Source organism: Trichosurus vulpecula, chromosome 7 (assembly GCF_011100635.1).
Source record: "Trichosurus vulpecula isolate mTriVul1 chromosome 7, mTriVul1.pri, whole genome shotgun sequence".
NCBI lineage: Eukaryota > Metazoa > Chordata > Mammalia > Diprotodontia > Phalangeridae > Trichosurus > Trichosurus vulpecula.
In genome coordinates, this window is record NC_050579.1 from 268,491,949 (window position 1) to 268,553,241 (window position 61,293).

The following is a 61,293-nucleotide window of genomic DNA, read 5'->3' on the forward strand; positions in this document are numbered from 1 at the left end:
TTTCTTTTCATGGATTTCTTTTTTGCTTGTAGAAGTGTTTATTTTGAGACTGTTTCAGAAAACTTTTAGGTACAGAATTTATTCAGGCACAACATCTTATAAGGAACAGAAAAATAAATATGAAACTCAGTTTTGAAATTTTTTTTTGTTGTTTTAAAAAAATTTTGTCTTTAAAAGTTAATTATTATATATTGTCTTATTTAAGTTAAAGTGGGAATTCTGACTGTAATAGAAAAGACAAGGAAGCCACACCATCATACATTGTATTGAGAAATAAGAGAACTTCCCATGTGATAACTAATCCACTGACAATAGTTGGATACTTTGGGGTAAAAACCGGGGAATTTGAGTTTTCCAGAATTTTCACCCCAGCTCACAATGCCCCAAATGTAAGACACATTGTTGGAATTCATACAGACTAAGGGTCCTCCAGAATCTCCTTTACAGGCATCTGTAGAACCATCATCTGTTTCTGCACATATTTCCTTCTCAAAAAAGCGATTTGAACAGTATTTTAAACAGTTGTCCGTCAGCTGGACTTCACCCCATTTGATCTTAAAAATATTTTTTTCCACTTCATTTCATCCTAAGCCAGAAACAAAGCACTTATCACCAGGATTGAAGAAATACTTGGTCTTGGGGACACAGGCAGGGACAGTACTCACCAACTCACAGTTGGCCTTGGTTTGGTGTTTTTTCAATTCTAGGAAAGCAATGTGGTCTTGATATATGCTTCCACTGTAGTTTTTGTGGATTATCACTTGATTTACCCTCTGAATCCTAGCTCTGCTGTTAAGTTTTATCCACTCCAGTAATCCTGTCCACATTTGGTACCAATGTTCCACGTTTTTCTGACACATTATGCTGTGCTCAGTATCCAACAGCCACCAATATGGATTCCTCCACAGTGGATTTTATCACCTTCTTTCATTGTCACCTACCATGGTAATTCCCCCTCAGTTGCAAACTGTCCTCCTACAATTCGTCTCCTTCTAATGTCTATGTTGTTTCCACTACCACAGCTTATTTTGGGTAAAAGTGACCAATAATTTTTTTGTCTTCATCCATATTAGCACTCATTTTTTTTTTTCGGCTCGTTCTTGGATCTCATGTTCAGAATTTCCAGTGCCTTGAACTTCAGAGTGTCCCAAGTCTCCACAATTCCCTTCATAATATCCTCTAATGCATTCCATTTCACCATTACATTGATTTTTTTTGGAATACTAACACCTGATTTACAAAGGAAATCTCCACTTGTGCACACTGTGCAACACAGTTCATTACTTTGGTCTCCACAATCGTTGATCGGAATTTTTAAAAGGAACTCGTTGATGACTTATTCAACTTCTTTTTCTAAAATAGGCTTATTTAAGTATTCTGCTTCCTTTTCTGCTAATGCGGGAAACATATTTTTGAAAATATTGATCACTTTACTTAGATTGTCTGATTTAATAGCATATAACTGGGTAAAATAGCTCCTAAAATTGTATTCATTTTCTCTTCATTGGTGGTGAATTAAATCTTTTCATTTTTGATACTGGTGATTAGATTTTCCTCTTTCTTTTTTAAAATCAAATTGACCAATGCTTTATCTGTTTTATTGCCCATCTCCCCCACCAAAAAAAAAACAGCTCCTAAATTTGTGTACTAGTTTAATGGTTTCTCTCAACTTCAACTTTATTCACCTCTCCTTTGGTTTTCATGATTTGCAACTTACTGTTTAGTTGTGGATTTTAATTTGTTTTGTTTCTAGTATTTTTTAGTTTATTTCCACTGCATTGATTTTTTTCTTTCTCTATTTTGTTAATGTAAGCCCTTAGGGAAATAAAGCTTTGGCTGCATCCCTGAAATTTTGGTATGTTGTCTCATTGTCATTCTTTTTAGTAAAATTAGTATCTGTTTCTCTGATGTCATGTACTGCTGAGAAAAAAGTGTCATATTTAAATTTTAAACATGCTATTCAACTCCTCAACTTTTTTCTTCCTTATTTTTTGGTTAGATTTATCAAATTTTGAGAGGGGAAAGTTGAGGTCCCCTCCAGGATAGCTTTGTTGTCTACTTTTTCCTGTAACTCATTTAACTTTTTCTTTAAGAATTTGGATGCTATGGCATTTGGTGCATATATGTTCAGTAGTGAAATAACTTCATTGTCTATGGTGCCTTTTAACAAGATGTAGTTTCTTTGCTTATCTCATTTAGTTAGATCTATTTTTGCATTTGCTTTGTCTGAGGTCATGATTGCTACCTCTTTTCTTTTAAACTTCAGCTGAAACTTAACAGATTCTGCCTCAGCCTTTCACCTTTACTCACCATGTGACCCTCTGACTGAAGTGTGTTTTGTGTAAACAGCATAATGTAGGATTCTGGTTTTAATCCACTCTGGTATCTGATTCTTTTTTATAGGTGCCTGATCATTTTCAAGCTTATTTCTTGATGTTTAACTCTGTGTTAAGGTCAGTCCCTGCTATCATGGTGGAAGGGACACTATCTGAAACAGTACTGCTCTCCTGGCCTGTACTTTGTTCTGTGAGTGACCACAATTACTCTTTTCTGCCCTGGAACTCTGAATAAGGTCCTGGTCCCCTATGGCTGGGATATCTAGTGGGCAAATGCTCCTCCTTGCCCTAGGACTGTGACCTGAAACTGAGTATGGGGAATGAAACAGGGTCCTAGAACCAGTGCCAGCAAAGAGTCTCTTGTAATCTCCTTCTCACCAGTTGTCCAACCCTCTTATCATCTGTGGGCTGAGAGCTCCAAAAGACACTGCCACAAATTCATTTGCCCCCAAGGCCTGCTGCTGGCTAGTGCTGGGTGTGGCCTGCTACTTCCTGCCTATTGCCAGGGCATGGGGCCTCACTTGCAGGCGTGGTATGCACTGGACTGGATTCTGCTCTTGCTTTTGAGACAGAGCTTTCCTGCCTACTTTTTACGTTGTCTTGGGCTAGAATGTTGTTTCACACGGTGCTTTGGTTGGCTTTTCTGCTCCAGAATATATTTTGAGGCATTAGTTTAAAGTTGTTTGGAGGGGAATTTGGGAGTGGTTGGGTGAGTCCTTGCCTTTCCTCCACCATCTTGGCTCTGCTTCTCCGAAGGTGACCAATTCATCTTGTATGTAGCTTGTTTGTGGAAAGTCAATGATCATTTTCATTTTATTTATTTATTTATTTTGGAGGAGGGCAGGCAGGGCAATTGGGGTTAAGTGACTTGCCCAAGGTCACACAGCTAGTAAGTGTGTCAAGTGTTTGAGGCTGGATTTGAACTCAAGTCGTCCTGACTCCAGGGTTGGTGCTCTACCCATGGTGCCACCTAGCTGCCCCTCAGTGATCATTTTTGTAGTAAGTACTATATGCCAAGCATTGTAGTAAGTCCTGGTGATAAAAGAAAGGCAAGAATGCAGCCCTTGCCTTCAAGGAGCTCAAAGTCTAATGGGGAAGACAATATGAAAACAGCTTTTATAAACATGATATATACCTGAAGGAAAGTGACTGTCTAACCCCCGGTCACTGCACAGGTATCTCAGTTCATCTTTCTCTATACCTGTGGCTCTCAGAGTTTCCTCACTTCCAACCTGGGAATATAACAAGGAATTCTGGTTCTTTTTCAGACAGAGACAAACTCCGACTTGGGGGAGGAAAGAGCCGATGCTCTGGACGAGTGGAAATCTGGCACAATGGCTCCTGGGGGACTGTATGTAGTTTCAACTGGGACCTAGAAGATGCTAATGTGGTTTGTCAGCAGCTGGGCTGTGGCTCTGCTCAGGCTGCTCTGAAATGGGGTGCGTTTGGCCCAGGAAATGGGTCCATCTGGCTGGATGAGGTACAGTGCACAGGGACAGAGTCCTTTCTGTGGAATTGTCCTGCAAAGCCTTGGGGGCAGAATAACTGTATTCATGAGTATGATGCTGGTGTCATGTGCTCAGGTGAGTGTGAAGGACATAAGAGGGATATGGGAGCTCTGAGAACAGATATTGAGGTGGAGGATACAGGGCTTGTGCATATAAATGGAGTTTCCACAGGTCTGTCTTCTGGTACTTGGGGAAGCTGTAATCTGATCCTGGGGTTATAGAATTTAGAACTGAGCATAGACTTAATCGTCATCATCCCAATGTCTTTACAAAGGAGGAAATAGAAGTCCAGTGAGGTTATCTGACTGCCACAAGGTCACACCAACTAACAAGTATAATTTACTAGGAAAGTTTTGCACACAGGTCCTGTGACTGCCAGAGCTACAAAGCTCTTCTGTCCTCCAGAGTTCTGTCCAGGCTTCTACTGGGGAGAGAGTATATAGGGATGTGGGAACCTTTCTGGTCTGCTTGAATAGAGTATTGGGGGCAGATAGCCTTGCCTTTTTCTGGAGCTCAGCATGCCCTTCAAATTCTTGTACAGACTAGTATCTGGAGATTTCTCTGTCAGTCTCACTCTCCTGATCCAAGCTGGAAAAAAGTCTCATCCTCACTTTTTATTAGGTTTTCTCTACCAGTATTTGGTCTGACACATTTTTTATATCTGCTTGGAGGAGTTTTTTAGGGGAACTCTGTGTGGTAATTCCTATCATTCTGTCATATGGACTCTACCTCCTCAGCTGTACAGTTTTATCCTAAGGCAGACAGAGGGAGATAGAGTCTCCATTCTAAGACAAAGAAACCTAGCAAATGAGAGTATGCCAATTGTGAGGAGCAATGATAAAGCTAACTGCAGAAGTTGGGAGAGATCCTGTGGAATTGGTGCTTTGTGCACTGATATTAATCATTTTCTAAAGTTATTTCTATCTGCATGTTGCTACTATTCTTCTAGGGGAAGGGGCCTAATACAACTAAGATGCATGAACTACATTCCCATAGGACAGCCCAGAGAGATTGCTCTTGGGGCTCCTGCTCTAAGTACATTATTTTCCGATTATTTAAAAAATAGAAGCTTTTCTGATGCCCTCTAAAGATGGTTTTCTGGTAACTAACAATATCTACTCTGTCCTTACCAGAGTCCGTTCCCAAATCTGCGAAGCTTATGTTCATCGTTGCATCTATAACAATCCCTGTAGCAAATGTAACAGATGCTACAATCAAGTGTAACATTACTGTGGGCTCGTTTGAGACTCACAGATTGAGGAGAATGGTTTGTCTTGAGTTGGACTATCAAATTGTAAAAAAAGATCCATTGGTAGAAGTGATTACTTCCTTTCCATGCCAGCAGAAATGTCACCTGTTTTCTTCTCTCTTTTCCCCCATTCTTTCTCTGTCTCTCTGTCTTTATTTCTCTTTCTCCTCTCTTTCTTTCTCACTCCCTTTCCTTCCCTCTCCCTTTCTCCCTCTGTCTTTCTCTCTATCTCTCTCGGTTATTCTCTCTGTCTCTCTCCCTGTCTATGTCTATGTCTCATTCTCTGTCTCTCCCTCTCTTTCTATTTTTTTCTCTTTCTGCCAGAATAATGCTGGGCTTGCCCCACAATTCACAAATTTGTATATGTGAATTGAACTTCATTGTACTGGCAATTTTATTCCAAACAAACTAGTTCTTTTCTCTTCTTCCTCCCTGATTTCTTACTGTGAAGGTGGGCCCTCATGGCTTATCATAGTGTTAAAGGAGTGTGTGTATGTAATAGTAATTAAGGTGGGACTTTTACTGTTCTTCTCTTAAGTGCCTTTAATGTTTCTGGCCATTGAATGGGGCATATAAAGCAGGATCTTTTTGTCTTGGAATATTTCTCAGCACTGAGACAATTGGGAGGCATTGATTTGTACCTGATGTGATACTGGGCTTGGGGAACTTTCCTACACCCAGCCTGGGTGAGGTAAGAGCCCTCATGGCACCAAACAGGATATAATTGAGAGAAGGTTGGTGTTTGACTCATGGAAGGAGTGTTGAGACTCTGGGCAAGTTGTAAGTGCTCCCCAGCTTTGCAACCCAGATATTGGTGTTTCTCTGGTAACTATGAATTGTGATCTGAATCAGATGAGGCCTGTCTGTTGATGTTTGTAATTTCTGTTTGTATTTACCTGAACTACGTAAATGATATTTGTATGTTAGATTAAAGTAAGATTGTTAACCTCTTAACATTGCTTTCCTTAGCAAAGCAGATCAAAGAAACTGTGTTGGTAGCTTTCTGTGTGCTGGTTTTTGGTGGGTCTTACACCCCTACAGCAGGTACTAGCAGATTGTTGCTACAGCATATTAAAATGTCTTTATTTCTTAGCACCGGATTCCTAGCTCTCAAACATTCCAGAAATAGTAGGAAATTAACCGTGAAATAATGGAAACTATTCTTGTAATATGGAGTGCAGGATTATAGAAACAAGCTTGGACATCTCATAAATCTTTTTTAAAGCCTTTCAGGCAAATGAAATATAGACCACTCTAAACATCCCTTATCTGAAAAAGGAAGAAAAAAAGATAAGCAAAACCCAGAAAACTAAAAAGAAAAGAAGAATTATTTGGAGGAACCAGGTTCTTATAACAGAGGAGATGGTTACTTCTCCAATGGTGAGACATCATGAGTCTATTTGTCCTCCTTGGGTGAGAAGCATCGATCCCCTCTGCCGTTTCCATATGCCTCTCCTCTGCCTAAAGGAGTAGAAGGATTTCATTTCCCTGCATATGTCAGATGTGCTCTCCCAAAGAGTACCAGGATTTAGGGACCTTCAGGTTCCTTTCAGGTTCAATTATAGTCAACATGCTTCCAAGGTATTAATTGTCATGTGCTCACTTAAGGAAATTTCCTATGCTTCTTCTCCCTTGGGAATATGTCAGACAGAATCTCACATAATTAATTGTGTCCCTTTTCTCATCAGGGAAATCTTAGCATTCACTGGAGTCCTTTCTTGTCTTTCTAGGATTTATCAAGCTGGTTGCTGGGGATGGCCCCTGTAATGGGAGGGTGGAAGTAAATGCTGAAACAAAATGGAGCACAGTCTGTGATTGGAATTTTACCCTTCCTACTGCCAAAGTCATCTGTGCTGAGTTACAGTGTGGGACTGCAGTCTCTATCATGAAAGGAGCTCACTTTGGAAGAGGAAATGGACCCATCTGGGACAAAGAATTCCAGTGTAATGGAAGTGAACCTCTTCTGCCATTGTGCCCCACAGTACCACTTCCACAGGGAAAATGCAGTCACAGCATGGATGTTGGAGTCATTTGTTCAAGTAAAACTTACACAATGCTTTTATCCTGCTCCCCCATTGTACTTGATACTGAGATTAGAAAGTCCTGATCACTTTGCTAAAGCCCTGTCTTCTTCTCCCCAGGGTACACAGACTTTCGTCTGATGAATGGAAGCTCCCAATGTGAAGGAAGAGTGGAGATCCAAGTTTTGGGGACCTGGAGAACTCTCTGTGAGTCCCACTGGGACCTGGCAGATGCCAACGTTCTCTGCCACCAACTCAGCTGTGGTGTTACCACAAAGCCTCCAGAAGATGTCCATTTTGGCAAAGGAAGTGTCCAGATCATAGGGGATACATTTTATTGCACAGGGACAGAGTCTCATTTGTGGGATTGTCCTGTGACTATTCTGGGGACTTCTCAATGTTCCAAAGGAAAAGTTGCCTCTGTAGTATGCTCAGGTTAGTGAAGGGAAATCTCTAATTTGGACTCAAGGCATATCTCTAGGCGACGGACCAGTGAAAGCATTGATATGTTCAGGAAGGAAAAGGATAGAAGTGTCTACACCCACCACCAGTCAGGTAACCCTCTTCAGAGTCCAGAGGAGAGCCATGGCATTTTTTCTCTGATAGCAAAAATGAAGAGTCTTAAGCAAGTTGTTGGGAATCAAGTGTGGTATTGTACATATTTACTTTACATATGCCATTGTCCATGCATGAGTTTTCTTTGGGAGTTTGATCTGTCAACTACTTTAGGAGAAATTATAGACCTATGCTAATGTGTAGTACAAAGAGTAAATAGAGATATTGGGTCTGCACATTGACAGGAAGGACAAAGAATGACCACACTTATGGAGGACTAGGAATTGTCTAAATTCACATTTATGGTGTTTCCTCAGAGCAAGATTCTGCAAGGACAAAATAGATTAGAAAAGACCATAGACACAGGGATAGTATTCGATATTGGGTGGACCATGTTACAGTTTTCTTAGAATAAAATTCCAGGACTTTGTCACATGAACATTATGACCGTTGTCTCAAAGGGCCATTAGCAAAAGATCTTCTCATTGGTGCAAATAGATTTCATGTAGGTCGGAGTTGGTGAGAGCTGGAGAAAAGAAAGAAAGAAAGAGAGACGCTGAGCCAGAAGACCAGGATCTCTTTTCTCTCCAGTTCTCTGTAACTTCATCTCATGAAATCAATTTGCACTACTGAAGAGATTCTTATGCAAATAGACCCTTGAGCTAAAGGTTACACACTTTTATCTTCTCTGTGTATCTGTTAGAGGTAGTAGGAGTTGAATTAGGGTAAAACCTTCTCATCAGACATACAAATAGGTCAGGGTCCAGAGTTAAAGTCAAGTCAGGGGTCAGAGGATTAGGATTCTGCAAGGAAAAGAACCTATGTGTTGGATCAGTGCAGATCAGCCAGAGACTGTGGTGAAAACTTGAGAGAAGAGAGAGTGAGGTTATGAATGATGAAATGACTAAAGAAACAAAGGTTCACACTCTGCAAGCTTATCAATTCATTAACCAATACAGGCTAATTGCTTAACAAATCTGGCCCTTCTCAGTTGTGGCACTAAGAATACAGGGGAGACAAATTATTATGCAGTAAAAACAATGAATAAAATTAATAAGGACAAAAGATTAGGTTGTCTAATTGGATTTCTAATTGGAGGAAAAATTAGGGGCTTTCCAAGTTGGGAAGGCGAGAACTAATAGGTACAATTCCCTGAAACCAGAAAAAAGATGTCCTACTCCCCCCAAATGTCTGTATTCGACCAAAAGATCATGGAAACAGTAAGTGACTAAATAGTACTGTGTCAATTTTCAGATAAAACATGTCAGTTGCTTGTGAGAAAATATGTTGCATCAATCTTTGGATCTGACTGGATTTCTAATCAGCATAACCTACGTCCTTAGTTAAGCATCAGGAAGAAGTGGTCCAGATCTCAGCCATGCAGAACTGGGTTCAAAAGATGCAATAATGTTTTCTACCAATTCCTGCTATTGCATAGTTTTCTCACAAGATAGAAATTAGACTAGGCCCATAAGTGAATATAACTGAGCTAGCCCCAGAATTGAATCACAAGATGGAGTCAGTGTGGTTGCTGTTGTAATCCCCTCAGTAGGAAAGTCCCAGAGAGCAGGTGAAAAATTTAGAAACAGGTTAGAGTCAGAGGAAGCTCCTTTCAATTGTGCTACACTAATATCATCTTGGGAAGTCATTTCCGGTGATGTGTAAAAGTGGAGACTTTCTGCTTTTATGTTTTCTTTTTCCTAAGTTACTTAGGAAAATTAATCTACTAGCACTTAATAGGTGCCTACTCTTTGAAAACCTCAACCTTTCCTCTGTTGGGAGCTGGGAGAAGAAGTAATTTCTATCTAGCTAGTCCAAGACAGATACCTGTTCCTCTAGAGCAAGGATTCCTGACTTTCTTTGGGCCATGTCCTTCTTTGGTGTAGCTTTGGGACAACTTCTGAGAATAGTGGTTTTAATTGATTTCCCCCTCCAGAAAAATCAGAAGTTAGATTGAAGCTTATCATGACCCATAGATTAACAATATTTAAGGGAGTAGATAAAATTAATCCTACCCTGGTATCCCTTCTCTCTGAGGAGAGTTGAGTGGTGTCTGGGCCCAACTGCATGCTTCCTCTCCTGGTGGGAATTAAAGTCTCCTTTGGAGAAAGGGAGGGGGAGAAGCTAGGTGGAGAGGCAGCTAGGTGGTACAGTGGAAAGAAAGTAGGGCTAGGGATCAGGAAGATCTGAGTTCAAATTTGATGTCAGATAATTACTAGCTGCATGTCCCTGGGCAATTCACTTAACCCTGTTTGCCTCAGTTTCTTCATCTGTAAAATGATCTGGAGAAGGAAATGGCAAAGCACTCCAGTATCCTTGCTATGAAAACCCTAAATTTGGTCACGAAGAGTCAGGCACGATTGAAATGAGTAAACTACAACAATAGGAGAAAAGAGGGCTACATATGTCTATTCTTCCTTCCTTTGGGCCACACAATGACAACTCAAGGGAGAGGGATAGTCCTTTGTACACATGAGGCCATAGCACACACAGGCCTCTCTACATATAGGCCCTTGTTACAGGGTGGGACTCCACTTACATAAATAAGAGACCATTTATACTGAAATATAGTTGTTTCTTATGTCATTTAATTATTTTAAAAATAATATTTTATTTTTTCCTAATTACATGTAAAGATAATTTTTAAAATTCATTTAAAATAATTTTTAGTTTCAAATTTTCTCCATCTTTTCTTCATTCAATTCCCACCTCAGGAAGCAATATTTATCAATATATCTTAAAACAAATTTGTGTACTCCAAGGGAAAAAAAATTACTGCTGTAGAGTTTAGATGTAGGATGGTGTCAGAAATATGGTAGGGGAAAACTGTGCTATACAGTTCATAGGTGTTAGACCCAGCAGAGCATGAGCAAAACCTGAGGAAGGATGATCAGCTACAAGTGCTGCCACTTTTCTCTCAGAAGCTCTTCCTTATAGAAGGTCACAGACTTTTTAGGGCACTCTGTGTTTGGAGGGTGGAGTTGTGGGAGTGGAGCAATAGGACTGTCAATGAAAACAATTCTGTCAATGAAAACAAACCTGCCTTCTTAGACTGGGAAATCTCTTTGTCCCTCCCTCACAACCTGTCTTCTCTCCAGTTTGCTGACCCTCTCCTTCTCTCATCCAGAGCCTTTCCTCAAGGTACATATTTACCTTACTTATCCCCTCCTAGCTTAAAACTTCCAGCCCAGGATTTGAACTGTGTGTGCTTTTTGCAGGAAACCAGTCCCAGTCCCTCACCTTCAATAATTCACAGTACGACCAGGAATTGGCACCTGTCTTATTTTCAGGTAAGAAAGAAAATTGGACAATCTGAGAAACTCTTCTTTTTCCTGGGGAAAATGGACAATTAATCTGAATTTCTCTCTGTAGAAAATGGACAGCTTCGTCTGTTGAATGGAAGTGGTCCCTGCTCTGGAAGAGTTGAAGTCTATTACAATGGTACCTGGGGGACCATCTGTGATGATTCTTGGGACCTGAGTGAAGCCCACGTGGTGTGCAGGCAGCTGGGCTGTGGAGTGGCCCTCAAAATCATGGTCTCTGCTCACTTTGGACAAGGATCAGGGCCAATCTGGCTGGATGAGCTTAATTGTTCTGGCAATGAATCCCACCTAGGGGAGTGCCCTTCTGTCCATTGGGGTCACCATGACTGCAGACACAAAGAGAATGTGGGAGTCCTCTGCTCAGGTCTGTGCCACACACATCCCACTAACAGGGAGGGACTTATGGGAGCCCTGAGGAGGTGGGGCTTAGAGACCTGAGGGAGAAGGAGCTTATTCAGACAGTGAGGAGGACTTCCTCCCCCAACCAGAGCCCTCCCTAGAGCTCAGTTTCAGGGCAAGGCCTCTTATCTAAAGGCTGATTTTATTCATCTCCAATAATTGTACAGGTGGGTCTCCTTCTTTATGAAGATATATGTGTGCCTGTGTGTGTATATGCATGTGTGTGCGTGTGTGTTTGTTCCTTAAACCTTCATTTCCCAGTACAGTGCTATTTACAAAATAGCTATACAATATGTGTCTGCTGATTTCCTTTACTTTGGTGGTTCACAGGTACACACTGATTTTGAAACTGTGAAACTGAGTAGTGAAATCATAGTCAAGGCATTCTTTTCTTTTAAGTTAGGAGTGACAAGACATAGAGAAATGCTCAGAAATATAGAGCAAGCAGTTCTGTAAAAAGAAGATCTGAGGTTTGTTCCCATCCAGTAGAAAGTCCCCAGCAGAGCCAGGGAACCTAATACAATTTCCAGAGGGAAGAGACTCAGAGAATACAGGAAGAAATGTGCCCTCTGATTGTGTCATACCTTCCTCTCCATTTACAGAATCCCTGGATTTCAGGCTGGTGAGTGAGGACTATAAGTGCTCTGGGTGGCTAGAAGTTTTCTACAATGGAACATGGGGTAGTGTTTGCTCCAACTCCATGGAAGACAGCACTGTATCGGTAATTTGTAGACATCTGAGTTGTGGCTCCAAGGGGCGTATTGAAACATTTTCTAGCCCCAGAGAAGGTTTGGGGGCCAGGTGGATAGACAGAATCATGTGCCAAGGTCAAGAATCCTTCCTGTGGCATTGTCCTTCTCAACCTTGGGACCAGAATTCTTGCCAGCAGGGAGAGGAAGCCCTTATCACGTGTGAAGGTAACTACATCTGTCTCTTTTGTTTGAATGTTTTAATGGGATTATTATTATCTTGCTTTTAGTGTAGGTAGATTCAATCTGTGGACAAGATATAGATCCAAATTTATTTTGATCCATCCAAGTGTACAGTGGAAGAGACTTTGATTTGTAGGAGTTACGTGACAAAGACCTCGGATTTTTTATTTTAGTTGCCTAAAACCTTGATTGGAACAAGTTATGAGTCAGTTTTCTCTCCTCCACAATTCCTCTCCTCATAGCAGGTGATTAAATATTCCCTCAAACACTCTAACCACCCGGTTCTTCACCTTATTTATTCCCAACGACTTCCATCCAACACAGAGATGCAAAAAGATGGTCATACCCTTGTTCTTGCTATCGCCTACAAGAGTCCCACTTCTATGTTTGTGAACTTTGAAATTCCTTTATGTGATCATAATTGATGGTCATTACCCCTCTCCCTCTTCCTTACAACCCCCTACCTCTATTCTTCATCCTCACCATGACCTCCACTCCTCAGCTGGTTCCAAGATCATCACTCCTGCCCTGGCTAAACTCTCCTCCTTTATTTCTTGGTGAACTAGTTCATCTCTCTTTCTATCCTCCTCTATTGAGTCTCTTGCCCCTTTATACTATCTCCAAAATTGCCCTTCCAATTCTCAGCCCTAGTTTATTCCCACTGCCTCTGCTCCTACTCAGGGAAACATGAATTAAGGTGGAGAAAATCATGAAACCATGCTGACTGAGTTCACCACAAATATGTTACATAATCTTCACTGGGCCCTCACTGTAGCAAGTGAATCCTTTTATGCCTCCCTAATCCATTCACTAGCCCACTCTCCACAGTGGCTTTTCCAACCTTTTTCATCACTCCTCCACCCTCCTCTCCACTTCCCTCTCACCCTTGTCTCATATTTCACATGAAAAATTAAGTCATTGATCAAGAGCTCCCTTTCCTTCCTTCCACGTATCATATCACCCAGATACTTTCTGACACTATCTCTTCCTTCACCCCACCTCACATAAAGAGATGGCCTTTTATTCTTGCCAAGGCAATTCTTGTCTACTAACAACTCCTCTTCCGCATACAATCATACTTGTCTCCCCAGTCTTTTAAAAAGCCTTTCACTTAATCCACCCATTCCTGCCAGCTATCATTCTATATTATCCCTCTCTATGGTAGCTAAAATTGTTGTGAAGGCTACCTAACATATGTTCTTCCACTTCCTTTTGTCTAATTGTGAATGTGAATTTTATGAACTCTCCTGTAAAAGGGAGACAGATAGCTGAATGGACTAAAAACAATAATCCTACAATATGTTGTTTACAAGAAATGCATTTGAAACAAGGGGATACACATAGGGTAAAGGTAAAAGGCTGCAGTAGAATATATTGTGCTTCAGCTAAATGAAAAAAGCAGTGTTGCAGTTCTAATCTCAGAAAAAGCAAAAGCAAAGATAGATCTACTTAAAAGAGATAAGGAAGGGCACTATATCCTGCTAAAAGGCACCATAGACAATGAAGCAATATCATTACTTAACATATATGCACCAACTGGTTTAGCATGCCATTTTTTAAAGTAGAGGTTAAGGGAGTTACAGGAAGATATAGACAGCAAAACTATAACAAAGGGGAACCTCAACCTCCCCCTCTCTGAACTTGATAAATCTAACCTCCAAATAAACTGGAAAGATGTTAAGGAGGTGAATAGAATTTTAGAAAAGGCAGATATGATAGACCTCTGGAGGACCCTAAATGGGGATAAAAAGGAATATATTTATTTCTCAGCTGTGCATGGCACATACTTAAAAACTAGCCATGTACTAGGGCAGAAAAACCTCACAATCCAGTGCAGAAAGGCAGAAATAGTCATTGCATCCTTTTCAGATCATAATGTAATAAAATTTTTTATAATAAAGGACCATGGAAAAATAAAGTAAAAATTAATTAGCAACTAAATAATCTAATCCTAAAGAATGACCGGGCCAAAAAACAAATCATAGAAACAATTAATAACTTCATTCAAGAGAATGACAATGAGACAACAAAATTTACGGGATGAAGAAAAAGGTGTCCTTAAGGGAAGTTTTATATCTCTAAATTCTTACATGAATAAAATAGATAACAAGCAGATCAATGGAACTAAAAAAAAAAAAGCTAAAGAACAAATTGAAAATCTCCAATTAAACACCAAATTATTAATACTGAAAACCAAAGGAGAGATTAATAAAATTGAAATCAAAAAAGCTATTGAGCCAATAAATAAAACTAAGAGCTGGTTTTATGAAAAAATCAATAAAATTGATAAACCTGTGGTCAATTTGATTTATAAAAAGAAAGAAGAAAACCAAATTACCAGTATCAAAAAAGAAAAGAGTGAATTCACCTCCAGTGAAGAGGAAATTAAAACAATAATTAGGAATTATTTTGCCCAATTGTATGCCCATAAATTTGACAACGTTAGGGAAATGGGTGAATATTCACAAAAAATAAATTGCCCGGGTTAACAGAAAAGGAAGTAAATTGTCTAATTAATCTCATCTCAGAAGAAGAAATTGAGGAAGCCATCAATGAGCTTCCTAGGGAAAACTCTCCAGGGCCAGATGGTTTTACATGTGAATTCTTTCAAACATTTAAAGAACAATTAATTCCCATACTTTATAGACTATTTGGGAAAATAGGTGAAGAAGGAGTCTTACCAAATTCTATTTATGACACAAATATGGTACTAATACCCAAACCAGGAAGAGTCAAAACAGAGAAAGAAAATTATAGACCAATTTCCCTAATGAATATTGATGCAAAAAAATTTAAATAAAATAGTAGAAAAAAGATTGCAACAACTTATAATGAGAATAATATGCTATGACCAGATATGATTTATTCCAGGTATGCAAGGCTGGTTCAATATTAGGAAAAATATCAGCATAATTAATCATATAAACAACAAAAATAGCAGAAATCATATGAATATCTCAATAGCTGCAGAAAAAGCTTTTGACAAAATACAACATCCATTCCTATTAACACATTAGAAAGAATAGGAATAAATGATGTCTTCCTTAAAATTTTAAGTAGTGTCTACCTAAAACCACCAGGAAGCATTATATGTAATGGGGATAAGCTAGATACACTCCTAATATGATCAGGGGTGAAACTAGGATGTCCATTATCACCCCTATTATTCAATTTGGTACTGCAAATGTTAGGTCTAGCAATAAGAGAAGAGAAAGAAATTGAAGGAATTAGAATACTCAAGGAAGAAACTAAGTTATCACTCTTTGCAGTCGATATGATGATTTACTCAGATAATCCTAGAGAATCAAGTAAAAAACTACGTGAAATAATAAAAACCTTTAGCAAAGTTGCAGGATATGTATAAACCCACATAAATCCTCAGCATTCCTATATATTACTAGCAAAGCCCAACAGCAAGAAATGGAAAGATGGAAAGAGAAATTCCATTTAAAATTACTCTAGAGACTATAAAATATCTGGGAGTCCACCTGCCAAGACAACTGCAGGGCCTATCTGAACACAATTACAAATACTTTTCACACAAATAGAGTCAGATATAAATAAGTGGAAAAATATCAGTTGCTCATGGTTACACTGAGCTAATATAGTAAAAATGACAATTTTATCTAAATTAATTTACTTATTCAGGGCCATACAAATCGAATTACCAAAAATTATTTTACAGAGCTGGATAAAATAATAACAAAATTCATCTGGAAGAACAAAAAGTTCAGAATATCTGGGGAATTAATGAGAAAAAATCCTAGGGAAGGTGGCCTAGCCATACCAGATATTAAACTGTACTAAAAAGCAGCAGTCGTAAAAACTGATTGGTACTGGCCAAGAAAAAGAGTGGTGGATCAGTGGAATAGGTTAGGTACACAAGATGCAGTAGTCAACAACTACAGCAATCTACTCTTTGATAAACACAAAGAATCCAGCTTCTTGGCTAAAAACTCACTATTTCACAAAAACTGCTGAGAAAATTGGAAAATGGTAGGGCAGAAACTGGACATAGACCACTATCTTATACCACATACCAAAATAAAGTCAAAATGGGTTCATGATTTAGGAATAAAGGCTGATACTTTAAGCAATTTGGGAGAGCAAGGAATAGTTTACCTGTCAGATTTATGGGAAATGGAAGAATTCATGACCCAACAAGAAATAGAGAGCATTATAAAATGCAAAATGGATAATTTTGAGTGTGTTAAATTAAAAAGTTTTTTGTATAAACTAAGCAAATGCAACAAATTAGGCTGCAAGCAGAAAATTGGAAGAAAATCTTTACACCTAGTGTCTCTGATGAAGGCCTCATCTCTAAAATATACTGGGAACTGAGCCAAATTTATAGGAATACAAGCCATTCCCCAATTGAGAAATGGTCAAAGGATATGAACAGGCAGTTTTCAGAGGAAGAAATTAAAGATATCTATAGGCATATGGAAAAATTCTTTAAATCACTATTGATCAGAGAAACGCAACTCAATACAACTCTTAGGTACCTCATCTCTCCTGGCAGATTGCCTAACATAACAAAACAGGAAAATGATAAATGCTGGAGAAGATGTGAGAAAAGTGTTGCATTGTTGCTGGAGTTGTGAACAGATCCACCAATTCTGGAGAGCAATTTGGAAGTATGCCCAAAGGGCTATAAAAATGTGCATACACTTTGACCCAGAAATACCACTTCTAGGGCTGTATCCTAAAGAGATCACAAAAAGGGTAAAGGGACCTGTATGTACAAAAATATTTGTAGCAGTTCTTTTTGTGGCAGCAAAGTATTGGAAATGAAGGGGATGCCCATCAATTGGGAATTGGCTAAACAAGTTGTGGTATATGAATGTAATGGAATACTATTGTGCTATAAGAAATGGGGAAGATGCGGACTTCATAATAACCTGGAAAGAACTACTTGATATGATGCTGAGTGAGAGGAGCAGAACCAAGAGAACAATGTACTCAACCACGGACGTATTGATTCTGTGACGACTAACTTTTAGAAACTTGGCTCTTCTCAGCAATACAAGGTTCAAAGACAGCCCCAAAGGTCTCATGATAGAAAAAGCCAGATAAACAACTATGGAGTCTGAATACAGATTGAAGGAAACTATCTGCTCTCATTTTTTTCTTTCTTTTTCTTTCTTTTGGTTTTCTTTCTTCTTTCTCATGATTTACTCCATTGTTCATGGTTTTTCTTTATAACTTGACAATTGTGTAAATATGTTTAATGTAAAGGTATATGTAGAGCATATATCAGACTCCATGCCATCTTGGGGGGAAGGGGTAGGGGAGGGAGGAGAAGAAAATTTGGAACTCAAAAACCTGTAGAACTGAGTATTGGAAACTAAAAATGAAAAAAAATCTAGAAAAAGAATTTAGATGCTATACCATTAGGTGTTTAGTAGTGATATAAGTTCATTATCTATGGTGCCTTTTAACAAGATATAGTTTCTTTGCTTATCTCATTTAATTAGATCTATTTTTGCTTTTGCTTTGCCTCACATCATGATTGCTACCTCTGTTTTTTTTTTTAACTTCAGCTGAAGCCTAATGGATTCTGCTGCAGCCTTTTACTTTACTCAACATGTGACTCTCTGATTCAAGTGTGTTTTGTGTAAACAACATATTGTAGAATTCTGGTTTTTAATCCACTCTGCTATACGCTTCTGTTTTATAGGTGCTTGCTCATTTTCATGCTTGTTTCTTGATGTTTAACTCTATGTTAAGGTCAGTTCCTGCTATCATGGTGGAAGGGATACTGCCTGAAACATCATTGCTCTCTTGGTCTGTACTCTTGTCTAACAGTGACCACAATTACTCTTTTTTGACTAAGGTCCTGGTCCCCTGTGGCTGGGATATCTAATGGGCAAGTGCTCCTCCTTGCCCTAGGACTGTGACCTGGAAATGAGTAATTGCAATACAACAGGGTCCTGCAACCAGTGCCAGTAAAGAGTCTCTTATAATCTCCCTCTCACCATTTGTCCAACCCTCTTATCATCTATGGGCTGAGAAGACACTGCCACAAATTCAGTTGCCCCCAAGGCCTGCTGCTGGCTAGTGCTTGGTGTGGCCTGCTACTTGCTGCCTTATGCCAGGGCCTGGGGACTCACTTGCAAGTGTGGCATGCACTGGACAAGATTCCCCTCTTTCCCTTTTGAGACAGAACTTTCCTGCTAACCTTTTAAGTTTTCTTGGGCTGGAATATTGTTTCACCCAGGGCTTTTGTTGGCTTTGCTGCTCCAGAATATACTTTGAGGCATTATTTTAAAGTTGTTTAGAGGGTAATCTGGGAGTGGTTGGGTGAGTCCTTGCCTTTCCTCCACCATCTTTGCTCTGCCTCTTCAAAGGTGACCAATTCATCTTGTACAGAGCTTGTTTGTGCAAAGTTAATGATTCTTTTTAAAGCAACTACCATGTGCCAGGCACCGTACTAAGCCCTGGTGATAACAAGTAAGGTGAGAAAGCTGTCCTTGCCTTCAAAGAGATCAAATCCTAATGGGAGAAACAACATAAAAACAGCTTTGTAGAAACATGATATGTATAAGAAGGAAATGACTGCCCAACCTCAGGTCCCTGCACAGGTATTTCAGTTCATCACTCTCTATAGCTGGGGCTCTCAGAGATTTATCACTTCCAGGCTTGAGTGTAACAGGGGATTCTGCTTCCTTTCCAGACAAAGACAAACTCCAACTCAAGGGAGGAGACACTCGATGCTCTGGACGAGTGGAGATCTGGCACAATGGCTCCTGGGGGACTGTATGCGTTGACCCACAGGACCAAATGGCAGTTGCTAATGTGTTTTGTCAGCAGCTGGGCTGTGGCTCTGCTGTGGATGTTGTGAGAGGGGCTGTATTTGGCCCAGGAGAAGGGATCATCTGGTTGGTACAGTGCAAAGGGACAGAGTCTTCTCTGTGGGATTGCCATAGAAGGATAGAGCAAAATTTCTGTACTCATGAGTATGATGTCGGTGTAAGGTGCTCAGGTGAGTGGGAAGGGAATAAGATGGGGCTGGGAGCTCTGAAATCAGATATTGAACTGGAGAATATGGGGCTAGAATGTGCATCTAAATGGGGCTTCCACACGTCTGTCCTCTGATAACAGGGGAGGCTGTAATTTGACCCTGGGTCACAGAATTTAGAATTAAAAGTAAAATTGATTGTCATCATCTGTCTTTACCAAGGAGGAAATAGATGTCCAGTGAGGTTATGTGACTGCAGCAAAGTCACACAAATTAACAAGGATAATATGCTAGGAAATTTTTGAACACAAGTCCTGTGACACCCATAACTACAATATCTCTTTTGTCCTCCAGAGCTCTCTCCAAGGCTTGTACTGGGGAGAGTGCATATAGGGGATTTGGGAACCTTTCTGATCTGCTTGTATAGCATATTTGGGGCAGATAAGATCTCCCTTTTCCAGAGCTTTCCATGCCCTTCAAATTCCTGGCCAGACTAGTATCTGGAGATTTCTCTGTCTGTTTCACTCTCCTGACATGAGCTGGAAAAACTGTCTCATCCTCACTTTTTTCTCTATCAGGATTTGGATTGGTGCTTTTCTATATCTGCTTGGAGGAGTTTTTAGGGAGCTCTGTGTGCTAGTTCCTGTCATTCTGTCATCTGGACTCTACCTCCTCATCTGTATAGTTTTATCCTAAGGCATAAAGGTAGACAGAGGGAGATAGAGTCTCCATTCTAAACAAAGAAACCTAGCAAATGAGCGTATACCAATTGTGAGTAGCAGAGATAAGGCTAGCTGTAGAAGGTGGGAGAGATCCTTTGGAGCTGGTGCTTCAGGCACTGATAATAATCATTTCCTCTTGTTATTTCTATCTCCATGTTGCTATTATTCCTCTGGGTGAAGGGGCCTACTACAACTAAGTTGTGTGAACTACATTCTCATAGGACAGCCCAGAGAGATTGCTCTTGGGGCTCCTGCTCTAAGTACATTATTTTCTGCATATTTAAAAAATAGAAGCTTTTCTGATGTCCTCTAAAGATGGTTTTCTTGCAACCAATAACATCCACTCTGTCCTTAACAGAGTCCATCACCAAATCCACAAAGCTTCTGTTCATCATCATATCTACAAAAATGTCTGTAGCAAATGTAACAGATGTTATATTCAACTTTCAAAGTATTGTTGGTTTGTTTCAGGATCAAAGATTGTACAGAATGTTTTATCCTGAGTCAGACTAATAAATCATATAAAAGGGTTCGTTGGTAGCAGTGATTCCTTCCTTTCCAAGTCAGCAGAAATGTCACCTGTTTTCCTGTCTCTTTCTCTCTCTCTCCCTCTCTCTCTGTCTCTCTTTATCTCTCTTTCCTCTTTTTTTTTCTTCTTCCTCCCTGATTTCTTACTGTGATGGTATTCCCTCATGGATTATCATAGAGTTAAAGTAGTATGTATGTTAAAATGTCCTTATTTCTTAGTACCTGAGTCCTAGCTCTCAAACATTCCGGAAGCAGCAGAAAATTAACCATGGAAAAATATGGAAACTGTACTTGAAATATGTAGGGCAGAATTATAGAAAGAACCTTGTAATCTCATAAATCTTTTACAAAGCCCTTCAGGCAACTGAAATATAGACTACTCTAAGCTTCCCCATCTGAAAAAAGGAAGAAAAATGATGAACAAAGCTCCAGAAAATGAAAAAGAAAAGAAAACCTATTTAGAGCAACCAGGTTCTTGGGGAAGAGGAGATGGTTACTTCCCTAATGGTGAGATATCATGAGTCTAATTCTCCTCCTTGGGTCTCTGCTGTTTCCATAAGCCTCTTCCTTGCCTAAAAGAGTAGCAGGATTGCATGTGCCTACATAGGTCAGACATACTCTCCCAAAGAGTACCAGGCATTAAGCACCTTCAGTTTTATTTCAGGTTCAGTCATGGGCCACATTCTTTCAAGATATTAATTGTCATATGCTCAGTTAAGGAAAGTTCCTATGCTTCTTCTCCCTTGGGAATATTCCAGACAGAGTTGCACATAATTAATTGTGTCTCTTTCCTCATCAGGGAAATCTTGGCATTCAGGGCCACTCACTGGAGTTCTTTCTTGTCTTTCCAGGATTTGTCAAGCTGGTTGCTGGGGATGGGCCCTGTAATGGGAGGGTAGAAGTAAATTCTGAAAGAAAAATGAGCACAGTCTGTGATTGGAATTTTACTCTTTCTACTGCCAAAGTCATCTGTGCTGAGTTACAGTGTGGGACTGCAGTGTCCATCATGAAAGGAGCTCACTTTGGAAGAGGAAATGGACCCATCTGGGATAAAGAATTCCAGTGTAATGGAAGTGAACCACTTCTGTCTTTGTGCCCAAAAGTACCACTACCACAGGGAAAATGCAGTCACAGCATGGATGTCGGAATCATTTGTTCAAGTAAAACTTACACAATGATTTGATCCAGCTCCCACATTGGATTTGATATTGAGAGTAGAACGTCCCAATCATTTTTGTAAAGCCCTGTCTTCTTCTCCTCAGGATACACAGACTTTCGTCTGATGAATGGAAGCTCCCAATGTGAAGGAAGGGTGGAGATCCAAGTCTTGGGTACCTGGAGAAATCTCTGTGACTCCCACTGGGACCTGGCCGATGCCAACGTACTCTGCCATCAGCTCAACTGTGGTATTGCCATGAAGCCTCCAGAAGATGTACATTTTGACAAAGGAATTGTCCAGATCATAGGGGATACATTTTATTGCACAGGGACTGAGTCTCATTTATGGGATTGTCCTGTGACCATTCTGGGGACTTCTACTTGTTCCAAAGTAAAAGTTGCCTTTGTGGTCTGCTCAGGTTAGTGAAGGGAAATCATTGTTTTGGACTCAAAGCATATCTATAGGTGATGGCCTAATGAAAGCATTGATATGTGCAGAAAGGAAAAGGATAGAAGTGCCTACACCCATCAACAGTCAGGTAGCCCCTTTCAGTGCCCTGAGGAGAGCCATGGCATCTTTTCTCTGGTAGCAAGTATGAAGAGTCATAACCATGTTTTTGGGAATCATGTATGGCATTTGCACACATTTAGTTTATATATGCCACTGTTCATGCCTGACTTTTCTTTGGGAGTTCAATCCCTCAACCACTTTAGAAGAAAGTGTAGACCTATGCTAATGTGTGGTACTAATAATCAACACTGATATTGGCTCTGGACATTGGCAGAAAGGACCAAGGATGACCAAACTTAGACAGGGAGGACTAGGAATTGTCTAAATTCACATGAAGGGTGTTTCCCCACAGCATGATTCTTCAAAGACGGAATAGATCAGAGAAGTAGACACAGGGATACTATACAATATAGGGTGGACCATGTTGCATCTTTCTTAGAATAAAATTCAAGGACTTTGTTACTTGAAAATTGCATCCCTTGTCTAAAAGGGCCATTTGTCAGAGATCTCCTGATTGGTGGAAATGAATCCAGAGTTTGTTAAAGTTGGAGAAAAGAGAGATCCTCGTTAGAAAGAGAGATCCTAAGCCAAAAGACCAGGATCTCTGTTTTCTCCAGCTCTCTGTAACTTCACCTCATGAAATCAATTGGCACCATTGAAGAGATTCTTGTGCAAATAGACCCTTGAGCTAAAGATTACACAATTTTATCTTCTCTGTGTATCTGTTAGAGGTACTAGGAGTTGAATTAGGGTAAAACCTTCTCATCAGACATACAAATAGGTCAGGTTCCAGAGCTAAAGTCAAGTCAGGGCTCAGAGGATAAGGATTCTGCAAGGAAAAGAACCTATGTGTTAGATCAGTGCCGATCAGCCAGAGACTGGGGAGAAAACTTGAGGGAAGAGAAAGTGAGGTTATGAATGATGAAACTACTGAAGAACCAAAGGTTCACACTCCACACGCTTATCAATACATTAACCAATACAGGCCAATTACTTAACACATCTGGACCAGTTGCCTTTCTCAGTTTTGGCAGTAAGAATACAGGGGAGACACATTTTTATGTATTAATAAAAATTGATTAAAATAATAAGGATATAAAATTAGGTTTATCTAAATGGATTTCTAATTGGAGGAAAAATTAGGAACTTTCTGTGTTGGGAAGGGGAGAACAAATAGGTGCAATTCCCTAAAATCAGAAAAAGAGGTGTCCCACTCCCCCAAAAGTGGATCAAAAGGACATGGAAACAATAACTGATTAGAAAGTACTGGGCCAATTATCAAATAAAACACGTTGGTTGTTTATGAGAAAATTCCCTATATAAATCTTGAATCTGACTCGGTTTTTAGCCAGCATCACTTAGGTGCTTAGGTTAAGCACCAGGTAGAGGTAGTCCTGTTCCCAGCCATGCAGAGCTGGGTTCAAAAGATGCAATGATGTTTTCTCCCAATTCCTGCTATTGCATAGTTTTCTCACAAGATAGAAATTAGACTAGGCCCATGAGTGAATATAACTGAGCTAGCCCCAGAATTGAATCACAAGATGGAATCAGTGTAGTTCCCTCAATTCCACTGCCACTTGCTATTCTAATCCCCTCAGTAGAAAAGTCCCAGAGACCAGGGGAAAAATTTAGAAACAGGTCAGAGTCAATGGATGCTCCTTTCAGTTGTGCTACACTAGCATCATCTTGAGAAGTCGTTTCTAGTGACATGTAAAAGTTGAGAGTTTCTGCTTTTATGTTTTCTTTTTCCTAAGTTACTTAGGAAAATCAATCTACTAGCACTTAATAGGCACCTACTATTTGAAAACCTCAACCTATCCTCTGTTGAACTAGGAGAAGAAGGAATTCCTATCCACCTAGTCCAAGAGAGATACCTGTTCCTCTACAGCAGGAATTCCTGACTTTTGGGCCATGTCCTTCTTTGGTGTAGCTTTGGGACAACTTCTGAAAATAATGTTTTTAATTGATCTCCCCCTCCAGAAAAGTCAGAAGTTAGATTGAAACTGATCATGACCCATAGATTAACAAAATTTAAGGGAGAAGATAAAATTGATCTACCCTGGAATTCCTTCTCTCTGAGGAGAGTTGAGTGGTGTCTGGGCCCAACTGCATGCTTCTCCTCCTGGTGGGAATTAAAGTCTACGTTGGAGAAAGGGAGGGGGAAAAGCTAGGTAGAGAGGCAGCCAGGTGGTACAGTGGATAGAGTGTAGGGCCAGGGATAAGGAAGACCTGAGTTCAAATTCGACCTCAGATAATTACTAGCTGCATGTCCCTGCACAATTCACTTAACCCTGTTTGCCTCAGTTTCCTCATCTGTAAAATGATCTGGAGAGGGAAATGGCAAATCACTCCAGTACCTTTGCCATGAAAACCCTAAATTTGGTCAGGAAGAGTCAGGCACAACTGAAATGACTAAACTACAACAAGAAGGGAGAAGAGGGCTACATATGTCTATTCTTCTTCCCTTTGGACCTCACAATGACAACCCCAAGTGAGAGGTTTGTACAGATGAGGCCACAGCACACACAGGCCTCTCCACACATAGGTCCTTAATAAGGGGTGGGGTTCTCCATATATAAATAGGAGATCAATTATACTGAAATATAGTTACCTATATATTTCATTTACTTATTTTAAAAAATAATATTGTATTTTTTCCTATTTACATGTAAAGATAATTGTTAACATTTATTTAATTTTTTTTGGTTTCAAATTTTCTCCTTGTCTTCCTCCCTCAATTACCACCTCCCTAAGAAAAATTATTAATATATTTTAAAACAAATTCATGTGCTCCAAGGGGAAAAAGTCCAGTTCCAAAGTTTAGACATAGGCTGGTCATAGAAATGTGGCAGGGGGGAAGCTGCCCTATATAGTTCATAGGTGCTAGACCTATCAGAGGGTGAGCAAAGTCTGAGGAAGGGTGATCAGCTACAAGTGCTGCCACCTTTCTCTCAGAAGCTCTTCCTTATAGAAGGTCATAGACTTTTTAGGGCACTCTGTGTATGGAGGGTGGAGTTGTGTGTCAAGGAGAACAATTCTGTTTGACTTGGTATAGCCCAAACCTGCCTTCTTAGACTGGGAAATCCCTTTGTCGCTGCTCACAATCTGTCTTCTCTCCAGTTTGCTGACCCTCTCCTTCTCTCATCAAGTGTCTTTCCTCAAGGTACATATTTGCCTTACTTATCACCTCCCAGCTTAAAGCTTCCAGACCAGGATTTGAGCTGTGTGTGCTTTTTGCAGGAAACCAGACACAGTCCCTCATCTTCAATAATTCACGGTATGACCAGGAATTGGCACCTGTCTTATTTTCAGGTAAGAAAATTTTTTAATCTGAGGAAACTATTCTCTTTCCTTGGGAAAATGGGCAATTAATCTGAATTTCTCCCTATAGAACATGGACAGCTTCGTCTATTGAATGGAAGAGGTCCCTGCACTGGAAGGGTTGAAGTCTATTACAATGGTACTTGGGGGACCATCTGTGATGATTCTTGGGACCTAAGTGATGCCCATGTGGTGTGCAGGCAGCTGGGCTGTGGAGTGGCCCTCGAAGTCATGGTCTCTGCTCACTTTGGACAAGGATCAGGGCCCATCTGGCTGGATGAGCTCAGCTGCTCTGGAAATGAATCCCACCTAGGGGAGTGCCCTTCTGTCCATTGGGGTCAGCATGACTGCAGACACAAAGAGGATGCTGGAGTCCTCTGCTCAGGTCTGTGCCACACACATCCCACTAAAAGGGAGACACTTATGGGGCTTAGAGACCTGAGGGAGAAGGAGGTTATTCAGACAGTGAGGAGAACTTCCTACCCCAACAGAGCCACCCCTAGAGTTCAGTTTCAGGGCAAGTCCTCTTATGTGAAGGCTGATTTTATTCATCAATTATAATTGTATATGTGGGTCTCCTCCTTTATGAAGATGTATATGTGTGTGTTTGTATCTATATGCATATATATATATATATATATATATATATATATATATATACACTTACATACACACATGTGTATATGCAAGTGTGTGTGCACATGTGTGAATTCCTCTGTGTGTGTGTGTGTGTGTGTGTGTGTGTTCCTTATACCTTCATTTCCTAGTAGAGTACTATTCACGGAATAGGCATACAATTTTTGTCTGCAGATGGCTTTACTTTGGTGGTTCGCAGATACACACCAATATTGAAACTGTGAAACTGAGTAGGGAAATCATAATTAAGGCATTCCTCTCTTTATCAAAGGGGGAGACAAGACAGAGAGAGATGCTCAGAAATAAAGAGGAAGTAATTCTGTAAAAAGAAGATCTGAGGTTTGGGTCTATCCAGTGGAGACTCCCCAACCGAGACAGAGAACCTAATACAATTTCCAGAGGGAAGAGACCCAGAGAATACGGGAACAAATGTTCCCTCTGATTGTGTCACACCTTCCTCTCCATTTACAGAATCCCTGGATCTCAGGCTGGTGAGTGAAGAACATAAGTGCTCTGGGTGGCTTGAGGTTTTCTACAATGGAACATGGGGTAGTGTTTGCTCCAACTCCATGGATGACAACACCGTATCAGTGATTTGCAGACACCTGAGTTGTGGTTCCAAGGGGCATATTGAAACATTTTCCAGCTCCCAAAAAAGTTTGGGGGCCAGGTGGATAGACAGAATCAAGTGCCAAGGTCAAGAATCCTTGCTGTGGCATTGTCCTTCTCAACCTTGGGACCAGAATTCTTGCCAGCAGGGAGAGGAAACCCTTCTCACATGTGAAGGTAACTATGTCTGCCTCTTCTGTTTGAATCCTTTTTAAAGGGATTTTTATTATTATTATTTTAAGTGTAAGTGGATTCAACCTGTGGACAAGATTTAGATCCAAATTTATTTTGATCCATCCAAGTAAACAGTGGAAGAGACCTAGGTTGGTAGGAGTTATGTGACAAAGACCTTAGATTTTTTATTTTAGTTGCCTAAAACCTTGAAGTGAACAAGTTGTGAGTCAGTCTTTCTTTCCTCCACAATTCCTGTCCTCATAGCAGGAGATTAAATATTCCCTCACACACCTCAACCTCCCAGTTCTTCACCTTATTCATTTCCAAAGCCCTCCATCCAACTCAGAGCTGTAAAATGATGGTCATCCTCTTGATCTTGCTGTCACCTACAAATGTTCCACTTCTATATTTGTGAAATCTGAAATTCCTTTATCTGATCATAATCGATGGTCATTACCCCTCTCCCTCTCCCTTACAACACCTTACCTCTATTCTTCATCCTCACCACTCCTCAGCTGTTTCCAAGATCATCACTCCTACCCTGGCTAAACTCTCCTCCTTGATTTCTTGGTGAACTGGTTCATTTCTCTTTCTATCTTCCTCTATTGAGTCTCTTGTTCCCTTATACTGTCTCCAAAGTTGCCCTTCCAAGCCTCAGTCCTAGTTTATTCCCACTGCCTCTGCTCCTACTCAGGGAAACCCGAATGAAGCTGGAGGAAATCATGAAAACATGCTCTCTGTGGTCACCACAAATATGTTCCAGAATCTTCACTGGGCCCCCACTGTAGCAAGTGAATCCTTTTATGCCTCCCTAATCCATTCACTAGCCCACCTTCTATAATGGCTTTTCCAAATGTTTTGATCCCTCCTCCAAACTCCTCTCCCCTTCCCTCTCATCCTTGTCTTATATTTCACAGAAAAAATTGAAGTCATTTATCAAGAACTCCCTAATCTTACCTCCACATATCATATCACTCAGGTACTTTCTGTCACATCTCTTCCTTCACCCCTGCCTTATATGAAGAGATGACCCTTCTTCTTGCCAAGGCAATTCTTGTCTAGTAACTACTCCTCTACCACATACAAACATACTTTTTTCCCAGTCTTTTAAAAAAACCTTTCACTTAATCCACCCATTCCTGTCAGCTATCATTCCATATTTTCCCTCCCTATGGTGGCTAAAAACCTTGTGAAGGCTATCTACTATAGGTGCTTCCACTTCCTTTTGTCTAACTCTCATCTTAACTCTGCAATCTGACTTCAAGCTTCATCATTCAACTGAACCAACTGTTTCCAAAATAATCAACAATCTTTATTTTTTAATAATAACATCATATTTTTTCTTTTTCCTTTTTTATTGTTTTTAATTAATTTATTTTTAGTTTACAACATTCAGTTCCACAAGCTTTTGAGTTCCAAATTTTATCCTCCTCCCTAACCTCCCTACTCATCCCCTCCCCAAGATGGTATACAATCTGATATAGGCTCTACATATACATTCACATTAAAGCAACCATTTTTTAATTGTCAAATCTATTTGACTTTTCTCAATCCTCATACTTTGCAACCTCTCCTTAGCCATTGAAACTAAATCACCATCTTCTCCTTGATGTTCTCTTCTCTCCATTATTTCATGACACTGCAGTTTCCTGGTTCTCCTTTTACCGGTCTGACATTTCCTACTCCTCCAGTCACCCTCACTAATCATTGACGTTCCCACAAGATTATTCCCTGACCTCTCTTCTTAACACGTTCAATAGTATCTCACTTCGTGATTGCATCAGCTCCACTGGGTTAAAATATCCATTTATGCAGATGGTTCTCAGATCTATCTATCTAACCCTATGCTCTGTCCTGACCTCCAGTCTCACATCTCCTATTTGACATCTTAAATTTAACACGTCCAAAACTGAACTTATTTCTCTCTAAACCTTCCCATGTTTTTTGCTTCCCTGTTACTGTGGAGGATACCACCATCTTCCTAGTCACCTAGTCCAAAATGTCATCCTCAACTTTTCTCTCTCTTTTGCCCCACCATATGCAATCAGTTGCCAAGTCCTCCTGTTGCTATTTCTGTAACATCTCTCATCCACACCCCCTTCTTCCTTCTGACACTGCCACCACACTGATTCAGGCCGATTCTGAGTTCTTGAAAGAGCCTTCTGGTTGGTCGCTGTGTCTCAAGTCTCCCTTCATTCCAGTCCATCCTCCACTTAGCTGTTACATTCATCTTCCTAAAGCACAAGTCTGACTTCTCCATTCCCAAACTATAGCTTTAGTGGCTCCTTGTTACCTCTGGGATCAAATATCAAATCCTCTCATTCAAAGCCCTGCCCACCCTGGCTCCCTCCTGCCTTTCTACTCTGATAGCCCTTTACCTCCCTCTCTATACGCTTCAGTTCAGTAACACTAATCTCTGCTGTTCTATGTATGTTCTATGCATCTTCACTGGTTCTTCCCATCTCTATAATTCCCTCCTTCCTCATTTCTATCTATGGTCTTTCCTGGCTTCATTTGGTGTTGTTATTATTCAGTCATTTCAATCCTGTCCAACTCTTCATGACCTCATTAGGAGTTTTCTTGGCAAAGTATTTTTTGTCATTTCTTTCTCCAGCTCATTTTACACATGAGGAAAGTGAGGGAAACAAGGTTAAATGACTTGCTTAGGGTCACACAGCTACTAAGCTTCTGAGGCCAGATTTGAACTCAGGAGATGAGTTTTCCTGATTCCAGACCCAGCGCTCTATACACCGCACCACCCAGCTGCTTCATTCAGGTCCCAGTTAAAGGCCTACCTTCCACACAGAAGCCTCTTGTTAACCACCATTAATTCTAGTGCTGCCCCTCTATTGATTTTTTTTCCAGTTTCTCCTGTATATTTCATGTTTGCCCAAGCTGTTTTCACATTGTCTCCTCTAATCAGATGCTGAAGGCAGGGACAGCTTTTTTCCTTTCTTTGTGTCGCCAGGGCTTAGTACAGAGCCAGGAACATAGTCGTTTCTTTAAAAATTGTTATTAACTTGTTTCCTTGACTTTTGCTATCCTCAAACCCTGAACTGCACATTTAAAGCAGACAAGTGAGCCACTTATTGCTCTAAGAAGTTTGATGAGATCTGACCAAAATTCACTTCCCTCCTATCCTTCAGTTTTCAAAATTTCTTGGCAACGTGAAAGAAGGACATCCCTATTCATCCCTATGGATGTTCACTCTCTCTGTACCTTTTGTCCAGCACTGCCTTACTTAGCAAGTGGCCTCACTTTGCCTCAGACATCTTCATTCTCTGCATGCTCTGCTTTGATCTGTTTCCTTATAGAGTCTCCTCTTTATATTCCTTTATGTCCCTTCATATATCTTCTCTCTAATTACACTCTGAAGTCCCTAAAGGTAGGTCCTTTGTATTTCATATATATATATATATATATATATATATATATACACACACACACACACACACACACATATATATATAATATGTATATGTTAATATGTATATATGTGTGTATATACATTTCTGTATTTTACTTAATTGATAAGTCATAGAGTAAATTACACAAATTACTGGATGGATAAAGACGAAGACCATGCTATCCTATATTTTGGGAGTAAATTAAGGGATCTTTGGAAATCCTGCCCTGAAACAGCCAAACCTAGTGCCCAAATCAAAATTTAGGGTTATCATTAATTAAGCCCTCTCCCAATGTCTTCTCTCTGCAGAAAAGAAGGTCATTGACTGCCCAACCCCTGGACACTGCACAGGTATCTCAGTTTATCTCTCTCTATACCTAAGAAGTTGCTCCTTTCCAATCTGGGAGCATAACAGTGGATTCTGCTTCCTCTCCAGACAAAGACAAACTCCGACTCAGGGGAGGAGACTCTCTATGCTCTGGACGAGTGGAAATCTGGCACAATGGCTCCTGGGGGACAGTATGTGATGATTCATGGGACCTAGCAGATGCTCATGTGGTTTGTCAGCAGCTGGACTGTGGCTCTGCTCTGGCTGCCCCGCAATGGTCTGCATTTGGCCCAGGAAATGGGACCATCTGGTTGGATGATGTGCAGTGCAGAGGGAGGGAGTCCTCTCTGTGGGATTGCCCTGCAATGTCCTGGGGACAGAATGACTGTAAGCATGAGGAGGATGCTGGTGTCATATGCTCAGGTGAGTGTGAAGGACATAAGATGGGGCTGGGAGCTCTGAGAACAGATATCAAGCTGGAGGACATGGGGCTAGAGTGTGGATATAAATGGATCTTCCACAGGTCTATCATCTGGCCACGGGGAGGCTATAATTTGATCCTGGGGCCATAGAATTTAGAACTGAAAGTCAAATTAAGTGTCATCATTCTAATTTCTTTGCTTTGGAGATGAGGAAATAGAAGTCCAGTGGGGTTGTGTGACTGCCATAAGGTCACACAGACTAGCTAGTATAATTTTTTGCTTAATTTTTGGACATAGGTCATGTGACTCCCAGACTTGCAATCCCTCTTCTGTCCTGCAGCCCTCTCCCCAAGTGTGTGCTGGGGGGAAAATATGTAGAGGATTTGGGAATCATCCTGAGGTGTTCAAATAGCGTATCTTGGGCAGATATTTAAGTGACAGAGGAGTCAGGCAGAATTCAGAGCCAGTACACCCAGCTTGGTCTCTACTCACACCTCCAATTATTGTTTCTTTTCTTCCAGTGAAAAGAATAGGGTAGTGTTGTTATTAGGTTATGTAATCATGCCCAACTGGTTGTGACTTGATGAAGCATTTTTTCAGAAAGATACTGGAGAACTTTGACATTTCCTTTTCCATTGTGTTGTCATTTTACAGTTGAGAAATTGAAGCAAATAAGGTTTAAGTGACTTGCCCAGAGTCACACAGCTAGTGTTTGAGCCTTCTTCTGAACTCAGATCTTCCTTATCTTCTAGGCCCAGTCCTCTATTCAGGCCACCACCTAGTGCCTCTTTGCTATTAAAAAAGGTACAATGTTCAGCCCTCTCCCCCTCTGCTCTAGCCCATATCAGAGTGATTCAAAACCAATCAATTCACATGGATTTACTAATTAGGCCTTGCTATGTGCTAATGTACTAATCCCTGGCAGTAGAAAGAAGGGCAAACACATTCCTTGCTCTCAAGCACTTTACAATATAATAGGGGAAACAACATATAAATAACTGGATACATAGAAGATACACGCAGAGTACAATGAAGGTAGCCTAGAAAGGGAAGCTGAAGGGCCTGGCGTGTCTCAAGACGGCTCCTTTAGACGGAAGTATTTGAGTTGAGTCTTGAAGGAAGCTCAGCGTATCAACAAGTGAAGGAAGGAAGGGTGAGCATTTCATATAAGGAGTGCCAGAAAGCCAATATTCAGATGCAGAGATGGAGTATCATGTGTGAGGGACAGTGAATGGGCCTGTATATCTGAGTAGAAGAGTTTGTGGAGAGGAGGAGTGTATAAGTGTTGTGGAAAGGAACAATGAGACCACGTTGTCAGGAACTGTGATGAACAGAGGAGTTCTATTGATTCCTGGAGGTAACAGGGAACTACAGAATTTTATTAAGCATGGGCATGCTATGGGCAGCTAGGTGGTGCAGGCCTCGAGTCAGGAAGACTCATGTTCCTGAAGTTCCTATCTGGCCTCAGACACTTACTAGCTGTCTGACCCTGGGTAAGTCACTTAATTCCATTTGCCTCAGTTATTCAACTGTAAAATGAGCCGGAGAAGGAAATGGCAAAACATTCCAGCATCTCTGCTAAGAAAATCCCAAATAGGTTCACAGAGAGTCAGACATGACTGAAAAATGATTTAACAACAACAAAAATAATGTGGCCAAATATACCCTCTTGAACAGGGGTGGGGAACCTGAAGCTTTGTGGCCACATGTGATCTTCTAGGTCCTTGGATATGACCTTATGACTGAGTGTTTTACAGAATAAATCCTTCTATTAAGGGGATTTTTTCTGTGAAATTTGGATTCAGTCAAATGGATGGACTTAAGAAACTAGAGGGCCATGAGTAGCCTTGAGATGCAGGTTCTCCACCACAGATCTAAATTGATCACTTTGGTAGCTGATTAAAGGATAGATTGCCACAGGGAGAACTGATCAGAAAGCTTTGTAATAGTCCTGGAGATGGTGGGGACCTGAACTACAGTGGTAGCTGTATTAATGGAGAAAAAGAGCTTGTGGAGATGGAAATGGCAAGATTTTCCAACTAATGAGATCTGTGGGAAGAGTGAGATGTAGTGTTAAGGGACAGCACCAAGATGGTGAGTCTGAGTGACTGGGAGGGTGGTAGTGTCTTCAATAGTAATAGGGAAGTTTGGAAGTGGGGTAAGGTGTGTGAGGAGGAGAAATAACAGGAGGTAATGAGTGTTATTTTGGACATACTGAGTTTGAGGTGTCTATGGGATAGGAAGAAGGGTATATGAGACATCCACTCCCTATGGGAATCTTTCATGTCTTGGAGAATTAACTCTGTTAGGTCAGAGAATCTTCTGAGGTTGGGATGAGGGGATGGGGAAAACTACAGAACTATCTTGGAAAATTTGTGGCACTTCCAGAAATTTCTAATTTTGGCATCTGGATTTGGGATTTGGCTTCAGCACAGGTCCTCTGACTGCAATCCATATGGTCTTTCAGTCTCTTCTTAAGCTTGAGCTGGATGAAGGATATCTAGGAGATCTAGGAGCTTCCTAAGGTGTTTGGATGGAGCATTATGGGAGGATGTTCATATAATAGGGGATTTACAGCAGGATCTAGAAGACATGCCCAAAGTGATCTCTACCCATTCTTCAGATGTTTTTTCTCCTATTTTCTTCCAGTTGAAAGTACAACATTGCTGTCTACCACGAAAGGTACACTGCTCTGCCACTCCCTTACTCCCCTCCTACCAGTTCTGGGTTCATTTGGGAGCAGAAACCTTCCCAGACCCAAGGTTGACCTTGTGGGATTCTTTCATGTCTGAGGAGATCTACTGTACCACAATGCTTAGAAGCTGCAGATAAGCTTGTGGGCTGGGGGGTAAGGTGGAGTTTGGTGGGAAGGGGTGGTCCACACAATGTTCTTCAAGAATATATCACCCTCCTGCCAAATTCAGGTTTGGACATCTGGAACTCAGTCCCCATACGGAAGGATGGTCCATTCACTCTCCTTTCTTGGGCATTCAGGCCTATCCCAGTCCCCTCCACAATGCAGTTCATGGGCGGGTGGGGGGGAGTTCCATAGTTGGAGGACCTTCAGGTTGAAGGTGAGCCTCAGATTTCCCTCCTCTCTCCATAATAACCTCGGTGAGCTGTCCTGGGGAGTTTAACAACTTCTTCCATAATGCAGAGCCTTATGATTCTTCTTCTCCAAAGGACCAACCACTAGGACAGTTTCTGCCTCTTTGAACTCTCTGCTTGGGATCTCCTGCCTCATTTTAGGGGCCCTTCTCTTCCTGGTTCTCATCCTCCTAGGGATTCAGATGCACAGAGGGAGAATCCAGCAACAAGGTGGGTGACCCATGGGGCAGCAAATAATATGGGAAAGGGTGTGGGTGAGTGAAGGGAGGCAATGATGAGGATAAGGATTTTGGACAAGGCCAAAGAAAGCATTTCAGGACTGGATATAGCCCACATGTCTGGCTCTGGTTTTCCAACCCCAAATAGCTCCAACTCTTATTCGCCCAAGAGTGTCTAAGCTGTGAGCACAGAGCTTGTGGTAGGTATGGGATTCCAACCAAGGTCATACAGTGTGGGGCTGGGCAGAACAGGTATCCATGTTAGAACTATGGAGTGGTCTGAATAGTCTGAATGTGAAGAGAAGATAAATTGAGGAGGGATCCTAAGCATATATATGTCGGGTGATGGTCTCAGGCCCAGAATTTCTGATTCATGGCCATTTGTCTCAGCTTTGTCCAGATATAGGGATTCTCTTTATGAAGCCGTGTACCAAGACATTGATTACTATGTGACTGGGGACAAGGAGGACCTTCTGAGCAGCCCAGGTATGTGTATCTTCTGCCCATCCACCTCAGTAGGACACTCTGTTCATGAACTACATGCTTTGGTCAGTATCAGAATATTTGGCCCTGGCATCTTCTGAAATCTCTGCCTATACCTGCCTGCTGTGGTTCCCCCACTCATAACATTTTTGTTTCCATTTCTCCTTCTCTACACGGGCAGGCAGGTCCAACAGCTCAATTCTGGGCTCTGAGCTTCATCTCTAGAAGGAAAATGACTAGAACTCTATGTTCTTTTGATTCTGGCGCTATTTTGTCAGCCTGTGTCCCCCTGATTATAGTGTCTACCAGTTCAGGAAAGGGCCCTCATAATTTCAGGTCCAAAGATGCAATGATTTCATTTCTCTAAGAGGACGGCCCACTCAAATAAAACAGATTCACCCCATTATACCATTCCCTCTAAATCTGGATCTTTCTTGGTAAGAACAGAATTGGAATAAAAAGGCTTGAATGCCCCTAAAATTAATAACAGCAAGCTCTGGATGAAACCCCCTTCCATACTCTTAGAAATTTTCCATCCACATGGGAGCCACCTCTTTCCTGGCCAGCCCTGAGACCCTCACTCACTAAAATACTTTCAGGTTTCCACACTTTTGCCCCTACTCTGCATGAAGAATGACACACTTCTGGTAGGACAATATCATCTATGACATGCTGCAATTTTTAGAACACAGCTTATTTTACTTTACTGATGTCTTATCAGTCAGGTTCTTCACCACTCTGATATGGAAACTTCCAGGAAGATGGCATAAAAGTTTCTTTTATGTTTGAGAGGGCCCTTGGTCTCATCCAGAACACTTTGATTAATCTTCTCAAAGAGTGACTTTTTATCCTTTTCGCCAGAGACTCAGAGTGACCCCTGTTTAAGGTCAGCCTCCCTGGTGTCAGAACACATTTTCACCTTGTTCTGAAGTCTGTGGATACATCCAACCTGGGAGATGGGGGGCAGATAAGTTTCAGTTTCCTATTTGATTCTGTCATCTTGTTCTTCTCCTCAGGGTCTTCTCTGGGTGATGTGAGAGACAAACTTCCACAAGGGGAATATGAAGGGAAAAGCCAACCTAACTTTCCTCAAGTAACAGGAAAGGTTAGGCTTCAGAGGCAAGGACTGATATGTCCCAAGGTGTTGTTTGCCCTGGACGGCATCAGCTAAAATACTACTCTGCTGTCTTCAGTTTCTCCTTGTCCCAGACACCCCAAACCTCCTTAGCCCAAGTTTTTAAGAATCCCCTCAACGGCAGCTAGATGATCTCCATTTGACTCCAAACATGTATTAGGCAGATAGACCTTTAGAATGAGACAAGGGAAATGATGCAGGGAAAGGGAGGAAGGGGACCAGGTTTGTTCTGACAGGTGGCCAGGCCCCGGAGAAGGGCATAGGCCTTGATTTCAGGTCAGAATAATGACCAAGGAGGCATCAAAATCTGGAGCATAATCCCTGGAACCAGCTTAATCTCTCTGGCATTTTCTGTCTCAGGGTTACTATCACCAGAGCAACATGAATTGAATCATGACAGGCTTGAAGGTTCTGGGCTAAGTGATTTTGTCCTTGAAGCTGGGACCAGTGATAAACGGTGAGGTGATAGAAATAGAGAGGAGGATTTTGAAGCTAAGTGATATGAAGAGACAATTTACACTAAGGGGGACTGAAATCATTGTCCTATATGAGGGAGCATTTGTCCTCTTTCCCACCTTGGTGATTCTTAGCTCAAGGTCAGGTCCCTAACCCTAACACTAAGTAGTCTTTCTTCTTCAGCCGAATTCAGCTTTGAACACCTCTTGATACTCTCATCTGTCTTAAAAAATAAACTTACGTATGTGTTTTCATGTGCACAGGCACATCCCCTCACTAATCGAAAAATTGTGTTGAAACAAAAGAATTATCTCTCCCTCAGATGTATCAAGTCAGCCTGATGACCCCCCAGGTGATGGGTATGATGATGCTGAGGAATTATCTGGGCCTGCAATTCCACCTGTTACCCTGATGAATGAGGAGGGTACTCTGGGGCCTACTGATGCAAGGGATGAATACAGGGAGTCACACACAGGTAAGTGGTTCCCAACAGATTTATTGACCTGATAAGTGAGATTTCCAGCTATGGGTGAACTTATTTTGAAAGATGAAGAGGTAGCACTATGTGCTCACACACATATGTATAAATACACACATGGCTATATACAGATGTGATTGTCTATTAATATGTATGCCTACATGTATATGCACATATACATATGTGCTTACATACATTCGATGTATAGATATATGTTTATATGTGGGTATACATATATGTATGTATGTATCAATCTATCTAAATATGACAATTTTTGTCAGTACATTGAGAATTCTCTGCCTTGACATTTTTCAGAAATATATCTGAGACAATTGTATCCACAATGATGTGACTAAGCAACTAAATGAGAAGGCCCTGCGGTTCCAAAGCTGCCTCCTCCAGGCTTCCATTCCCTGTGACCCCAACCCACCCTCAATGTAAAGAGAAGCCCATCCATAGCTTTCTCTCAGTACAAGCTATTCCTGCCAATGATGTATCAGGACAGAGAAAAGACTCTTTGCCCAGGCCTCAAAGGTGGCGTTCTTTTCAGCCACCTGCAAAACCACCAAAGGCACCTTGCATTTCTTTAGACACAGCTACAAATTCACCTCCATTTTCTTGGTTCTAGGTCAGTCTCCCAAGTCCTTTAGGGGATCCCCTGACTCCAAGACAAGAGAGGATGACCCACCAATGTTCTCTGAGGACCAAGCATATGATGAAGCTGAGACTGGTGTCCCTCAGAAGTCAATTTAAGACTGTCAGATACAAGCAGTCTCTTATTAAATGTTTACTGGATTGAACTGGAGTGGAATCAGTTTCCTGTGACACTTGAAATAGTTTTAGAATTCACCTGCCCTCAAACATTGTATCCTGAGAGGACAGGGCTGAGGGTTTCCTCTTCACATGTGGTGAGCATCTCTCTACCATCCTGAACTTGCCCGTGAGGGTGAGATTTTTGCCTCTATAAAATGCGCTTCTCCTTCAGGACCTTTAATTCTGAAATTTCCCTCTTTTATCCTTCTTTTCCCATGTCCTCAATCCTAATCCTTCCTTTATCAGACATGTTCTCTGGTTTGTAGAGAACACACCTTTCAGGAGATGCACCTTCCTTGTTGAACTACCACACTATATAAGCCAGTCTTCTCCTGTACTCCTCCAGACATGGAGATCTCCTGTTCAGTCTCTGCTGAACAGAAGACTTTGAAACCAGGATCCTAGTTCTTTTCAATCCTTTCTGCTAACTTCCAAAAGAGGCTCCCCTGATTCATGGATCAATCCATGGCTCAATTTCTATCATATTACAGGTTTTTGCTTCGACATTATACCCCTGCCCTAACTGGTGAGAGAAATGATTATTAATAACCAGTCATGGGGGAGATCCAGGCATTTTCCCTGTCCTACTTCCTTGTTTGAAGCCCAGTCTTTGAAGGACATTGCTGAGCTCTGCCAAAAATTTACCCCATCTAGACCATCTTATCTGGGTGAATTCCTACTCATTGTGTTCTACTCAGGTCTGGATGGGGACAAATTCTTTGATTAAATTTCCCACGGCGGAGGGGCAGAGCCAAGATGGTGGCGGAAAAGCAGGGACTAGCGTAAGCTCCCCACTGAGTCCCTCCAAAAACCTATAAAATGACTCTGAACCAATTCTAGAACTGGAGAACCCACAAAAGAGCAGAGGGAAGCAGGGCTCCAGCCCAGGACAGCCTGGATGGTCTCTGGGTGAGGTCTATCCCGCACGGAGCTGGGAGTGGAGCAGAGCCCAGCATGGGCGGCGTGGACCAACCAGACCAGGAGCCAGGTGGAGTGTGCCCAAGTGCCCTGAATCAGTGAGCTGCAGTAGTTACCAGACTTCTCAACCCACAAACACCAAAGACAACAGAGAAGGTTAGCTGGAAAAGCTGCAGGAGTGGAAGGAGTTCACAGTTCAGCTACCACCCCTGGGGAAACGGAGGTGGGGCAGCTACAGCTACAGTTGCTTCCAGCCCCAGGCCCACCTGGTGGGAGGAATTAAGTGGTGGATCAGAGCAGAAGTGCACAGCCTGCTGAAGATCTAAGCGCAGTCCGTGTTGGGGGTTCTTGGGGAAGGAGGAGTGCTGGTGTGGCAGAGCTGGTGCACTCCCCCCAACCCAAACGTGGAACATAGAACTCTTTAGTCTACAAGCAGTCATAACCCGCTAAAAACTCAAGGGTCAAGTTAGTTGGGAATATGGCCAGGCAGCGAAAACGCACCCAGATTCAGTCTCAGACTCTAGAATACTTCTTTGGTGACAAAGAATACCAAAACATACAGCCTAAAGAAGACAACAAAGTCATAGAGCCTACAACAAAAGCCTCCAAGAAAAACATGAACTGGTCTCAGGCCCTGGAAGAGCTCGAAAAGGATTTGGAAAAGCAAGTTAGAGAAGTAGAGGAAAAATTGAGAAGAGAAATGAGAAGGATGCGAGAAAACCATGAAAAACAAGTCAATGACTTGCTAAAGGAGACCCCAAAAAATGCTGAAAAATACACTGAAGGAAACAACACCTTAAAAAATATACTAACTCAAATGGCAAAAGAGCTCCAAAAAACCAATGAGAAAAGAATGCCTTGAAAGGCAGAATTAACCAAATGGAAAAGGAGGAAAAGAAACAAAAGACCACTGAAGAAAATACTACCTTAAAAATGAGATTGGAGCAAGTGGAAGCTAGTGAGTTGATGAGAAATCAAGATATTATAAAACAGAACCAAAGGTATGAAAAAATGGAAGACAATGTGAAATATCTCATTGGAAAAACCACTGACCTGGAAAATAGATCCAGGAGAGATAATTTAAAAATTACTGGACTACCTGAAAACCATGATCAAAAAAAGAGCCTAGATACCATCTTTCAAGAAATTATCAAGTAGAACTGCCCTGATATTCTAGAGCCACAGGGCAAAATAGAAATTGAAAGAATCCACCAATCGCCTCCTCAAATATATCCCAAAAAGAAATCTCCTAGGAACGTTGTCGCCAAATTCCAGAGCTCCCAGATCAAGGAGAAAAGCCTGCAAGCAGCCAGAAAGAAACAATTTGAGTATTGGGGAAACACAATCAGAATAACCCAAGATCTATCAGCTTCTACATTAAGAGATCAAAGGGCTTGGAATACAATATTCCGAAGGTCAATGGAGCTAGCATTAAAACCAAGAATCACCTACCCAGCAAAACTGAGTGTCATGCTCCAAGGCAAAATATGGATTTTCAATAAAATAGAGGACTTTCAAGCTTTCTCAGTGAAAAGACCAGAGCTGGATAGAAAATTTCACTTTCAAACAAAAGAATCAAGAGAAGCATGAAAAGGTAATCAAGAAAAAGAAATTGCAAGGGACTTACTAAAGTTGAATTGTTATGTTTACATTCCTACGTGGAAAGATGATGTGTATGATTCATGAGATCTCAGTATTAGGATAGCTGAAGGGAATATTCACATATATATATGTATATGTGAGTGTGTATGTATGTATATATGTATGTGTGTGTATATATATATATATACATATATATATATATATATTTATATATATATATAGAAGAGAGAGAGAGAGAGAGAGAGGGCACAGGGTGAGTGAGGTGAAGATGAAGCGAAGATATCTAAAAGAAATAAAAAAAAATTAGGGGATGAGAGAGGAATATATTGAGAGAGAGAGATAGGGAGAGATAGAATGGGATAAATTATCTCGCATAAAAGTGGCAAGAAAAAGCAGTTCTGTAAGAAGGGAAGAAAAGTCAGGTGAGGGGGAATGAGTGAATCTTGCTCTCATCAGATTTGACCTGAGGAGGGAATACCATACATATTCAATTGGGTAACTTACCCCACAGGAAAAAAGGAGGAAGAAGAAGATAAAAAAGGGGGGATGATAGAAAGGAGGGAAGATGGGGGTGGAGGTAATCAAAAACAAACACTTTCGAAAGGGGACACGGTCAAGGGCAAAAATTCAGTAAAGGGGGATAGGTTAGGAAGGAGCAAAATATGGTGAGTCTTTCACAACATGAGTACTGTGGAAGGGTTACACATAATGATACACATGTAGCCTATGTTGAATTGCTTGACTTCTTAGGGAGGCTGGGTGGAAAGGGAAGAGGGGAGAGAATTTGGAACTCAAAGTTTTAAAATCAGATGTTCAAAAAAAAAAGTTATTGCATGCAACTAAAAAATAAGATACACAGGCAATGGGGCATAGAAATTTATATTGCCCTACAAGAAAGGAAGGGAAAAGGGGATGAGAGGGGAGGGGGGTGATAGAGGGGAGGGCTGACTGGGGAACAGGGCAACCAGAATATAAGCCATCTTGGAGTGGGGGGGAGGGTAGAAATGGGGAGAAAATTTGTAATTCAAACTCTAGTGAAAATCAATGCTGAAAACTAAATATGTTAAATAAAAAATAATAAATAAAAAAGTTAAAAAAAAAGAAATTTACTTTTTAAAGGAAATTTATCTTTTCAAAATTAAATTCTGGTTGTGCACAAAAAAAAAAATTTCCCAAGGCTGGGGGTGATTTGGAAGTAAATGACAAGATCAAAGTCAAATACTCCAGCCTCTCATTTAAAAAGGTCCACTGCTCATTATAATATTCATTCTCTTTCATTACTTGTTAACTCATCAGAGGCATCTCAGGGACACCCACTCTGCCAAATTCATGTAAGTATTGAGTGGCTTCCATAAGGGGTCTTTGGCATTAGAGAGTGTCACTGACCCCTTTTATTGATAACATGCTAGCATTCTTAATAAAATGATTAATTACGAAGTAGTTATGTCTCGATTTTTTAAAATGTCACAGCAGTTAATTATAACAAACCGAAAATATTTCAATGAAGTTAACTCATCCCAGAGCTCCTCCTCTTCCCTGCCCCTTCCAACCTAGTCCTACCCCCTCCCTCCCAATTTCAACATTGTACTTTATTGATTGCTTTGTGAGGTATCATCCATTCATACATATTATTATTTCCATAAGCACATCTAAAGCACGTATTCTATGCTCATCAACGCAATTCCTTCTCTGTCAATGATAGCAAAGAATTATAAAGTATGCAAGTCATTAGAACCTCGCACCTATAGCCAGCCATATAGGACTTACAAGGTGCTTTCTTCTGGGATGAAGTATTGTACTGTATGCATTATGTATGTCTAGCGGTTGCTGAGAATACTTGTTACTGTGCTGGTTAACAAGAGGCCTTGTTAACTCATCTATCTGACCCCACCCTCACAATAGACAACACCACTGTTTTCCCAGGTTGTTCTTCTTCCCTACCCTACCTCCTCACTGTCAGCCTTGCCTTTCTCTCTAGTCATTTCTTGGTCCCTGCCCCTGGGGAAGCTTTTCTTTCAATCTCATTGAAAAGAAGACTATGGGAAGGGAAATTGGATTGGACTGAAGTGAGGCAGACTTGCACAAAGTCATCGGCCTCAGTCTCTTTTCCAGACTTATCCAAGTCCAGTGGCAAGACAAAAGTCAGGACAAATGGCCCAGGATGCAGTGGATGACTTTGGTGGCTTTTGTCACTTAAATACAATTCACATACAATTCAACACATCACCCTGGGATGTCATTGATCCTCTTTGAAGCTAAGGGCAAACAACTGCTCATGTAATTGGAATTTTTTTTAAATGGGGAATTCTGTGCTTCCCTCATTATGTACTCTGTGTTTGTATAAGTTATAGTAAACAAAATTATGCATTTTCTTTTGTAGCACTTGCTCTGGACCACATTCTCTCAGCTCCTACTCACACTGGCAGGCCTCAGAGGGCAGATGCTTACTTGTCCTCTCAGGGTTTTATGGGCCTCTGAGGGGCTGTGGGGAGTGGGTCATCATGAGAAGTACTTAATAAATGCTACCTAGGGTGTTCAAACCCAGGTGTTCAAAGACCTAAATCTAGTATCATGTATTTCATTCATTCACTTATTAAACAAAGCACCTTTTGTGGGAAGAATCCTGTGCTGGATGTCAGTAGTGACACCTGGTTTATATATAAGACAAAATCCTTGCCTCATAGAGCATACCATCCACTATACTTTGCTGAGTATGATACACTTGCATGTGCACAACACACGCACACACACGCACACACAAACACACACACCTGTATATGTTGTTTTTCAGTCATTTTTCAATCATGTCCAACACTCCATGATTCCATTTGGGATTTTTTTGGCAAAGATACAGGAGTGGTTTGTTATTTTATTCTCTAGCTCATTTTACAGATGAGGAAACTGAAGTAAACAGGGTTCAGTGACTTGCCCAAGGTCACATAGCTAGTAAGTATCTGAGGTAGGATTTGAACTCCAGAAAATGAGCCTTCCTGATTCCACGCCCAGGCGTCACTTAGCTGCACCATGTGTTTGTATATACACACATACATACATACATAAATGTATATATATGCACACACATATATACGTATATGTATATATAATATGTTAATCTACTATGAATAGGTATATATCTCTAGCTTCATCTCTACCATTTTTTATCTCTCTCTCTCTCTCTCTCTCTCTCTCTCTCACTGTCTCTAACATGCAAGTGGGTTGCCAATCTGTTTTTAAGGGGACAACCCCACCATCTTCACATCTTTGTTTTTACCTGATACTAACCTGTTCTAATGAGGAGGGAAAAAGAAAGATGTCTAAAGAAAAACAAATGAGAATTGGGAAGAGAAGTCTAATTTGGAGAAGTCATTGTGAACGAATCTATGGGAAGTAGAATCCATTTCCGTCCTCTACTCTTTCTTTTCTCTATTTATTATATACCCTAAAGTTATAGGGACAGGATAATTTTCACCCAGGTCAGTCTCGCTAATGTTCACATTGTTTAGATTATCGTGAAAAAACAACATAATTTGTTTATGATCCTGTAGAAATTATGATTCCATCTACAAACTTCTGTTGGGCAAAAAGGACGTAAAACTGTTCTTGTATCCTGCTAATATGTTTTTCTCTAACAGTTGTATTCCAGTAAGGAGTAAGGCAGGAAATGGAGTTGATATTTTTGTGGTCATTCAAATATATTTTATTTTATTTTTGACATTTTATTTTATTGTATTATATTTTTGAATTTTATAATTTTTATTTAATATTTTAGTTTTCAACACTGAGAAGTCTGGTAACTGCCACAACTCAATGATTCATGGCCCTGAGGTGTGTTCCCACTGGCTGACTCCTGGTCTGGTCTCTCCTAACATGGCCCAGGCTGAGCTTTGCTCTGCTCCCAGCACTGTGTGATAGAGTCTTCCTAGCAACCATACAGGCTCTCCTAGGCTGGAAACCTCTTTCCCTCTGGTATTCCATGGGTTCTGCAGCTCTAGCATTTGTTCAGAGCCATTTTTTTGTAATTTTTATTTTTAGTTTATAACACACGGCTCTACATAATTTTGAGTTACAGATTTTCTCCCCTCCCTCCCCAAGACGGCATGGACTCTCATATAACTACCATGTATAACTTCGCATTGAATTAATTTATACACTAGTCAAGCTGTGGAGAAGAATTATGACCAATGGAATGAATCATGAGAAGGAAGAAACAGAACCAAAAAAACCCCAAAAACAAAAAAAAGAAGAAAAACAGGCAAGCATGAAGTATGCCTCAATCTGCATTCAAACTTCATAGTTCTTTCTCTGGATGTAGATAGCATTCTCCATCGTGAGTCCTTTGGAGTTGTCCTTGCACCTTGTGTTGCTGAGAAGAGTGAAGTCTGTCAGGGTTGGTCCTCACGCAATCCATATATCTGTGGTTGTGTACAATGTTCTCCTGGCTCTGCTCCACTCTCTCAGCATTATGAGATGTAGGTTTTTCCAAGTTGTTATAAAGTCCATATCATCCCCATTTCTTATGGCACAATAGTATTCCATTACCTTCATATACCACAGCTTGTTCAGTCATTCTGCAATTGATGGGCATCCCTTTGATTTCCAATTCTTGGCTACTACAAAAACTCGCTATAAATATTTTTGTACATATGGGTCCTTTTCCCGCTTGTGTGATTTCTTTGGGATACAACCCCAGAAGTGGTATTGCTGGGTCAAAGCGTATGAACATTCCTGTGGCCCTTTGGGCGTAGTTCCAAATTACTCTCCAAAATGGCTGGATCATCTCACAACTCCACCAGCAATGTAACAATGTTCCAATTTTCCCACATCCTCTCCAGCATTTATCATTTTTCTGTTTTGTTATTTTAGCCAATCTGACAGGAGAGATGTGGTATCTAAGAGTTGTTTTGATTTGCATTTCTCTAATCAGTAGTGATCCAGAGCATTTTTTTTATATGCCTATAGATAGCTTTAATTTCTTCCTCTGAAAACTGCCTGTTCATATCCTTTGACCATTTCTCAATTGGGGAATGGTTTCTATTCCTATACATTTGGCTCAGTTCCCTGTATATTTTAGAAATGGGGCCTTTATCAGAGATACTAGTTGTAAAGATTTTCTCCCAATTTTCTGCTTCCCTCCTAATTTTTGTTGCATTGGATTTTTTTGTACAAAAACATTTCAATTTAACATAATCAAAATTATCCATTTTGCATTTTGTGATGCTTCCTATCTCTTGTTGGGTCATGAATTCTTTTCTTTTCCATAAATCTGATAAGTAAACTATTCCTTGCTCTCCCAAATTACTTATAGTATCAGCCTTTACTCCTAAGTCATGAACCCATTTTGACTTTATTTTGGTATATGGTGTAAGATATTGGTCTATGCCCAGTCTCTGCCCTACCATTTTCCAATTTTCCCAACAGTTTTTGTGAAATAGTGAATTATTAGCCCAGAAGCTGGCCTCTTTGGGTTTATCAAAGAGTAGATTGCTATAGTTGCTGACTTCTCCATCTTGTATTCCTATCCTATTCCACTGATCCACATCTCTGTTTCTTAGCCAGTACCAGGTAGTTTTGATGACTGCTGCTCTGTAGTACAGTTTAATATCTGATACGGCTAGGCCACCTTCTCTAGCATTTCTTTTCATTAATACCATAGATATTCTAGACCTCTTGTTTTTCCAGATGAATTTTGTTAATTTGAAATAAGGATAAGTTTCATGGTAAAGGCGCCTGAGGTGGGACTGGAAGACAGAGCAGGAATTCAAAAAACAGAAATATGAGGGAGGAAGCTCCAGGCCTAGAGAATAACCTGTGCTAGTGCCCATAAGAAATTGAGAAGGCAGAATAGAATGTGTCATAGCTAATCACCTTTTTACAAGCGCACACACATATGCACACACACACACACACACACACACACACACACACAAACACACTCTAAACACCAACTCTCAATGTTTGTACATCATAGCCTTATGTGCACTTGTTTCTCCCTTCCCAACATTACCCAAGGACCTAAGGTGATTATCTTCTGGATAATGTTGCCCAAACCATCATGGAAAGTTATAATCTTACTTGTCCTCTTTTTTAGATATATATTGTTTATTTTATTTTTAGTTTATAACACTCAGTTCCACAATATTTTGAGTTCCAAATTTTTCCCACTCCACCTCTGCGAATAGCATGTGATCTGTATAGGTTCTACATATACCTTCACATTAAACTTATTTTACCAATAATCAAGTTGTAAAGAAGAAATATAACCGATGAAATGAATCATGAAAAAGATGAAATAAAACCAAAAAAATATTTAAAAAGAGGGAGCAAATTCTATGCTTCAATCTGCATTCAGACTCCATAATTCTTTCACTGGATGAGGATAGTCTTTTCCATCATGAGTCTTTTGGAGCTGTCTTAGTACCTTGCACTGTCGGGAAGAGTCAAGTCTATCAAAGTTAGTCATCACAGAACTAATGTGGCTTTGTACAATGTTCTCCTGGTTCGGCTCCCTTCAGTCATCATCAGATCATATAAGTTTCCCCAAGTTATTATTAAGTCCATTTGCTCCTCATTCCTTATAGCACAATAGTATTCCATTACATTCATATACAATTCTCCAGTTGATGGGCATCCCCTTGATTTCCAGTTCTTTGCCACCAAAAAAAGAGCTGCTATAAATATTTTTGTACATATGGGTCCTTTCCCCCCTTGTATGATCTCTTTGGGATATAGCCCTAGAAGTGGTATTGCTGGGTCAATGGGTATGCACATTTTTATAGTCCTTCAGACATAGTTCCAAATTGCTCTCCAGAATGGTTGGATCAGTTCACAACTCCACCAACAATGCAATAGGGTTCCAATTTTCCCACATCTTCTCCAGCACTTATTATTTTCCTGTTTTGTCATGTTAGCCAATCTGACAGGAGAGATGTGGTACCTAATAGCTGTTTTGATTTGCATTTCTCTAATCAATAGAGATTTAGAACATTTTTTCAAATACTGATAAGTGTCTTTAATTTCTTCCTCTGAAAAATGCCTGTTCACATTCTTTGACCATTTCTCAATTGAGGAATGACTTGTATTCTTATAAATTTGACTCAATTCCCTGTATATTTCAGAGATGAGGCTTTTGTCAGAGATGCTGGTTGTAAAAATTCTTTCTCAATTTTCTGCTTCCCTCCAAATCTTGGTTGCATTGGCTTGGTTTGTTACAAAAACTTTTCAGTTTAATGTAATCAAAATTATCCATTTTGGATTTTATAATGCTCTCTATCTCTTGTTGTGTTATGAATTCTTCCCTTCTCCATAAGTCTGACAGGTAAACTATTCTTTTCTTTCCCAAATTGCTTATAGTATCAGCCTTTATATCTAAATTGTGAACCCATTTTGATTTTATTCGGGAGTAAGATGTTGGTCTATGCCCAATTTCTGCCATAGTATTTTCCAGTTTCCCCAGCAGTTTCTAAGAAATAGTGAGTTCTTATCCCAGAAGCTGGACTCTTTGGGTTTATCAAAGCATAGATTACTATGTTCATTAACTACTGCATCTTGCGTACCTAATCTATTCCACTGATCCACCACTCTATTTCTTAGACAGTACCAAGTCGTTTCGATGACTGCTGCTTTATAGTACAGATTAATATCTGGTATGCCTAGGCCACTTTCCCCAGCATTTCTTTTCATCATTTCCCTTGATATTCTGGATCTTTAGTTCTTCCAGTTGAATTTTGTTATTATTTTATATAGGTCTGTAAAATATTTTTTTCTTAGTTTGATTGGTATGGCACTGAATAAATAAATTAATTTAGGTAAAGTTGTCATTTTTATTATATTAGCTCAACCCAGCCTTGAGCAACTGATATTTTTCCATTTATTTAGATTTCCATTTATTTAGATTTAGATGAGAAGTGTTTTGTTATTATGTTCATATAGTTCCTTGCTTTGTCTTGGCAGGCATTGAATAATAGGGGTGATAATAGACATCCTTGTTTCACCCCCGATCTTACTGGAAATGCATCTAGCTTATCCTCATAACATATGATGCTTGCTGATGGTTTTAGCTAGATGCTATTTGTACTTTTAAGAAAGACTCCATTTATTCTTAAGCTTTCTAGTGTTTTTAATTGGAATGGGAGTTGAATTTTGTCAAAAGCTTTTTCTGCATCTATTGAGATAATCATATGGTTTCTTCTAGATTTTTTCTGATATGATCAATTATGCTGATTGTTTTGCTAGTATTGGACCAGACTTGCATTCCTGGAATAAATCCTATTTGGTCATAGTATATTATTATCATAATAAGTTGCTGTAATCTTTTACTTAAATTTCTTCATTAGGGAAATTGGTATATAACTTTCTCTGTTCTGGCCCTTCCTGTTTTAAGAATGAGTACCATATTTGTGTCATAAAAAAGAATTCAGTAAGATTCCTTCTTTGCCTATTTTCCCAAATAGTTTCTAAAGTATTGGAAGTAGTTATTCTTTGAATGTTTGATGGAATTCACATGTAAATCCTTCTGGCCCTGGAGATTTTTTCCTAGAGAGTTCATTCATGCCTTGTTCAATTTCTTTTTCTGAGGAGGCTATTTAAATATTTTGCTTCCTCTTCTGTTAATCTGGGCAGTTTTTATTTTTGTAAATATTCATGCATTTCCCTAAGATTATCAAATTTATGGGCATACAATTGGGCAAAGTAATTCCTAATTATTGTTTTTATTTCCTCTTCATTGGAGGTCAATTCACCTTTTTCATTTTTGATACTGGTAGTTTGGTTTTCTTCTTTTTTTAAATCAAATTGACCAAAGGTTTCACAATTTTATTGTTTTCTTTTTCATAAAACCAGCTCTTAGTTTTATTTATTAGTTTGATACTTTTGCGGACTGCAATTTTATTAATTTCTCCTTCAGTTTTCACTATTTCTAATTTGGTATTTAATTGCAGATTTTCAATTTGTTCTTTTTCTTGCTTTTTCAGTTGCATGCCCAATTCATTGATCTCCTACTCTATTTTATTCATGTAAGCATTCAGAGATATACAACTTCTACTAAGAACTGCTTTTGCTGCATTCCATAAGTAATGGTTTGTTGTCTCATTGTCATTCTCTTGAATGAAGTTACCGATTGTTTCTATGATTTCTTTTTTGACCCACTCATTCTTTAGGATTAGATTATTTTTTTCCAATTAGTTTTTAGTCTATCTTTCCATGACCCTTTATTACAAATAATTTTTGTCGCATCATGATCTGAAAAGATCAATTGGCCATTTCTGCCTTTCTGCATGGATTGTGAGGTTTTCATGCCCCAGTACATGGTCAATTTTTGAGTATGTGCCATGTACCGCTGGGAAAAAGGTATCTTCCTTTTTATCACCATTCATTTTTCTCCAGAGATCTATCAGATCTATCTTTTCTAAAATTCTATTCACCTCTTTAACTTCTTTCTTGTTTATTTTGAGGTTAGATTTATCAAGTTCAGAGACGGGGAGGGGCAGGTCCCCCACTAGTACAGTTTGCTTTCTGTTTCTTCCTGTAACTCCCCTAACTTCTCCTCTAAGAATTTGGATGCTGTACCACTTGGTGCATAGATGTTAAGTAATGGTATTACTTCACTGTCTATGGTGCCTTTTAGCAGGATATAGTTTCCTTCCTTATCTCTTTTAATTACATCTGTGTCTACTTTTGGTATGTCTGAGATTAGGATTGCTACCCCTGTTTTTTTTTTACTTCAGCTGAAGCATAATATATTCTTTTATATTTCTTTTATCTTTACCTTGTGTGTATCCCACTGTTTCAGATGTGTTTCTTGAAAACAACATATTGTATGATTATGGTTTTTAATCCTTTCTGCTATCCACCTCTTTTATGGGAGAGTTCATCCCATTCATATTCACACTTATGATTACTATCTGTGTCTGCTTTTTCATCCTCTTCCCCGCCCCCCGTTTATGTTTTTATTTCTCCCTTCCCCCTTCCCCTCCTCAAATGAGTTTTGCTTTCAACTACTGCCTCCCTCCATATCCCCTCCCTTTCAGTCCCCTACTTATCTTACCCCTTCCCCCTTACTACTTCTTTCCTCCCTTGTAACCATCCCTCTTTTCTTTCCCCTACCCCCTCCTACTGCCTGTAGGACAAGTTTCATTTCTATGCTTATCAGAGTATGTTATTCCTTCCTTGAACCAAATCCAATGAGAGTAAAGCTGAAACATTTCTTTTCTCCCTCCCTTCTTTCTCTCTACTATAATATGTTTCTGTGTCTCTTAGTGTCATGTAATTTACCCTTTTCTACCTCCTCCTTAAACAAGGTTTTTGTTTTGTTTTTATTTTCCATCCCTGTTTACCTTTTTATGTCTCTCTTGAGTTTTGCATTTGAAGATCAAATTTTCCACTGAGCTGTGGTCTTTTCATAAGGAAGGTCTGGAATTCCCTTATTTCATTGCAAGTCCATCTCCTTGCCTGAAAAATTATGTTCAGTTTAGCTGGGTAGTTGATCCTTGGTTGTAGTCCAAGCTTCTTTGCCTTATGGAATATCATATTTCAATCCTTCCTGTCTTTTAATGTGGAAGCTGCAAGGTCCTGTGTGTCCTCGCTGTAGTTCCACGATGTTTGAATCGTTTCTTTCTGCTTGCAGTATCGTCTCCTTGACCTGATAATTCTCTAATTTGACCACAATATTCCTTGGAGTTTTCAATTTGGGATCTCTTTTGGGGGTGATTAGTGGATTTTTGATGGCTATTTTGCCCTCTGATTATAGGACTTCTGAGCAATTTCCTTTGATGATTTTTTGGAAGACATTGTCCAGGCTCTTTTTTTTCCGCATGGCTTTCCAGTAGACCAATAATTCTTAGATTGTCTCTCCTGGACCTATTTTCCAAGTCAGTTGGTTTTCTGATAAGATATTTCATGTTTTCTTCTAATTTTTCATTCTTTAGATTTTATTTGACCAATTCTTGATGCCTCACTTAGTTCTTAGCTTCTACTGACCAATTCTAATTTTTAACGAATTGTTTTCTTCATTTAGCTTCTGTACCTCCTTTTGCTTTTGGCTAATTTACTTTTCAAAGAATTGTTTTCTCCAGTCAGATTCTGAACGTCCTTAACCATTTTGACAATTTTTACTTTTTAAAGATTTGTTCTCATCAGTGAATTTTTCCATTTTTTCTTTTACCTCTCTAATTTGGTTTTTAAAATCCTCCTTGAACATGCTCATCCAGGAATGATTTCTGGGCTTGAGACCAGTTCATATTTCCTTTTGAGGTTTCAGATGTGAGCATAGTGTCAATGCTGTCCTCTTCTGAATTCATATTTGATCTTCTGTATCCCCATAATACGATTTCATGGTCTTTTTTTTTTTACTTTTGTATATTCCTTCTTCATGGTGATTGCCTATTCCTTGGCTTTTTAAGTATATCTCTGCTTCTGGGGCCCAGGGCCTCTGTCCCAAACTTCTTGCACTGGGGACTAGGAGCCTGGTTACTGGCTTTATGTGCTGTCTCTTCTGGTTTTGTCAGCTAGAGGCTATATAGTGCTACCATTCACCTGGTGCTCAGCTGGAGTAGGCTGGTGTGTGTTAAAGATTGAGGCCCAGTGAAGTCTTTTTGAGGTTCCATGGGGGATCACCATGTGAAGTGTGGGGGAGGGGTGGTCTGGCTGCTGGAAGTCTCCTTTTCCCCTAGGGCTGTGCTATAGCATGGGTGGTTTCAGCTGTTGTCTGTGCTGGTGTCTGCCAATTCCCCTGGCTGTGCAAAGGCATGCCTGGGATCTTGGTGTTGGTATTTGCCAGCTCCACCCCCTTGGGGCTCAGGAACTCCTGCTGATCTGCCAAGGTGGAGCCTGCTGGAATGTCTGCCTTCCTGTACTGGGCTCCTTTCACCACCACAAGAGAGGACATTTGCCCAGGCTCTTGGACTATAAGATTACTGAGCCTCCACTTCAGGCTCCTCTATTTCAGGGTTTCTCATAGGGCAGTATTCTCTGGGTTTATTCAAGGGAGGGATGAAAGTTGTTTTATCCCATCATCATTGTTCATGGAAGTTCAAGAAGGTGAGATTCATACCCTTAGAATGTAGACTGAATGCCTCAGGTGTAGCTTCTGCTGTATCCACAGGGTCTGTGCTGCTGCTTCACATAGCTCCGACAGACTCCCATGTTGTGCTGAGAGGCCTAGGGATCACCACTGCAGGCGGCAGTTCAGCTCTAGGCCTGCTCACACTCTTGCTCTGTTATGGTTTTGTTCCAAGTGCCCAGTGCTCTCCCAGCCTGGTTTGTTGACAGAGTTCCACTGTTGCTTCTGTTCCGTTGTGTTCAGGTTCTCCGCAAGCAGCACGCTGTCAGCCCATGTAATAAGTGGCCAATTATATTGAAATATAGTTATCAATATATTTAGTATTTTTGAACAATAATAGTTTATTTTTTCCTAATTAAGTATAAAGAAAAATTTTAACATTTTTTTAAAAAATATTTTGGTTCCAAATTTTCTCCCTCCATCCTTCGGTTCTCCCCACCTTAAGCAAAGTTTATCAATATATTTTAAAACATATCCGTGTGATTGAGGTAAAAACCTCCTGCTCTAGAGTTTAGACACAGGCTGGTGGCAGAAATACGATAAGGGGAAACTCCCCAATATAATTCAAAGTGCTAGATGTAACAGAGGGTGAGCGAAGCCTGAGGAAGAATGGTCAGTTAGAAGTACTGCAATGGTTCTCTCAGAAGGTCTTCCTTATGGAAGGTTACAGACTTTTTAGGGCACTCTGTATATTGAGGGTATAGTTGGAGCTGTGGAAATGGAACAATAAAACTGTCAATGAGAACAATTCTGCTTGCCTGGTAGAGACAAACCTGCTTTCTCAGACTGGGAAATCCCTTTGTTCCTCCCTCACAACCTGTCTTCTCTCCAATTTGCTCACCTTTTCCTTCTCTTATCCAGTGCCTTTCCTCAAGTCACATATTTACCTTTTTTGCAGCAAACCAGACACAGTCCCTCACATTCAACATAAAGGCACTTGTCATATTTTCAGGTAAGAAAGAAAGTTGGATAATCTGAAGAAGCCTTTCTCTTTCCTTTGGAAAATGGGCAATTAATCAGAAGTCCTCCCTGTAGAAAATGGACAACTTTATCTGTTGTATGGAAGACGCCCCTGAGAAGAATTTTGGAAGAGTTGAAGTCTATTACAGTGCTACCTGGGGCACCATCTGTGATGATTCTTGGGACGTGAGTGATGCCTACCTGGTATGCAGGCAACTGGGTGTGGAGTGGCCCTTGAAGCCATGGTCTCTGCTCACTTTGGACAAGGATCAGGTCCCCTCTGGCTGGATGAGCTCAGTTGCTTTGGAAATGAATCCCACCTAGCCGCATGCCTTTCCCTCCATTGGGGTCAGCGTGACTGCAGACACAAAGATAATGGGGGAGTCCTCTGCTCAGGTCTGGGCCACACACATCCCACTAACAGGGAGGGACTTAGGGGAGCACTGAGGAGGTGGGGCTTAGAGAGTTGAGGGAGAAGGAGCTGATTCAGACAGGGAGGAGGATTTCATGCCCCAACCAGAGACGTCCCTAGAGTTCAGTTTCAGGGAAAGGCCTTTTATCTGAAGGGTAATTTTATTGGTCTCCCCTTTTATGAAGATCTATATGTGTGTGCATGTGTGTATATACACACATACATACATACATACATATATACATAGATAGGTGTGTGTTTCTTATACCTTCATTTCCTAAAGGCGTAATATTCACCGAATAGGTATACAATTCTGTTGATTTTCTCTACTTTGGTGGTTCACAGATACACACTGGTTTTGAAACTGGGAAACTGAGTAGTGAAATCACAGTCAAGTCATTCCTGTCTTTATCAGTGGGGGAGACAAGACAGAGACAAATGCTCAGAAATGTAGAGGAAGAAATTCTGGACAAAGGCAATCTAGGGTCTGTGTCTATCTAGTGGAGACTTCCCAGCAGAGCCAGAGAACCTAATACAATTTCCAGAGAGATGAGACCCCCAGAATATGGGAACAAATGTCCCCTCTGATTGGGCCATGCCTTCCTCTCCATTTACAGAATCCCTGGACCTCAGGCTGGTGAGTGAGGACCATAAATGCTCTGGGTGGCTATAGGTTTTCTACAATGGAACATGGGGTAGTGTTTCCTCCAACTCCACGGCAGACAACACTGTATCAGTGATTTACAGACACCTCAGTTGTGGTTCTGAGGGGGCATATTGATACATGTGTCTAGCCCCCCTGCAAAATTTTGCAGGCCCAGTGAATAGACAGAATCAACTGCCAATGTCAAGAATCCTTCCTCTGGCATTGGCCTTCTCAATCTTGGGAACAGAATTCTTGCCAGCAGGGAGATGAAGCCCTTATCACATGTGAAGCTTATTACAACTGTGACTTCTGTTTGACTCCTTTTTAATGGGATTTTTTTAGTTCAAATTGATTCAATATGGAGACAAGTCTAGATCGAATTCATTTGATACATTTGTAAATAGTGGAAGAGACCTAGGTTTCTAGGCGTCATGTGACAAACGCCTCAGATTTCTCTTTCTATTTTAGTTGACTAAAACCTTGATGTGAACAAGTTGTGAGTCAGTGTTTCTTTCCTCCCCTATTCTTGTGCTCATAGAAGGAAATTAAATATTCCCTTCAAATACTTTAACCTTCTATTTCTTCACCTTATCATTTTCAAAGACCTTCAATCAATTTAGAGACACAGCAAGATGGTCATCCTCTTCATCTTGCTATCACCTTCAAGTGTTCCGCTTAATGTGTCTGTGAACTCTGAAATTCCTTTTTCTGATCATAACTGATGGTCATTACACCTCTCCCTCTTCCTTACAGCCCCCTACCTCTATTTTTAATCCTCACCATGACCCCTACTCCTCAGCAATTTCCAAAGTCATCATTCCTGCACTGGCTAAACTTGATTTCTGGGTAAACTGGTTAATCTCTTTCTATCCTCTTCTATTGAGTCTCTTGCTATACTAGAATGAGTCAAGGGATGGTCCCTTTAATTAGAAAAAAAAATCATACTGGGAGAGGAAGATCCTCAGGGTAGCTCCTCAAAAGAGAAACAGTTATCATTGACATCCTATACTACATCCAAATTTGCCCTTTCAATCTTCAGTCCTACTTTATTCCCACTGCCGCTGCTCCTACACAGGGAAACCTGAATGAAGTTGGAGAAAATCATGAAACCATGCTGACTGAGTTCACTACAATGTGTTAGAAAATCTTCATTGCGACCTCATTGTAGCCAGTGAATCCTTTTATGCCTCCCTAATTGATTCACTAGCCCGCTCTCCATAGTGGCTTTTTCAATCTTTTTCATCCCTCCTCAAGCCTCCTCTCCCCTTCCCTTGTCTCATATTTTGCTGAAATAATTGAAATCATTCACCAAAAGCTCCTTATTCTTCCCTTCACATGTCATATCACCCAGATACTTTCTGTCACTATGTCTTCCTTCACCACTGTCTCACACAAAGTAATGACCCTTCTTCTTGCCAAGGCAATTCTTATCTACTAACTATTCCCCTGCCCCATACAAACATTCCTGTCTCCCCAATCTTAAACAACAAAAAAAACTTCTCACTTAACCCACCCATTCCTGCTAGGTATTGTTCTACATTTGCTCGTCCTATGGTGGCTAAAATCCTTGGGAAATCTATTTACTGTAGGTTCTTCCACTTCCTTTTGTCTACCTCTTATCTTAACTCTGCAGTCTGACTTCCAGCTTCATCATTAACCAAAACCGATGTTTCCAAAATAACCAACCATCCTTTAATTGTCAAATCTAGTTGACATTTATCAGTCCTCATGCTTTACAACCTTTCTGTTGCCATTGACAATCAATCACCATCTTCTGCTTGATATTCTCTTCTCTCTCAGATTACATGACACTGCTCTTTCCTGGTTCTCCTCCTTTCTGTCTGACATCTCAGTCTCCTCAGATAACCCCCGTTAATCACAAGGGTATGTCCTGGGCTCTCTTTTGATGATCCCATCAGCTCCACTGGGTTAAATTATCATCTCTGTGTAGATGACTCTCAGATCTATCTAACCTTATGCTCTGTCCTGACCTCCAGTCTCACATCTCCTATTAGTCATCTTGAATTAGATGTTCTGAAGACATCTTAAATTTAATATGTCCAAATCTGAACTTATTTCTCCCTAAATCTTCCCATCTTTTTAACTTCCCTGTTATGGTGAAGGATACCACCATCCTCCTAGTCATCTGCTACTACGTGTCATCCTCAATTCTTCTCTCTCTTTTGCCCCACCATGTGCAACCAGTTGCCAAATCCCATTGTTGCTAGTTTTCTAACATTTCTCATCCACATCTCCTTCTTCATTCTGATACTACTACCACACTGGTCTAGGCCCATTCTGGGTGCTCACTCTGTCTCAAGTCTCTCTTCATTCCAGTCCATCCTCCACTCAGCTGTTATATTCATCTTCCTAAAGCATGTCTGATTGTGTCACCTCCCCATTCCAAAACAATAACTTTAATGGCTCCTTGTTCCCTCCAGGATCAAATATTAAATCGTCTCCTTCAGAGCCCTTTCCATTCTGGGCCCCTCCTACCATTCTGGGCCCCTCCTGCCATTCCACTCTGATAGCACTTTACTTCTCTCTCTATACTCTTCAGTTCAGTGACATCAGTCTCAGCTGTTCTTTGTGCTCTAGCTCCTGACTGCATTTTCTCTGGTTCTCCCCATGTCTATAACTCTCTCCTTCCTCATCTCTATCTCCTGCCTTCCCTGCATTCATTTGTTGTTGTTATTGTGGTTGTGTTATTTCAGTCACTCTTAGAGACGTCATTTGGAATTTTGTTGGCGAAGCGTTTTTGCCATTTCTTTCTCCGGCTCATTTTATACCTGAGGAAAATGAGCCAAACAGGGCTAAGTTATTTTCCCAGGGCCACACAGCTAGTAAGTATTTGAGGCCAGATTTGAACTCAGGAAAATGAGTTTTCCTGATTCCAGGCCGAGCACTCTATTCACTGCACCACCCGGCTGCTTCATTCTGGTCACAAAGTCCTACCTTCCACACAGAAGAAGTTTCTTATTACCCCACTTTAATGCTAGGGCTGTCCCTCTACTATTTTCTCCATATTCTTCTGTATATATCACAGTTTCAGAAAGCTGTTTTCATATTGCCCCCCCCACTTAGACTGTGAACTCCTTTGAAGGCAGGGACTGCTTTTTTCCTCTTTGTGTTACCAGAGCTTAGTACAGTGCTTGGCACACAATAGCTACTTAAAATAGTTATTGACTTGTTCACTTGACTTTTGCTCTCCTCAAACCCTGAACTGCACATTTAGAGCAGACAAGTGAGCCTCCTACTTCTCTAAGAATTTTGATGAGATCTGACGCAATTCATTTCCCCCCATCCTATAGATTTCAAAATTTCTTGGCAACATGACCCATTTTTCTTCTTTCCCTCCTATTACAAAAGGAAGGACATCCTTATAGCTTTTTACTCTCTCTGTGTCTTCTGTCTGGCACCAACTTATCTAGCAGGCAACTTCCATTTGTCTCATACTACTTCAATCTCTTCATAGGCTACTTTGATCTCTTTCCTTATAGAGTCTCCAATTTATGTTCATGTCCCTTCTCTCTAAATCCACTCTGAACTCCCTCTAGGGAGGCACTTTGTAGTTCTTATTTGTATATGTATTTTTGCTCAGTTGATAGCTCATAGTATGAATTCAACAGATCACAGAATGTGTTGAAGATGAAGACGATCCTATTCTGTATTTTGGAAATATATTAAGGGATCTTTGGGAATTCTGCCCTGAAACAGCCAAACCTAGTGCCCAAATTAAATTTTAGGGTTATCATTAACCAAGCCTTCTCCCAATGTCTTCTCTCAACAGAAAGGAAGGTCACTGACTGCCCAACCCCTGGTCATTGCACAGGTATCTCAGTTCATCTCTCTATATACCTGGGGCTCTCAGATGTTCCTCACTTTCAAGCTGGGAGTGTAACAGGGGATTCTGCTTCCTTTCCAGACAAAGGCAAACTCCAACTCAGGGGAGGAGAGACCCCATGCTCTGGAGAAGTGGAGATCTAGCACAATGGCTTCAGGTGGACAGTATGTGATGACTACTGGGACCTATCGGGTGCTCATGTGGTTTGTCAGCAGCTGGGCTGTGGCTCTGCTCTGGCTGCCTTAGAATGGCCTGCATTTTGCCCAGGAAATGGGTCCACCTGGTTGGATGATGTGCAGAGGGAGGGAGTCCTCTCTGTGGACTGCAAGGGCCCTGCAAGGCCCTGGGGGCAGAGTGACTGTAAGCATGAGCAGGATGCTGGTGTCATGTGCTCAGGTGAGTGTGAAGGACATAGGATGGGTCTGGGAGCTTTGAGAACAGACATTGAGCTGGAAGACATGGGGCTAGAGTGTGGATATAAATGGAGTTTCCCACAGGTCTGTCCTCTGGCACCAGGAGAGGCTGCAACTTGATCCTGGAATTATAGAATTTAGAACTGAAAGTAAGATTAATGGTCATCTATCTAACCTCTTTGCTTCTCAAGTGAGTAAAATTGAAGTCTAGTGGGGTTATGTGACTCACTGACTAGCAAGAATAACTTGCTTGGAAATTTTTGAACATAGGTCCTTTGACTCCCCAACATACAATCCCTCTTCTGTCCTCCAGCCCTCTCCCCATGCTTGTGCTGTAGAGAATTTGGGAACCTGCCTGAGCTGTTTGAATAGTATTTCTTGGGCAGATACTCACATGAGATAGGATTCAGGCAGAATTCAAATTCCTTCTTGAGCTCTTCCAAAAAGTCTTTTTGTGCTTGAGAACAGTTCATATTCCCTTTTGAGGTTTTGGATGTAGGTATAGTGTCAATGATGTCCTCTTCTGAATTTACATTTTGATCTTCCCTGTCCCCATAATATGATTCAATGGTCTTTACTTTTCTAGTCTGCTGCTTATTCATGGTGGTTGCCTTTTGCCTGGCTTTTAAAGTGGATCTCTGCCTCTGGGGCACAGGAGTCTCTGTCCCACACCTAGTGGTGGGAGCTAGAGTCCTGGTTACTGGCTTTGTGTTCTGCAGTCTCTTTTTCTGTCAGCTAAAAGCTATATATAAAATGCTGCTACTCACCTGCCCCTGAGCTGAGGCTAGCTGGTATGTGCCGAGGCCAGGTCTTTCTGTGTTTCTCAGGGTTACTCTGAGGCTTACAGCATGAGGTATGCTGTTGGGCTTTGTTAGTAATATATAGAAATGCTGAGGATTTTTGTGGGTTTGTTTTATATCCTGCAACTTTGCTGAAGATTTTTTTTATTATTTCAAGTAGTTTTTTACTTGACTGTCTAGGATTCTCTAAGTAAGTCATCATATCATCTGCAAAGTGTGATAATTTAGTTTCCTTCAATTTCTTTTTATTTTCTTATTGCTTCAGCTAACACTTCTAGTACCAAATTGAACAATAGGGGTGATTATGGAGATCCTTGTTTCACACCTGATCTTATTGGGAATGGATCTAGCTTATCTGCATTACATTCAATGCTTGCTGATGGTTTTAGGTAGATGCTGCTTATAGTTTTAAAGAAGATTCCATTTATTCCTATGCTTTCTAGTGTTTTTAATAGGAATGAGTGTTGTATTTTGTCAAAAGCTTTTTCTGCATCTCTTGAGATAATCATATGGTTTCTGCTACTTTTGTTTTTGATATGATTAACTATGCTGTTTGTTTTCCTAATATTGAGCCAGCCTTGCATTTCTGGAATAAATCCTACTTGGTCATAGTGTATTATTCTCATGATAAGTCATTGGAATCTTTTTGCTAATATTTTATTTAATTTTTTTTGCAACAATACTAATTAGAGTTCTTGGTCTATAGTTTTCTTTCTCTGTTTTGACTCTTACTGGTTTGGGTATTAGTACCATATTTGTGTCATAAAAAGAATTTGTTAAGACTCCTTCTTCACCTATTTTCCCAAATAGTCTATAAAGTATGGGAATTAATTGTTCTTTAAGTGTTTGATAGAAATCACATGTAAAGCCATCTGTCCCTGGATATTTTTTTTTCCTAGGGAGTTAATTGATGACTTGCTCAATTTCTTTTTCTGAGATGGGGTTATTTAGGTGTTTTATTTCTTCTTCTATAAATTTGAGCAATTTATATTTTTGTAAATATTCATCCATTTTCCCAAGGTTGTCAAATTTATGGGCATACAATTGGGCAAAATAATTCTTAATTATTATTTTAATTTCCACTTTTTTGGAGGTGAATTCACCCTTTTCTTTTTTTGACACTGGTAATTTGGTTTTCTCCTTTCTCTTTATATATCAAATTGACCAAAGGTTTATCAATTTTCTTGTTTTTTTTCATAAAACCAGCTCTTAGTTTTATTTATTAGTTCAATAGTATTCTTGTTTTCAATTTTATTAATCTCTCCTTTGATTTTCAGCATTTCTAATTTAGTATTTAATTGGGGATTTTCAATTTGTTCTTTTGCTAGTTTTTTCAGTTGTATGCCCAATTCATTGATCTCCTTTTCAACTCTTTTATTCATGTAAGAATTTAGAGATATAAAACCTCCCCAAAGAACAGCTTTTGCTGCATCCCATAAATTTTGGTAAGTTGTCTCATAATGATCATTATCTTGAATGAAGTTATTAATTGTTGCTGTGATTTGTTCTTTTGTCCACTCATTCTTCAGTATTAGATTATTTAGTCTCCAATTAATTTTTAGTTTCTCTTTCCATGGTCCTTTATTACAAATAATTTTTATTGCGTTATGATGTGAAAAGGATGCATTGACTATATCTGCCTTTCTACACTGGATTGTGAGGTTTTTTGCCATAGTACATGGTCATTTTTTGAGTATGTGCCATGTACTGCTGAGAAAAAAGTACATTCCTTTTTATCCCCATTTAGTTTTCTGCAGAGGTCTATCATATCTACCTTTTCTAAAATTCTATTCACCTCCTTAACTTCTTTCTTATTAATTTTGAGGTTAGATTTATCAAGTTCAGAGAGGGGG

At 40.3% G+C, this 61,293-nt stretch overlaps 1 protein-coding gene and 1 pseudogene across 1 annotated transcript; one reads left to right on the top strand and one right to left on the bottom strand.

Annotated features, from left to right (window-relative positions):
- Positions 1 to 254: 254 nt before the first annotated feature.
- On the bottom strand, positions 255 to 2,313 carry LOC118857998 (annotated as a pseudogene).
- Positions 2,314 to 2,585: 272 nt separating this feature from the next.
- Positions 2,586 to 37,730, top strand: LOC118857999 (antigen WC1.1-like). The gene is made up of 19 exons (XM_036768440.1): positions 2,586 to 2,601; positions 3,605 to 3,919; positions 6,824 to 7,132; positions 7,235 to 7,549; positions 10,888 to 10,959; positions 11,042 to 11,356; positions 11,994 to 12,308; positions 19,000 to 19,308; positions 21,386 to 21,607; positions 21,797 to 22,111; positions 25,444 to 25,515; positions 25,586 to 25,909; positions 26,632 to 26,946; positions 30,792 to 31,100; positions 33,749 to 33,781; positions 34,283 to 34,417; positions 34,816 to 34,911; positions 36,822 to 36,974; positions 37,606 to 37,730. Exons 1-19 carry the CDS (start codon positions 2,586 to 2,588, stop codon positions 37,728 to 37,730), a joined length of 4,065 nt encoding a protein of 1,354 aa, XP_036624335.1.
- The last annotated feature ends 23,563 nt before the right edge of the window (positions 37,731 to 61,293 follow it).

Bases quoted from the DNA above. Each gene is read 5' to 3' on its own strand.
- LOC118857999 (XM_036768440.1), top strand. The intron at 12,309-18,999 runs GTAACTACATCT...CTTCCTTTCCAG, and splicing joins AGCCCTTATCACGTGTGAAG to ACAAAGACAAACTCCAACTC. The intron at 31,101-33,748 runs GTGAGTGTGAAG...ATTTTCTTCCAG, and splicing joins TGCTGGTGTCATATGCTCAG to TTGAAAGTACAACATTGCTG.